The 72,089-nt window shown below is 42.5% G+C and overlaps 1 protein-coding gene and 1 pseudogene across 1 annotated transcript; one reads left to right on the forward strand and one right to left on the reverse strand.

Annotated features, from left to right (window-relative positions):
- Window positions 1–7,092: 7,092 nt before the first annotated feature.
- On the forward strand, window positions 7,093–7,876 carry LOC103632200 (pathogenesis-related protein 1). The gene has a single exon (XM_008654020.2). The coding sequence runs from the start codon at window positions 7,177–7,179 to the stop codon at window positions 7,690–7,692; it is 516 nt and encodes a 171-aa protein (XP_008652242.1). The 5' UTR covers window positions 7,093–7,176; the 3' UTR covers window positions 7,693–7,876.
- Window positions 7,877–32,057: 24,181 nt separating this feature from the next.
- Window positions 32,058–32,231, reverse strand: LOC111589891 (uncharacterized; annotated as a pseudogene).
- Between the last annotated feature and the right edge of the window lie 39,858 nt (window positions 32,232–72,089).

Below are 72,089 nucleotides of genomic sequence, written 5' to 3' on the forward strand. Positions count from 1 at the left end.
CACCATATTCAATGTCTTGCACCCAACATTTATTCCAGCACATTGCTAGAGCATTGCAAGCACCAAAAGCCTAGTGAGGAGATTAGAGAATCTTAATCCGCATTTGTTCCTCATTAGCGCTAGCGAGAGCCACCTAGAGCACACACCACTTGCATTAGGCTTCTCTTGGTCAAGCGAAAGTCTACAGCTTGTTACTCTTGGTGATCAGCATCACCTAGACGGCTTGGTGGCGTTGGGAGCTCGGTGATCACCGTGAAGATCTTGTTGGTGACCCGACTCAAGTTTGTAAGTGGTCTCGAGGGATCCACCGCGCCGGAGTGGCAAAGGATCATCTCGTAGTGAGCACTTGGTTCTTGCGAGGACCAAGGGGGAGCGATACCCTTGCGCGGGTGCTCCAACGAGGACTAGTGGAGAGTGCCGACTCTTCGATACCTCGGGAAAAATTGGAGGAGCCTTCTAAACCTTGCTTTACATTCCGCACTTAATTCAAGCACTTTTCATTGTGTATTTGTTTAGCAAGTATTTGAAGTATTGTCTTAGCATTATTGTATTTCTAGTATTATTATCTTAGTGCTAATTGTTGGGGTGAAGTTGGGCTCTTGCTTAGCTCTTGTTTAGCTTTTAATTAGTGTTGATTTTTAGAAAAGCCCAATTCACCCCCCTCTTGGGCATCGTGATCCTTTCAGAACCATTGGCCTTGGTCCGATGAGACACAATGGTCATAGTGACCTCACTATGTCAGATATAGTTGTTAGTGTATTGTACGAGCATATGGTCAAATGACTCCTCTTTGAATTAGTCCAACGCTCACGAAACCTCTCTAGTCACTTATTGGAGGGTGTCGGACCAAGACCCAAAGGTTCGATAGTCACCCTATTCATAGCATCTAACACCCCTATAGGAAGAACACCAATTACTATAGTTGCACCGTTTAGCCCGACGACATTTGTAACACCCTAGTTTTCTCAATGCCATAATTTCCTTTTAAAGCCTTGTCCTTGGAGCAATTAAAACATTAAAATGAACATATGTGCAAGAGTTCTGGTGCATTGCATGCTTATGCATGAGTTTAGGTTGCTAGTTTTTTTGTTTGTCCGCTTTCAAAATCCTTTTAAAATTCAAATCAAATAATGTAACCCTGGTGTATAATCTAATTTTATCTAGATCCATCTTCGAAATGTAGCCTAAAGCAAACTGCCACGTGGGCTATCCATAAGAATTTTCCAGCGTGATGAGCCTCTATCTAACAGTAGTGGCATAGAGTGTGTGTGTCCTGCCTTTGAAAGTGAACTAGAATACTCATGGTTAGGCTAGATCCAAAGGGAGGTGTATAATTCTCTAACCCAGGCCTCAACATAAAATCTAGACCATCCTAAGTGATATGTCAATCCTAGCAAGTAGGTCAGGTAGCGATGTAACTACTCTCCTTGGTAGCAACTATGTCCTCTTAGGGACACACTCTATGAGGTTAGAGGGTGATCCCATTTTGATTCATGATTGAGTGGAGGTCCTTATGAAGCACTATGTAGAAACCGTAAGAATATCTAGGGTCCCACTATGCTAGAAACCACTACTCAAGTGGAACAAAACATAACTCGTAAACTCGGGAAGCACTCACAATACTTAGGTCAAGATGTATAACCATAGGATGATCTAGATTTAATGCTCTAAGATGTGGGGATTGTAATGAAAATGAACCTTATGTGTCATTAAGTTTGGACTTTGGTGTTTGACGAACAACATGACCATTTGGACTAGTGTTGTTAGCTAGTATACAAGGTATAGTTCAGATGGATACAAGGTGGACTTTAACTTAAGAAAAGTGTCAGTCTGAATGATCATCACCTCAAGCAAGACATTGGAATATATGTTTTGGACCTGCAAGACATCCTAAGAAGTCCAAGACGCCAATAAGTAGAAGCTCAAAAGCAAAGACACAATCAAAATTGAAACTAGTGAAGTAGAGACAAAGAGATGGACAAACTCAAACTATCCCATGATTTGGATCTTCTCAAATTGGCATTACTTCTGATCTAAGATATATATCTTTTAATTAGATTTCCAAAAGCCTAATATATCAACATTAGAGTTCATAGGTAAAAGTTATGTTTAAAATACGAAAGAGTGACATGAGAAAATAGGTAGTGAATGGTCCAACTCCCCTCCCTCATTTGACGCTCACATAACCAAACAAAACAGAAGCACTATATGGTTCAATGTAAACTTTTGGTGCTCCCTCTCTTGGTCCAACATCCCAGAACTAATCCAAATAAGGGTACCATATGGCCTGATGCTCCTAAGAAAAGTTATAACGACTATTTTTTAGAGTTGGGACTATTTATATCCCTCCATTTGGTCAAGAAATGTGTGCTACAATTGAGGTATGTGTGTATGGAGAGTTGAGGCTCATCAATTGTCCTCTATCCACCAAAATTGCTTAGGGAAATATTAGGTGATTAGGGTAGGTGCTTTGTGAAGTGCTTAGGCTAGTAAGACCACAACGTATGTGCTTCCTCTAGGTTTTAGGCCAAGTGTTTAGTAAGGTTTGCATACCTCTTACCACCTGGTACTTGCATGTACCATTGTTATACTTATAGGGGATTGTAGTCTTGTGAGACCTCACCAACCATATTTATGGGGTGGTTGCCACCGTGCACCAGAGGGTACAAGGCTCACAGAGGTTTGGCTGGAATCTCAATAATGAAAAAACGGGGAGAAGTCTAGGAGAGGACATCTTAGAGATCCACTTGATAGTGGGGAAGGCTTAGGGGCTATCCATACAATTACCCGACTGAGATCTTGGCCCTTGCAAGGGCATCCTCGCGAGGGTCTCCAACAAGGACTAGGGAAGCGTGAGCTTCTTGATATCTTAGTAAAAATATTGAAATCATTAATGAGAATTTTCATCTCTATCACAATTTAGTTCTTACATTTTATTTATTGATTAACTAGGTTGTGTGCTTACTTTTTTAGTTTAGCGTGCTAGGCTACTGATAGGATTAGAACCTATGTTGCATAACTATTTTATGGTAGAGATAGCAACACACCTAACAAAACTACAACTGCATATCTGGATATATTACTTTCTTTGTAGGTTTTAACTAGATGAAAATTAGCAGCCTTAGTTTAAGAAGTAGTTTTTTAGTTGACTAATTCATCCCCCTATTAGGCGACATGGTCCCTTCAAGTGGTATCAAAGCTAGTTGGCTTAGTTTGTACCTTTGCCTTCAGCCTCGTTAAGCCGACTCTATTTAGAGTAGTTGATGAGTACCTCTAGACCTCTGCACTTTGACGACCTTTTCTATTGGAGTGTTAGAATGGCTTGCTACCTAGTAGCATGTGATCTTGTTATTTGGAGAGTCACTCATGCTAGAATGAAACCCCTAAAGAATCCTAAAAATCCAACCACGACTGATGAAAAAGAAATTTATCTTACTTCGAGAGCTAAAAGTTTCCTTTTGAATCTTTTAGCATGTACATTTTAAACCAGGTGATCACCCTAACAAAACAAATGAAATTTTCCTAAAATTGCATGAGCTTCATGATGACACAAACAATATCCGTGAGAAAAAACACTCCTACCTAAACAAAGTTATGATTCTTTTAAAATGAATTGAAATGAGCCTATTAGAGATATGTACTCACAATTTAATCTAATTATTAATGAGCTCAATTCTATAAAATTGGAAAATCTAGATGATGCGAACATTGTGAGAAAAATCATCTCCATGCTACCACATAACAAATATGAAAACATCATCATTATTATTTACAACATGGAGGACTTGAGCACAATGACCCTAACACTTTTCAATGGCAAGTTGGTGGCATTTGAGATGTCATGCAAGATGGGCCAAGGAGAAGCCACTTCACCAAGAAAAAGACATAACTCTCACATGTTATGAGCATAATATCAAGGGCAAGAAGCAAGTCGAGACAAGCTCAAGCTCCTCAAGTGAAGAAGAGGAAGAAGATGATGATCAAGTCTTCACCTCCTCATCTAATATTGATGATGGAACAATCAAACAAATTGAGAAGGTGATGAAGATGATTCACAAGATGAATCTAATGGGTGTGCTCACTCAAGCTGGAGACATCTAGTTCACAATTGAAATTAGAGAATAAACAAGGACGTTATGATTATGACAAGAAGGGGCACTTTATGGAGGATTGTCCAAACAAGCCCACACCCAAGGACAAGAAAAAGATATGCAAGGCTAATTCTCTCACAACAATAAAAATTTGAGATGACTCATCTAGTGAAGATGAAGCCCAATACAAGAGATGCAACTGTAAGCATTTATCATCACGTTCTTCTCACAAGTGTCTTATGTCATGAGGCAACACTAAATTGAGCAAATTAATAGTTAAACATTAGTAGCAAAAAGATAGGAACTAGAAACTTAATTCACTGCATATTATTCCAACCTAACATGCTTGGGGTTGGTTGTTTATTCCTCATTGTTTGTAGTAGTTGACTATGTAATTACACGAGGAGCAAAAAACTAGTAATTTTGTCTTGAGTTTATGGAAAATGGTCGTCTACTAGAAAATGGTTGTTTATGTTTAACTCATTACATAACTCATGATGTATACTAGTTTTTATATAGCTTGTGTACACTTGTTGATTACATTGTTATATTTTTCACAAAGATCTGAGCACTAGCCTTGGCTCCAATCCCCTTCTAATCAAACAAGCCCTTATGATGCTCCCCAACAAGGCTACTAGAGAAGACAAGTCGTGGTATAGATGGATGAAAAATAGGTGGCTCTGAATCTTACCAAGGATGGTGAAGTGGGTGAACATCGAGTTAAAGAGAAGTTTCTTACACCCCGTTTGAATCCTTGGAATTAAAATCCATTCTAATAATCTTAATTTAGGCATAGATCAATTAAGATAATATGGTTTTATACATAATATATTTGTATACTACCGTTGGCCATATGACAGAGATATTTATGTACTACATTTCTACTATAGGGATGCAAATCGAATAGCGTGTTATAAGTTGCAGATTAGAAACATAGAGTAGTGATACATAAATCAATTCTCACCCCTCATCCTATGAATTTGAGATAGATAAGCTTATATCTATGTTGGGGGCCTTCCTCTTTCGAAGGTCCTCAAAAAGCTTAACTAACATGTTTTTCAGTATAACATAGACTGTTACAGGAGGCTTCGGCTTTGAGATGAAGGTGTGCATGGTATGAAGGTGTGGTCTGAAGGAAGGACAAACTAGCTCCGAAGCTGTGGCTGAAGGAGCTTCGACTTAACACGAGGATGATGGTGAAAGATGAAACCGACCTAAAGGAGAAAAGACTGCTTAGTCCTCGACAGTTTGCCTTATGGTCAACAGTAAATGTTGGGGACATGAATGTAATTTTGTCCAGGCTGCGTCCTGTGCCTATAAATAGATGAACAGTAACACCGTACTGTTCACGCTGAATTGTAAAGCGTCACTCCCGCTTTTCCACCTTCTGTCAAGCCGAAGGTACAAATGTAATATAAATATCATTGATGTTTATTCATGTTTATAAAAAAAGAATATAAATAATCTAATGATTTGGAATGATTGTTTATATTTTTTTTGTGTTTTATATGTCGCTATTCACATCTTTGCTCACTGAAATGATGAAGGTATGCTCTTCATGACCTTCGTCTGAAGATCATTATATCCCAGGGGAGATAATGTTTCGAAGGACGAAGGTCTCTAATCGTTAACAATTGTGTTGCTTTGTTCTTGGTGTATAACATCCGAGAACAAGAACCAACAATCTAAATTTTAGAAAGTGTTGGAATGTCAAATTTATAACACCCCGTCCACTCCTGGAGTGGTGGTACTTACTCATGGAATCCCTCTAGGACCATATACTATCCCACAGACCAACACGAGTCTTTTTATGCGCACTTTGTCCTCACTCATGCACACCGAAGAAGACTTTCCGGTCGGTCACCCATCTTAATATTGCTCTAGGCCAAACACGTTTAATCTATAGGTCTTTCGAGACAGACTTCTAAAAAATAAGATGCACCTCATTGGTATGAGTACTCTTTTAATCCTATTAAGGCTTGGGTCAGGATATCACAATCCACCCCCTTAGAAGTCCGACGTCCTCGTCGGTCAGCCCAAGCCAGGAACCTCCTCTCTTAACCACGTCTATGTGTCTAGTGTCGTCATATGCCATACCATGTGACCACTCTGGGCCCACATGTGATATGCGCCATAAACCCGAACCCCTAGCCCACACACGCCCGTGAAACTATGAGGGTCGACTGTGATACTATTTGTAACACCTCGTCCACTCTCGGGCTAGTGCTACTTACTCCTGACAGCCCTCTAAGATCATAGCCCATCCACACAAACCAACACAAGCCTTTTTGCGTGTACTTTGTCCTCGCTTATGCGCACCCGAGAAAGACTTCTCGGTCGGTTATCAATCTCAAGATTGCTCTGGGCCAAACACGCTTAACCTGAAGGTTTTTTCAAGACAGAAATCCAAAAAGAAGATGCACATTATTGGTATGACTACTCTATTAATTATATTAAGCCTTGAGCTAGGATATCACAAAATTTCAAACCAAATAGGCTACTCTATCAGGTAGATTTCAATTCCTTCAAACGAACGGATCCAATGGGCCCTTATTAGAGTAGATCAGGTGATTATTTGTGCTGTTTTGTTCTCATTTTGTTTTGGACGGCTGGGAGAGGGGCATAAGCTAGTTGTTTAACTTTGCTTCAACACCCCATCCAAAAGCCACTTGCTGTGTTTGGTCAAACAAAATCCTAATGTGAATCAAGTAGCTTATTCAATGTGTCCAAGCTTTCTGATGCATGCAAATGCACTTAGACACAGACTAAGCCTTCTGATCCGCTCAGGTGAAGTACACCGTCCAAAAGGAGCTGCCTCTCTTTTGCAGTGTTACTCCACACTTAACCGAAGCTTATCTATCCCTAGTTCGAAACCCATCTGGACAAGTTCATGGAATTCTCCCTATGGCTTCTCTTGGACAAAACGACCAATGCAATCCATCGCCATTTCCTTTTTCATGCTAAACCTGCCCTATGGTGTAGTATAAATACACCAGGCCTGTCCATTGTTGTTACCAACGCACAGACTAGCTAAACATCACAGTATTACACACTGACAGATCAACGACAATAAGCTTTGTCAGCAATGGAGGTAGTCTCGTCGAAGCTAGCTTGGTTCGCGCTCGCGTTCACCGTGGTGGCCGCCGCCGCTGCCGGCCGTGTCGTCTCGGCCCAGAACACGGCGCAGGACTTCGTGAACCTGCACAACTCCCCGCGCGCGGACGTGGGCGTCGGGAACGTGGCCTGGAACACCACGGTGGCGGCGTACGCGCAGAGCTACGCGAACCAGCGCGCGGGCGACTGCCGGCTGGTGCACTCCGGCGGGCCCTACGGGGAGAACCTGTTCTGGGGCTCGGCGGGCTACGCCTGGACGGCGTCGAACGCCGTGGGATCCTGGGCGGCGGAGAAGCAGTACTACAACCACGCCACCAACACCTGCTCCGCTCCGTCCGGCCAGTCGTGCGGCCACTACACGCAGCTGGTGTGGCGCGCCTCCACTGCCATCGGATGCGCCCGCGTCGTCTGCAGCAACAACGCCGGCGTCTTCATCATCTGCAACTATTACCCGCCGGGCAACGTGATTGGACAGAGCCCTTACTAGCAACCTCTATATATATACGTACTTGCAATAATCCGCGCTATATCCACAAGTGTGTGTAACCTACTAACCTACATACATTTGTGAGCAGCAGCATCAATCATACGCGCGTGTGATGCCATGCATGCCAGCATGAGTTGTTACATATGTTCGCCCCGCATATGCATTTCAAGATTTAATTTCTTCATGTTGATGTGTCACGATACCCGACCTTCACGGCGTAAGATCAATCTTCAGATAACTAGCTTCGAATAAGACAAGATAACTTGCTGCAAGCAGCGATAACTAGTGCAACCTAACAAATAAAACTCGAAGCCAACCACCGTCTTTAACCGGCAACCTGAATCGAGTATTCGTCCAACCACACTCTCAAAGAACCAACCAACACAGCCTATAATCAATTGAGGAGACCTCGAAGGGAGTAGAAGCACCACTTGGAAGCGGATGAAGCCGCCGCTTCTGCAATCCCGTGAAGGAATTCACAAGAGCAAAATGGTAGAGATCACTCTCAATATTTGTTACCACACAACTGAACAAAAAATGTTCTGTTTTTAGATTATCAAAAGCTGCCTTACATCATAGACATAAGGGGTATTTATACTAGTAACAACCAGCCTTAGAGAGGTATAAACACAAAACAAAAGTATTTTCACGTGCTAATATGAAGGAGCCTCTTCGGGAGTTCTGTAGAGCTGATTTCCGTATGCCTGTTTGACTTCTGCGCAGCCTTTAGTATTTTGATAATAACTTCTCCTATGAATCTCCAAATGAGGTGGGGCTGGATGCATTGGAAAGCAAACTTGATAAGCTTTCTCACCATGTATAACATGCTTAATGAAACTTTGTAGAATGATGCAGTTTAATACGAAAACTTGGTCATCAAACAGACTGTTGACCTTCTGACCAGTCAGCACTAAAGTAGGTCGGCTGCCTTTCTAGTAGATTTGATTAAGTCAGCCTTAGAAGCATTGGAAACTAGGCTTCAAGAGCTTTCTAAAAAGTACTTATGGGCCTTCATAGCTTTTGGTAATCAAAAGATATGACTGTTTCTTCTGGACGGTTCTGTTGCGCTGGACTGACTCGGACATAGCTCTTCTTGCTGATTCGCCCTTGATATGTTTTGTCATTCCTTTTTGGTGAACCTAAGTAATATCAACATACACGACTTAGGTAGCATAAAGTTTTCATTAGTGTTTAATTGAAATTCATAAAGTAGCGCGTGCACCTCTTGTTGTAGCCTCTTAGCTCGGCTACATGTAATTGGTCCATCAAAGACTTGGGTTGGTGATGATGTTGGTTGTACTTGAGTTGATGTAGTATGACTTGGGGGTTGTAACGTGTTGCTTAATGGCGTGGTCGTATCATCCTCCTCCCGTTGAAAAGGAGTCGTCCTCGACTCTGAAGTGTCTTCACTCGTATATGGTAAGAGGTCAACAACATTGAACGTGTTGCTCATGTCATATCTTGTATGAAGATCTATCTTGTATGCATTATCATTGATCTTGGCAAGAACACGAAATGGACCATCCCCTCGTGGCATCAATTTGGATTTGCGCTGATCAAGAAAATGCTTCTTGTGTAAGTGAATCCAAACCAAGTCCCCCGGTTCAAATAACACTTTCTTCCTATGCTTGTTCATGCTTACAGCCTTGCGCACTGCTTTGAGCTCAATTGCTTCCTTGGTCTTCTCATGTATCTTTTTTATGTATGCAGCACGCTTGGAAGCTTCTATATTGGTTCTTTCCTGCAATGGAAGGGGCAACAAATCTATCGGAGCAATAGGTTTGAACCAATATACAATTTTGAAGGGGCATAAATTAGTTGTAGAATGTACTGCCCTGTTATAAGCAAACTCCATGTGTGGCAAACATTCCTCCCAATCCTTCAAGTTCTTCTTTACCATTGTTCGCAGCAGCATTGACAATGTACGATTCACCACTTCAGTTTGTCCATCAGTTTGGGGGTGGCATGTGGTGGAGAACAAAGTTTAGTCCCAAGCTTTGCCCACAATGTTTTCCAAAAATAGCTCACAAACTTCACATCACGGTCAGATACGATGGTCTTGGGCACTCCATGTAGCCTCAAGGTTTCTCTGGAAAACAAATTGGCAACATGTGAAGCATCGTCGCTCTTGTTGCATGGAATAAAATGAGACATTTTTGAAAATCTATCAACCACAACAAAAATAGAATCTCTCTTTTTTTGAGTCATCGACAGCCCTAAAACAAAATCCATGCTTATGTCTTCCCAAGGAATTTTAGGAGCGGGTAAAGGAGTATATAAACCATGAGGGTTTAATTTTGACTTAGCTTTGTGACAGGTGACACAATGCTCCATAAATCTGATGACGTCTCTCCTCATCTTGAGCCAATAGAAATGATCACTGAGCATTTCATAAGTCTTCTTTTTGTCCAAAATAACCTGTTAGACCTCCTCCATGTGACTCCTACAATAAAAGCAATCTAACCGAAGAATTTGGTACACAATGTTTGTTAGCTCTAAACAAAAATCCATCATGTATATGATATTTTTCCCAACCTTTTCATCTTTACAATGAATGTATGGTCCTGAAAATTCAGGATCATCATTATACATTTCTTTCAAATTTTCAAGACCCAAAACTTTTACCTCTAGTTGATTCAACAACACATTTCTTCGAGACAGGGCATCAGCGACCACATTGTTCTTACCTTTCTTATATTTCACAATGTATGGAAACGTTTCGATAAACTCAACCCATTTGGCATGGTGACGATTCAGTTTGGCTTGCCCTTTCAAATACTTCAAAGCTTCATGATCGGAATGAATAACAAACTCTTTTGGCCATAAGTAGTGCTGCCATGTTTCAAGTGTTCGGACCAAAGCATACAATTCTTTGTCATACACAGAATAATTTAATTGAGCACCTCCCAATTTTTCACTGAAATATGCTATAGGTTTTCCTTGTTGCATTAAAACTCCTCCTATCCCAATCCCACTAGCATCACATTCTATTTCAAAAGTTTTAGTGAAATCAGGAAGAATAAGTACAGGTGCTTCAGTCAAACATTTCTTCAATTCTTGAAAAGCATCTTCTTGTGAGCTTCCGCATTTAAATTCAACACCTTTCTTTGTCAATTTATTTAAAGGGGAAGCGATGGTAATAAAATCTCGCACAAATCTTCTATAAAAACTAGCAAGACCATGAAAACTTCTTACTTGACTTACATTCGTTGGAGCTGGCCAATCCTTGATGGCTTTCACCTTGGATTCATCCACCTCTATTCCTTTTGCTAAAACAACAAAGCCAAGAAACACAACATGGTCTGTGCAAAAACTACACTTCTCAAGATTAGCAAATAATTTCTCCTTTCTAAGCTCATCTAAAACTTGTCGAATGTGTTTCACATGTTCATCAAAAGACTTGCTGTAAATTAGAATATCATCGAAGTAGACAACAACAAATTTTCTAATGAAAGTTCTTAAGACATGGTTCATTAATCTCATAAAAGTACTAGGAGCATTAGTCAACCCAAAAGGCATCACTAACCATTCATACAATCCAAATTTTGTTTTAAATGCAGTCTTCCATTCATCTCCAGTTTTCATTCTTATTTGATGGTATCCACTTCTCAAATCAATTTTAGTAAAAATTGTGGAACCACTTAATTCATCAAGCATATCATCTAGCCGTGGAATAGGATGACGATAGCGAACGGTAATATTATTTATAGCTCTACAATCAACACACATCCTCCAAGATCCATCTTTCTTAGGTACTAAAATCACAGGAACATCACAAGGGCTTAAGCTTTCACGAACAAAACCTTTATCAAGAAGTTCTTGCACTTGCCTTTGTATTTCCTTAGTTTCTTCAGGATTGGTTCGATATGGTGGACAGTTAGGAAGTGCAGCCCCTGGAATAAGATCGATTTGATGCTCAATCCCTCGAATTGGAGGTAGTCCAGCCGGTGTTTCTTGTGGAAAAACGTCTTCAAAGTCCTGCAAAAGATCAGCCACAACACTAGGAAGAGATGTTATGTCGTTAGGAGAAATCAAAACATCTTTGTTCACAAGTACAAAGAGCACTTGATATGGGTTGTTCCTCACTTCTCTCAGCTCAGATTTTGTGGCTAGCATAACTAGATGTTCTCCCTCTTCCTTCCTTTTATCTCTTGAATTTGGCTTGTAGCACTCGCTCACCGAATTGTGGATGGCACTCAATTTCTTTTGCTCTTTTCCTCCTCTACTTGCTGCACTAATTTCAGTTTTCTTTTGTAAATGTTCAGCCATGATTTGTTGAGGGGTCATAGGCTTGAGTACAAACTTTCTCCCTTTCAGATCTAGCGTGTATTGATTTGTTCTTCCACAATGCTGAGAATATCGGTCATATTGCCAAGGTCATCCTAGCAGCATGTGACACACAAACATGGGTGCAACATCACACTCCACTGTGTCAACATACTCTCCAATCTTGAACGGAACTTTCACCTTATAACCAATCTTGATATCTCCTGATTCATTCAACCATTGGACATGATATGGATGAGGGTGTCGCTGCAACTTCAAACCAAGCTTTTCAACCATCTCACGACTTGCAAGATTATGACAGCTCCCTCCATCAATGATCACCTTTACTACTTTGTCTTGCACTTTTGCTCGCGTTTGAAAAAGATTATGTCGCTGTCCAATTTCAGCTTCTTTCATTTGAACACTCAAGATTTGTGTAACCATAAGAGTAGTACCATGCTCAAATTCACATCTAGTGTGTTCCTCAATTTTATGAGTGTCTTCTAAATTTCCTGCTTCGGCTTCCTCTTCACTAGCTGATGTATATTCTCCATCATCATTCACAAGGATCACACGATTATTTGGACACTCCTTTATGACATGACCACGACCTCCACACTTGAATCACTGAATACCACTACTCTTGGCTATTGAACCCACTGATGTTGAAGTGGATGCTGCTAGTTTATAACTCGTATTTGGAGCAGCACTGTTCTTTCCACTAGAATTGCCTTGAATATTGGATCGCAAGCCTCCAGTTGAACCTTTTGTCGCTGAGGATACAGCAATAAACCTTGAGATTGATTTGCTTCCTACAGTCATGGTTCGTGCACCATATGACAAGGGCTTGGTGCTCTTAGCACCTTGTTGCAGCTGGCATTCAGTTTTGGTGGGTTGATGTACCAAATCAATAAGACTTTGGTACGGCTGAAACTCAACAATACGCTGAATGTTGCGGTGTAACCCAGCCATGAAACGTGCAATGGTTTGCTCTTCGTCTTCATATACATTGGCTCTAATCATGGCCTTCTCCATTTCCTTATAATACTCCTCAACAGAGAAACTTTCTTGCCTCAAATTCTGCAATTTATCAAAAAGATCACGTCGATAATGCTTCGGCACAAAACGAATTCTCATTTGTCGCTTCATCTCTTGCCAAGTAACAATAGGGTCCTCTCCATCTTCTTCACAATCATGAAGAAGTTGCTCCCACCAAATTAGAGCATATCCTTCAAATTCAAGAGATGCCATTACAAGTTTCTTCTCCTCTGAATAATTATGTAGGCGGAAGATTTTCTCCACCTTCAATTCCTATGTGAAATAATCTTCAGGATCAGATCTACCATCAAATTTTGGCATGGTAAACTTAAGTTTCCCAAATCTCTCTTCTTGGTTGACGCCTCTATGATGACGACGACCATAGCGACGTTGGGACTAATCATCATCATCCCCAAATTCAGATTCTTCATTGTCATCATTTCTTCAATTCCGCCCTCTTCCTCTACCAGGTGCAGCACCTTGATTCCTCCTCCCATGTTCACTTGCCCTTCTAGAATAATTTCCTTCACCTTCTTCCCTATCTTCATCATGGTTTCTTACACCATCAGGGAGTCGACGACGACCTCTGATTTCAGCCATGTGTCTGAAGATCTTGTGCCAACAGATCTTGCTTGTCTTCTATGCTTTGTTTGAGCTCATTGAATTGTATCATGGTGACACATTCTTCAATCTCAACGTTGGGATCCATCTTCCTGCGAAATTAGTGGCGACAAGGCAACAAATATAGGTGGAATATGAAGCTATACAGAATCTCACAACCTCACCACTCTTACCAACCAAAGCTCTTATGAGGTCCCTACGGGTTGCTAGAAAATGTGTGGTGGTAACAAGAAAGTGGTGGTTAAGCGAATACAAGACCAGAGTACCGATTACGATGGCTTATATGTGGAGCTTGGTGGGGAATAATAAACAAGGGATGCACTCTGAATCCTAGTTGTTGTAAAGTTAAATAACCATCCCAACTAGAAGTTCCCTGCCTAGTGCTGACTACAAGATACGAGTGATGTAAATAGATCAAACACACACGCAAGAAATTTCAGATTTGATGCAGACAAGGAGTATGATTGGAATGCAAGTGTTGCAATTAGATCCAACCAAAATTTTGCACCAAATGACAATAGCAAACTGGTTGAACAACTTGATAAAACTTTCAGCACTTGTGCACATAAACAAACTGATTGTTCTACTTTTCTTTCACAATCTTGTTCAACACTTTTTTTGGCACTTTTTTTGATACTCTTTTTTTTATAGAACTAAACACAGAGATCTGATATGATATTGCACACTTTATAACAATTAACAAAGAACTCAACCAGCAGCTATAGCTTAAATAGGATCAAAGTTAACGCGAAGGAAATAAAGAGGGTTTTGAGATTTTTTTCTTTTTGTGGATATTTTCAGATATATATAAGAGGCTCAAACGAAACACAAAGGATAAAGTGACCAACAACTAAACAAAGACTCTAAAGACTGAAACTTAACAAAACTCACTGGAACAACAGATTGAAACAAAGGGCTATGGCAAAAATATTTTATGGCTTTTTGGTGGATAGGACGAATACAAAATATATGTACCTAAGGGTAAAGAATCCTACCATGGCAACTGAGGCTTTGATACCAGATGATGCATCACGATGCCCGACCTTCACGGCGTAGGATCAATCTTCAGATAAGTAGCTTTGAAGAAGCCAAGATAACTTGTTGTAAGCAGCGATAACTAGTGCAACCTGACAAATAAAACTCGAAGCCAACCACCGTCTTTAACCGGCAACCTAAATCAAGGATTCGCCCAACCACACTCTCAAAGAACCAACCAACACAACCTACAATCAATCGAGGAGACCTCGAAGAGAGTAGGAGCACCACTTGGGAGCGGATGAAGCCACCGCTTCTGCAATCCCGTGAAGGAATTCACAAGAGCAAAGGGGTAGAGATCACTCTCAATATTTGTTAGCACACAGCTGAACAAAAAGGGTTCTGTTTTTAGATTATCAAAAGCTGCCTTATATCATAGACATAGGGGGGTATTTATACTAGTAACAACTAGCCTTAGAGAGGTATAAACACAAAACAAAAGTATTTTCACGTGCTAATGTGAAGGAGCCTCTTCGGGAGTTCTGCAGAGCTGATTTCCGTATGGCTGTTTGACTTCTGCGCAGCCTTTAGTATTTTGATAATAACTTCTCCTAGGAATCTCCAAATGAGGTGGGGCTGGATGCATTGGAAAGCTGACTTGATAAGCTTTCTCACTATGTATAGCATGCTTAATGAAACTTCGTAGAATGATGCAGTTTAATACGAAAACTTGGTCATCAAACAGACTGTTGACCTTCTGACCAGTCAGCACTAAAGTAGGTCGGCTGACTTTCTGGTAGATTTGATTAATTCGGCCTTAGAAGCATTGTAAACTAGACTTCAAGAGCTTTCCAAAAAGTACTTATGGGCCTTCATAGCTTTTGGGAATCAAAAGATATGACTGTTTCTTCTGGACGGTTCTGTTGCGCTGGACTGACTCGGACATAGCTCTTCTTGCTGATTCGCCCTTGATATGTTTTGTCCTTCCTCTTTGGTGAACCTAACTAATATCAACATACACAACTTAGGTAGCATAAAGTTCTCATTAGTGTTTAATTGAAATTCATAAAGTAGTGCGTGCACCTCTTGCTGTAGCTTCATAGCTCGGTTACGTGTAATTGGTCCATCAAAGACTTGGGTTGGTGATGATGTTGGTTGTACTTGAGTTGATGTAGTATGACTTGGGGGTTGTAATGTGTTGCTTAATGGCATGGTCGTATCACATGTAGCAGTAAAATTTACTCTACTATATATATAGAAGGTATATTGGAAGCCCTGGTCTTCCAAATGGTAGAGGAATCCCTAGCCGACCACTTATGCGACCTGTTTGGAGCGCACCAGCGCGCCCACCCACATTCCACGTCTGTGTGCACAGGTCAAACCTCTCCCCATGTGTTGGTCAAATCCCTAGTCCAACATTCCAACCCCCACGTGAGACGCACGCGATAAATCGCGGTTCTGATTTTTTGCGCAAATAGCATAAATACTTCAAGAAAATAGCGTAAATAGTTCATAGAGATAGTATAAAAATCACGCCCAGCCACTGGACCACGTGCTCACGTGCAGACACATGCATGCAGATCCTATTTTTATGGTAGATCTGATAATTATGACAGATCTTGGGAGTTTGCCTTGAATGTGCGAAAAATTTGGAAGATAATTTCGTTTTCACTGATGCGTGAAAATTGGATGATTCCATAAATATAGTATCAATCCAACAACCATGCAGCTAGGCTCGTTATAACCAGTTTATGATATATACTAATACTAATTATGTTATACGACATAGTTATTTATGTAACTTGGTACACTACGTAAAAATCTGGCATACGGTTCACTGGTGAACGCATCTACATGTTCGAGCGCAAAAACCTTCAATTTTGAACGTAAAAACTCTGAGCTATGACCGTAAATACCGAGCCAAAGTGAGAGGCATTGATAACTCTGATGTCTTGTATTACTGATCATAAAAATCCTCAAGTTGAAGCATAGATAGTGATAGATAACAACGTAAATGTTGATTCACTCTCAACCAACAGCTTCCATGTTCATGTGACAACCATAAATCAAGGGATTTGATTAGAGGGTTGATTAGGATAGTTGATTAGGGGAGTTGATTAAGGGATTTGATTTTAATGGCAGTTATTAATACCATAAATTAATGGATTCTCTTTTTACTATGCATGCTGGACATTGGTGGGCGCATCCTTAATTTTAAGCATAAATATTGACAGTCGTAAGCATAAAAATCTGCAATGTTATTATAATGGTCAGCGTGATATCACATTTAACATCCCTGTAACAAATGTGTGTAAATCTAGGTGGTTACCATAAAAAGCTGAAGCCACATGAGAGACGTCCTATTCATCATCATAAAAGTCCTCAATAGAATGCATAAATAGTATAAGTAATAGGTATAAAACATAATCATGGAAGGTATAAACATGGATCGATGGGAGGATGTCACTGGAGGATGACCCTAAGGCCACCGGATCGGTGAACGCCTCTGAAGCCACCATATCGGAGGTGGTCTTCGTCGAAGGACGCTCGAATCGGAGGAGATCATCGTCTTCGGATGTTGTCGTGGGCGGTCACCGCCACCATCACCACTCAGCATCGGGTGGTTGCCACCATAGCCACTCGTGTCTTGGGGCGTCGCTCGCCAACATCGCTCGGGGCCACCGTTCGCGTCTCGCTCCGCAGGAAGACGTCGTCGATGTCCGACCACCGCTCACCGCCCGTTCACGCCTCAAGCAGATGTAGCTGCCACCAGTCCCTGAAATCCTAATTTCTAGCGGTCTGGGCTGCTTTTATAAACGCTCTAGCCTGGTCCGGCTCAACCAGCTGATGGCACTGTCTAACATTAGCTTCCTCTAGTTATTGAAAGTCCAAGACTTTATAAATAAATAAATATATATAGGGCATGTATAACGGGAGCCCTGGGCTTTCAATAGTTAAAGGAAGCCCAAGCCGACCACCCTGCAACGTGGTTCAACCCAACAAGCCGATTCAACCAGGCTGTTGGGTGCGTCACCCGCCCCATGCGCGCAAAAAAGGAATGCATGCGTGAGTCAAACACGTTACCTTGCATGCGCGTAAATTTAGAAAATATATGTGTGACGGTTTCTATTTTTAAATGTTTTATTTCCTACATAAGTTTAGGATCGCTGCAACAACCATGCAGCTAAACTCGTAAGGACCATTTTATAACATATACTGATACTAAATATGCTACACTGTGCAGATAATTATGCAATTCGGTATACTGCATAAAAATCTGTTACCAGCTGCATGCGCACGAATTTATGATGGAAAGAATATGCAATAAAAGGAAATGAATTGCACGCATAGAAACAAAAAATCGTATTTAATGTTTTATTTCCTTCATAAATATAGGATCCCTCCAACAGCCATGCAGCTAAACACATTAGAACTAGTTTACGATATATACTGATACAAATTATACTACACGGTGTAGGTATTTATGCAATTCGGTACACTGCGTAAAAAATCTGGCATGTTGTTCACTGGTGGACGCACGGGTTGGAGCGTAAAAAGTTTAAGTTTTGAGCATAAAATTCCTCAATTATAAGCGTAAATACCGAGCCAATGTGAGAGGTTGATAACTCTAGTATGTTGTTATTATGATCCTATTTTTATGCAGATCCGAAAAACATGTGTAATACTCAAAAATTGTATACAAGGAATATATAGTGATTTCCTGATTTGATGTGCCTTATTTTCATCACGAAAAGAGCATACACAAAATTAAGAGTGATTAAATTTAACCAATGACACTAAAATACAAGAAAGTGCATCATATTGGAGTTTTGTTTGTTCATCAAATAATGTTCACAATAATATTAATACAAATATAATAATTGTCCTGAGATGAAGTTTAAATCCTAACTTGAGAATTAGGGTTTGAAACAGAGGAGGAAGGAGAAGGTACTATACAATACAAAAATACAGTTATATGCAGATAAATTTATTCCATAAATATTTATTCAAATCATATACTCAGAAGTTAGAGTACAAGATTCACCACAAATTTGAAATTCAAATTTAGGTTCAAAAATAAGAAAAATGGAGAAAAGAATAAAGAAAAAGGACTCCTAACTCGGGTGGGCCGTGAAAGCTAATTTTGGCCCAGTAATCGCGCCCTCGCGGGCCGGCCTTGGCTCTGTGCTATCCTCCGCGCGCGCGTAGCTCATCTGGCTGTCGCGTGGGGCCCGGTCGTCAGGCTCGAAGCGTACCCACGCCGCCCACTCACCTCACTGATTTGTGGGACCCAAGCGTCAGGCGTCTTCAACTAACCACGAAACCACCGGAGCTGCTCCTCGCGATGGCGCGGGCAAAATCCGAACGAACTCTGAAGGATTCCTCGGACCGAGCTGAAACACGCCAACGGAAGACCGATGCTGCCGGGGTCGCGTGTTGATGTTGCTCCTGTGCTCGGGCGATGGCCTGGGTATAAAATCAGTCGAAGCCAGCGCCCCTTACCTTGTCCATCGCGTGCTGGGGGCGTTGTGCCTAACCTGGGAGCCGCCGCCCTGGTAACTCGCCCACGCTGCCGCTTTGTGCAAGTGGACGGGTCGGGGAGCGTCGCTCGTGGGTGGTGGTGTCGACCGTGGGCTCGGTGGAATGGATCGACCATCGGGGCGACAGAAATTGTTCACTGGAATTCCTCCGCCGCTGTCAAGCCGCCGGTCACCATGGGCGAGGGTCTGCGCCGCATGAGCACCGGTATGGGAGCTCTCACCATGTTCACCCTTTTTCCCTCTATGCGATCCAGCTGTCGGTAGGGTAGGGGGCACACTAGGTGGGGAACGAGGGTAGCTCCAGCGGCACTACCGTCGTGCGGGGACCGCGGCTCGCCGTGACTCTCGCCTGGGGAAGAAGAAGCTGGCTGGCCGTTGGATTGGTGACGGATGGCTGTGATTAGGCCGGGGAGACCCCTTCGCGCCTGGGCCGTTGATCTTTGATCTAGTGGTCTCAGTGTCATACCGGTTCGCGGGGGTTGTGGTTTAATCTGGGCACTCGGCTTATAATCCAACGGTCGTTATCGCGCGTTACCCCTTCGCGGGTACACTTTACAAAAGAAACCCCATTCTTTTAGAATTTAGAACCCGCGGTCCATGGACTCTACTCTCTGAGTGTAGGGAGAAATTGCGAGTTAGCCCCTTGGTTTCTCTGCTATTGACGCCCAACAACAGAGAAAACCAGATAATTAATATTAGAAATTGAATTTTAATACAAAATAATTCTAGAAACTTGTATAAATCATATTTAATTCATTCTAACTCCAAATTGAGTCATTCTAGTCTCTATAATTTTGTATTAATAATGTTTATCACCTAATACCTTTGTTTAACCATGAAACATGAATTAAAATTGCTCAATTGAATTAATCTATTCTAGGTGCTAAATAATTTCAGAAATTCATAACTCAATAATCATAACTCCATTTTGATCCATTCTAGTTGCATTAGTTTCACAATAATATTTATTATTATCTTGTAACTTTGTTTTGTCATGAAATATAGGTTAAAATGTTGCACTTAGTCTATTCTATATTTAACCACGTGGATCTTCAGAAAACCATAACTTCATAACCGTTGCCCCGAATTTAGCGGTTCTCGATCCCACGATCTCGTAGCGACGCGTAGATTATTATTACTCAGTTATTCTTATGCTTGGTGTGATGTTAATTTTGCCTATACATGTTTGTCTGTATTGCTACGACTAGCGTGAGGTCACGAGTCACCTGAAGAGCAAGTTGGTACCTGGAATCTCAAGTCCCAGGCAAGTTGTGCCCTTGATCACTTCTTTTTACCCACTCATGTTCTAATTAATCATAATGATCTGCATAGGTTAATTTTGATGGGTCCCAATAGGATACCCTAGTTTGTCTATCTTTATACCTTGTTTACCACTGAACTTTCTGGGTAGTACTTGCTAGTGCTATATGTGGTTTTGGGTATGGAGATACCTTTTATTCATGATTATATCTTTGTTATTAGTTGTTATTTATTGTTCATGATAAGATCATTATGTTAATTGGAACATGGAGAACCACCCGGGAAAACAGTGCTACCACAAGGGTTTATGGACGCCCTTGGCTGATTAATTAGGAAAGCTAGTGGAGGACTACCTTACCCGAAAGGGGCAAGGGCAGTAGGGGAGTGGTCAGTGTAGGGAGGTCCTTGGTTGATTTTGCTGTGATGGCGGTCAGGCAAGAACCCTGCACTGGAGCTTCCTATAAACTGTAGCGGGTTTTCTGAAGCTAGTGGAACTTTGTAAAGGCCTCGTAGTGGTACCCTGCCTCGCTTCCTTGGTAGAGGTGTATGGGGTCTGATCAACTCCGTGGCAAATGGGTAACACGACTTGTGGGTAAAGATGCGCAACCTCTGCAGAGTGTAAAACTGGTATACTAGCCGTGCTCACGGTCATGAGCGGCTCGGACACTCACATGATTAAATTATGGAACTTAAACTCAATTTGTCATATGCATTGCATCGCAGGTGAGATTGTTACTTTTGTTCTACTACTTAATTGGGTTGGTTTTTACTTATACTTAGTAACTGCTAATAAAATTTTGACCAACTTTAAAAGCAATGCTCAGCTCTAACCATCCTTTTTGGTAAGCCTTACACTTCACATGAACTCCCACCTTTGGCGAGTTCATTCACATTATTCCCCACAACTTGTTCAGCGATGAACGTATGTGAGCTCACTCTTGCTGTCTCACACCCCCCACAGGTCAAGAACAGGTACCGCAGGATGTGGCGCTTGGAGGATGATGTGACGAGTTCGTGAGAGGTCTAGGCCATCGTCTCCCAGTCAACTTTGGGTTGCTGGACCGTTGTCTCCTTATAATGTAATTATTTATTTTGTACAGAACTCTTATTATATAGTAAAGATGTGACATTCGATCCTGTGCCATGATTCATCATATGTGTGAGACTTGGTCCCAGCACACCTGGTGATTATGTTCGCGCCCGGGTTTTGGACCCTAAAATCCGGGTGTGACAGAAGTGGTATCAGAGGAATGTTGACTGTAGGACGAAACCTAGATAGAACTGGACAACCATTCTTTACTTACCCTTGCTACTCTGATTCTTTTCTAAACTTTTCTTAATCTTTTCTCATCTATTTCCGCTTTACTCTGATTATTCTTACCTTTTCATTCTAAAGACAAATGTGGATTTCACACTTTGAAATCCTGTGCCTAAAGTGACTTTAGGAATAGGAGACCTACTCTTAGGAACAAAAACAAAACTATTTTTATAGGTATTTGTATGCTTGAATGTTTGTTCTTATGATACTTGTCTGATTTGGATCTTTGATTGAGTGTGATGAGTTGTGGAGTAATGTCCACAATTACATCTGCATATACATATAGGCATAAATATAATTCATAAGATAACTAAATAAATCTAGATTATCCTTCATTAAAGATCTATCTCATCTTAATAGATCCATCTTATCCCGAAAAGATTCTATCATATCCTAATAGATCTTACTAACCTCAAAAGATTCGATCTTATCTTTATGGATCCATCTTATCCTAATAAGCATACTTATCCACCCTAGTTTAACAACCATGATCTAATGCAAATTAATTAGATCCTATCTAGTCAAGCTAGTCATACCAATCTAATCTAGATCCCATCTAACCTAATATGATCTAATCTAAAGTGAGTTACTTAATGGACCAGTTAATACTTGTGAAATAGATTAGACCCTCTCCACATGTTTTAACTTAGTTCACCCTACACTAAATAAAGAATGAGAGACCAACCCAACCAATAGAGTCTTGATGGATTGCATGATCTACCTATCCCCACCTAACATCAAACAAACTTTTGACCTACATCATGTAGTCTATCTCATCCATAACCATCTTAACCATATTTCCCCAACTCCGCTGAGATACACTAATCTTGAACCAATGAGACCAAGACCAGAGAAGAACAAGCTCAACCTCGTCAAGGAAGGAGAGAAGTCAAACTCGATCTTCAGATGCATTACCACCCAACAAGGAGTTCTTTCTCACCATAAACTTTCTTACACCAGGTTATTCTTGCCCTAACCTACCCATCTTTCGTCCTACATAATAAAATGACTATATACTTATATACCCATGCTTTCATAACCACTTTCTAAATAACATGAAACTTCTTATTCATAAACTAATTAGAAGTTAAAGGCTAAACTTTAAATAAACCTTTTAACATCCCTTTTCTAGTAATCTCGAGGACGAGATTATTTTTAAGGGGGGTAGGATTTGTAATACTAAAAAATTGTATACAAGGAATATATAGTGATTTCCTGATTTGATGTGCCTTATTTTCATCACGAAAAGAGCATACACAAAATTAAGAGTGATTAAATTTAACCAATGACACTAAAATACAAGAAAGTGCATCATATTGGAGTTTTGTTTGTTCATCAAATAATGTTCACAATAATATTAATAAAAATATAATAATTGTCCTGAGATGAAGTTTAAATCCTAACTTGAGAATTAGGGTTTGAAATAGAGGAGGAAGGAGAAGGTACTATACAATACAAAAATACAGTTATAAGCAGATAAATTTATTCCATAAATATTTATTCAAATCATATACTCAGAAGTTAGAGTACAAGATTCACCACAAATTTGAAATTCAAATTTAGGTTCAAAAATAAGAAAAATGGAGAAAAGAATAAAGAAAAAGGACTCCTAACTCGGGTGGGCCGTGAAAGCTAATTTTGGCCCAGTAATCGCGCCCTCGCGGGCCGGCCTTGGCTCTGTGCTATCCTCCGCGCGCGCGTAGCTCATCTGGCTGTCGCGTGGGGCCCGGTCGTCAGGCTCGAAGCGTACCCACGCCGCCCACTCACCTCACTGATTTGTGGGACCCAAGCGTCAGGCGTCTTCAACTAACCGCGAAACCACCGGAGCTGCTCCTCGCGATGGCGCAGGCAAAATCCGAACGAACTCTGAAGGATTCCTCGGACCGAGCTGAAACACGCCAACGGAAGACCGATGCCGCCGGGGTCGCGTGTTGATGTTGCTCCTGTGCTCGGGCGATGGCCTGGGTATAAAATCAGTCGAAGCCAGCGCCCCTTACCTTGTCCATCGCGTGCTGGGGGCGTTGTGACTAACCTGGGAGCCGCCGCCCTGGTAACTCGCCCACGCTGCCGCTTTGTGCAAGTGGACGGGTCGGGGAGCGTCGCTCGTGGGTGGTGGTGTCGACCATGGGCTCGGTGGAATGGATCGACCATCGGGGCGACAGAAATTGTTCACTGGAATTCCTCCGCCGCTGTCAAGCCGCCGGTCACCATGGGCGAGGGTCTGCGCCGCATGAGCACCGGTATGGGAGCTCTCACCATGTTCACCCTTTTTCCCTCTATGCGATCCAGCTGTCGGTAGGGTAGGGGGCACACTAGGTGGGGAACGAGGGTAGCTCCAGCGGCACTACCGTCGTGCGGGGACCGCGGCTCGCCGTGACTCTCGCCTGGGGAAGAAGAAGCTGGCTGGCCGTTGGATTGGTGACGGATGGCTGTGATTAGGCCGGGGAGCCCCCTTCGCGCATGGGCCATTGATCTTTGATCTAGTGGTCTCAGTGTCATACCGGTTCGCGGGGGTTGTGGTTTAATCTGGGCACTCGGCTTATAATCCAACGGTCGTTATCGCGCGTTACCCCTTCGCGGGTACACTTTACAAAAGAAACCCCATTCTTTTAGAATTTAGAACCCGCGGTCCATGGACTCTACTCTCTGAGTGTAGGGAGAAATTGCGAGTTAGTCCCTTGGTTTCTCTGCTATTGACGCCCAGTCCAGACAACAGAGAAAACCAGATAATTAATATTAGAAATTCAATTTTAATACAAAATAATTCTAGAAACTTGTATAAATCATATTTAATTCATTCTAACTCCAAATTGAGTCATTCCAGTCTCTATAATTTTGTATTAATAATGTTTATCACCTAATATCTTTGTTTAACCATGAAACATGAATTAAAATTGCTCAATCGAATTAATCTATTCTAGGTGCTAAATAATTTCAGAAATTCATAACTCAATAATCATAACTCCGTTTTGATCCATTCTAGTTGCATTAGTTTCACAATAATATTTATTATTATCTTGTAACTTTGTTTTGTCATGAAATATAGGTTAAAATGTTGCACTTAGTCTATTCTATATTTAACCACGTGGATCTTCAGAAAACCATAACTTCATAACCGTAGCCCCGAATTTAGCGGTTCTCGATCCCACGATCTCGTAGCGACGCGTAGATTATTATTACTCAGTTATTCTTATGCTTGGTGTGATGTTAATTTTGCCTATACATGTTTGTCTGTATTGCTACGACTAGCGTGAGGTCACAAGTCACCTGAAGAGCAAGTTGGTACCTGGAATCTCAAGTCCCAGGCAAGTTGTGCCCTTGATCACTTCTTTTTACCCACTCATGTTCTAATTAATCATAATGATCTGCATAGGTTAATTTTGATGGGTCCCAATAGGATACCCTAGTTTGTCTATCTTTATACCTTGTTTACCACTGAACTTTCTGGGTAGTACTTGCTAGTGCTATATGTGGTTTTGGGTATGGAGATACCTTTTATTCATGATTATATCTTTGTTATCAGTTTTTATTTATTGTTCATGATAAGATCATTATGTTAATTGGAACATGGAGAACCACCCGGGAAAACAGTGCTACCACAAGGGTTTATGGACGCCCTTGGCTGATTAATTAGGAAAGCTAGTGGAGGACTACCTTACCCGAAAGGGGCAAGGGCAGTAGGGGAGTGGTCAGTGTAGGGAGGTCCTTGGTTGATTTTGCTGCGATGGCGGTCAGGCAAGAACCCTGCACTGGAGCTTCCTATAAACTGTAGCGGGTTTTCTGAAGCTAGTGGAACTTTGTAAAGGCCTCGTAGTGGTACCCTGCCCCGCTTCCTTGGTAGAGGTGTATGGGGTCTGATCAACTCCGTGGCAAATGGGTAACACGACTTGTGGGTAAAGATGCGCAACCTCTGCAGAGTGTAAAACTGGTATACTAGCCGTGCTCACGGTCATGAGCGGCTCGGACACTCACATGATTAAATTATGGAACTTAAACTCAATTTGTCATATGCATTGCATCGCAGGTGAGATTGTTACTTTTGTTCTACTACTTAATTGGGTTGGTATTTACTTATACTTAGTAACTGCTAATAAAATTTTGACCAACTTTAAAAGCAATGCTCAGCTCTAACCATCCTTTTTGGTAAGCCTTACACTTCACATGAACTCCCACCTTTGGCGAGTTCATTCACATTATTCCCCACAACTTGTTGAGCGATGAACGTATGTGAGCTCACTCTTGCTGTCTCACACCCCCCACAGGTCAAGAACTGGTACCGCAGGATGTGGCGCTTGGAGGATGCTGTGACGAGTTCGTGAGAGGTCTAGGCCGTCGTCTCCCAGTCAACTTTGGGTTGCTGGACCGTTGTCTCCTTATAATGTAATTATTTATTTTGTACAGAACTCTTATTATATAGTAAAGATGTGACATTCGATCCTGTGCCATGATTCATCATATGTGTGAGACTTGGTCCCAGCACACCTGGTGATTATGTTCGCGCCCGGGTTTTGGACCCTAAAATCCGGGTGTGACAACATGGCAGCCGCATGCATATGGTTTCTATTTTTATATAGATCCAAAAATTATGGCAAAGTGCATGCATGAGTCAAACACGTTCCCTTGCATGCGCGTAAATTTAGGAAAGATATGTGTGGCGGTTTCTATTTTAAATTCTTTATTTCCTCCATAAATTTAGGATCGCTACAACAACTATATAGCTAGACTCGTAATGACCATTTTATGATATATACTGATACTAAATATGCTACACAGTGTAGATAATTATGCAATTCGGTATACTGCGTAAAAATCTGTTACCAGCTGCATGTACACGAATTTATGATGGAAAGAATATGCAATGAAAAAAATGAATTGCATTCATAGAAACAAAAAATCGCATTTAATGTTTTATTTCCTTCATAAATATAGGATCCCTCCAACAGCCATGCAACTAAATGTATTAGAACTAGTTTATGATATATACTGAAACAAATTATACTACACGGTGTAGGTATTTATGCAATTCCTTACATTGCGTAAAAAAATCTGGCATGTTGTTCACTAGTGGACGCATCTCCGGGTGGAGCGTAAAAACCTTAAGTTTTGAGCATAAAATCCCTCAATTATAAGCGTAAATACCGAGTTAATGTGAGAGGTTGATAGCTCTAGTAGGTTGTTATTACGATCCTATTTTTATGACAGATCCGAAAAATATGGCAGCCGCATGCATGCGGTTTCTATTTTTATACAGATCCAAAAATTATGGCAAAAATCGTGGGAGTTTCCATTGCATGCGCGCAAATTACGAACATCATAAATCAAGGAATTGCCTTTCCAATGTGCATGCAGTAAACTGATATACGAACTCCGTGTTCAAGAATAAAATCGTACAATTTTTAGTGTAAATAATACATGTGGTAGGCATAAACCACAATAATCAAAAAGAAAACTACGCCGGATCGGAGGATGTCACGCGCGATCATCGCTGCACGCATCTCGCGCCTTCCGTGACGCCGCTCGCTCGAACATCGCGCCTTCCGTGACGCCGCTCGCTCGAACATCGCGCCTCATGCATCGCCATCGCCGTCGCTACTCGCATGTCGACGGGCGTCACTTGCTCGTCGGCCTTGAAAGTGCCGCCTCCTCGGGGCCTCGGGGACGCCGCCGCTTGCCCGCACAAGGGCACCGCTGTCGCTCGCCCTCTGGATTGGGGAGCCGCCGACACTACTCCGGATCGAGGAACCTCCGCCACCGCGTGTCGAGGTCATGGAGTTGCGGCCACCGGCTGGGGGTCCACCGCCGCACACGCTCTGGGGCAAACGCCGTCGTCGCACGCGGGATCGCTAATGAATCGGTGTGGAGCGTAAAAAACTGAACCCTAGTACTCCAGGTCCTGTTTTATAGACGTCCGGATGTGGTCCGGCTCGACCGGATTGCACCGTCCGACCTGTGCTTCCTCTAGTTATTGGAAGCAAAGAGCTCTTAATATATAAACTATATATATATATATATAAATTAATTAATTAAGCACCTTTTATATTATTTGATATCTCTACTATATAAAGTCGTTTCAATTGTTCTACCGCTCATCATTTCCCTTCACTTAATAAAAAAATTAAGTAAAATTATGTATAAATAAAGATTTAAAATATGGTTATTGGCTCTACATTTACGTAATCAATAGAATACATATATATTTTGTGTTTTATTTAAAAAAGTCTATTCATAAACCGTAGCCATGTACGGATAACTCTAGTTGATCTTAATTTTGGTCTGTACATGGACGCATGATTTGTGGTTTGTAGATTTATTAAACGATTGTCGTCTATTTCAATACATTTAAAATCGAATTATGTATCCGCTTGGCGTATCTTGGAATCAGATTTTGTAGTATCATTGGGCTCATGCAACATATGAGATAGAAATGGACATGTGAGCACTATTAGGATTGAAGTAAAAACAAGATGGATCAAAAAATCCCCTCTCACTATAATATTAAATATGTACCAGCAAACTTGCTCATACTGAAATTGAATCCATGCTGAAATTGAAATATGTAGCTTCCCTTGACAAATGTCTTAGGCTGGCTGCAGCGGTTGCCCCCAGCCAGCCCTCTCCCCTTGCATGACGCCTGTAGGGGGCGCTCCACCCCTGCAGCGTTGCCCCCTGCAGAGCCCTCTACCGGCCGGTCCCCTTCTCTCTCCCTCTAGATTTAGCGTTTCACTATTCACACTCTTCAGACTGTTCATTCCTGTAGCAGTGAGTTCACGAGTAATTGTTAGTAGATGAAAAATTGATAGTAGTTGAAAAGTAGGTATAAGAAATGATATTTTATGGTTGTAATGGGATATAGAGGGAAAATATAGGGGGAACCACTGCCGGAGATGAAAACATAGAGGGTGAAATGTTGATGACGTGACGTAAAAAAGTGATATAGATGCAAAAATTTAGAGGAACCGCTCGTGATAGCCTTAGAATTGAACTCTATCCTCGGACGCATCGGAGATATTAAAACCTGAACCGATTTGGGAGCCACCCTCGCTTATGCTACCTAGATCTGGTACCCCCTTTTGTCACCACGTTTTCGCCGCCACCGTTGCTAGCTCGGAGCTTTCCCTCCGTTGCTTCATCCTCGTCGTGGTCTACCTCTGCGTCACTCCGCTCGAGCTCGCCATCCCCTTGCCAGCACGACTCCACGGAGCGTGCGAGACGGTGCCGGCGGCTGTGGAGACCCGCAACGGGGACATTGAGGGGTAGGTGAAGCCGCAGTTCGCAGATTTCAACGCCTGGTACACACACGTGATCTCCACTACCGAGCTTGCGGACTATAGGTTTGTGTGGGGGAGCATGGTCTTCCTCATCCGCCCCTACAGATACACCATGTGGGAGGCCATCCAGGTAAGTGTCCATTCACTCCTTTTACCCCATGCCCCATGTTGTGCATCATTCTGCGTTCAACGTTGTTGGTGCAAAGATGAAGAGAGTGATTACAGGTGTTTTTGCCTGCATGGTTATAGATTTTGAAGCATTGTGATATTCCATTTGTGCATAGAATGGTCCCAAAATGGTGTTTAGGTAATAGACACGAATAACGTGTTTTTGTTGGTCAAGTGTGAGTCCTGTAACTTTATCTATGAAGCGATCTTTCAACCATGAAGTGCAGCTGTGGATTATGCCATTATGGTCAAATTGAGCTTTGTTATGTATAGCGTGGCAAATTTGACTTACCATGCAGGTATACGTTTGAATGCTCCTCTTGTTATGTGATACTTTATAGTGTTACACTTCATCAACGCCTTAATATTTTTGTTGCTAATTTATTGTAGTATTATTTGAATGCCAAATTCAAGGAGACAGGGCACAACAACATGTTCTTCCCTCGGGTTAGCGAAGAATGATCTATCTGTTTCTGCTATTTTTTCTGGGTTAGCGCAATGTAATAGCAATATTTGATTGAACAATGAATATTTGTTTCCATAGCTCTAGGTTGCAAAGTTAGATTGTGTTTGATAGGGAATTAGGGATACCCTTTGTCAATGCCAAAAAATATCATCTATTATTGTTGATAAAGTCTAAAAAGGCCGGTTCTTAGGTGAAGTTTTTGAAACTGCAGTTTCATCTTTTGGTGGTATGGAATATTAAACCCTTTGTACAATGGCCATATTCTAAAAGTTCAGAGTGCTTGATACTACCAGCTGCTACACATGTTTCTGGATGCAAAAAGGCACATAGTTTGGGAAAATGAACACAATTTCAAATTGGTGTTGATTTTTGGTATTTTGATGATGATGCAAAGGCACATAATTTGGGAAAAAGGAACGAAATTTCAAATTGATGTTCAATTTTGACGTTTTGATGATGATATTCTTTCTATTGACACATGGTGGGGAATTCAGGACAGAAATTTGAATATGTGATATGTATAATGTCACATCCTCCTACACAAATGGTCTCATATTCTCATCTTAAGTGATGTTTACATTGTTCCGTATTCAAAGGAAGTGTGTAGAGATGTCATATTTCATGACATGGATTAGTCCGTGGCCATTTTCTTGTAGTTTTGTGTTATTTTCATACATTTTCCTTGTTTGCGGTTACTGTTTTTTAACACTAGGCAATTGATTCATGTTGTATCTGAGTTAGAGTCCATAGTTTACATTTTATATCTCAATGTTCTTATGCATGTCCTTTCTATTGTGTCAGTTCTATTGTATGGTATATCTCTTTACTTCAAGTTTTGCTACTTGTTGGGGGCTTGTTCTCAAATGCTATGAATTAAGAACAAGGCAACATAAAATGTTAAATATAAATGCCCTTCGTCCACCGAAGCATTATTTCCACAAGGATCTAATGAACCTCGGACGAAGGTCACAGGCATAATGTTACGAAGGTTTTCACCTTCGTAAGTGAACTTATAAAAATAATACAAAGTAAGGTAGAACATGAAATATTAAAGTTAAATACATTGAGAATAAGCGATATTATTCACATATCTTATTAAATGAATTTAGAATATCTAAATACAATGTTTAGGTACATTTATACCTTTGCCTTGACAAACAATAATTCCCGAGTGATGCGTTAGCAATTACAGGAATGCGTGAACAGTAAAGGAATATTGTTCACTATTTATAGACACAGAACACAGTCTGTGAGGAATTACAATCATGCCTCTCATAAAAGTTTACCACAATGACTCAGACCCCTATGGGCTAAAAGGTCATTCTATCTTTAAGTCGGTTCGACCCTTCATCTTCGGATATATTATAGTACCAAAGCTTCATGAATGATGCCTTCGGCGTCACGTACGAGCAGCTTCAGCCGAAGCTGTTTCTTTTTGCAGGACCTTCGGCGACGAAGCATGGTCCCAACACTACTGATTAGACAAATGGAGCATAGCAACACACAATCTGTAAATAGTCCTTCTCTCTGAGAAACATTTAGTAAAAGGAAACCACCTGCATTACATGGCTTACAAGCTCATTTGCTTGAGTTGTTTATGTATTGCTTACATGGAGCTGCTAAGATTTCTATTTTAATGATTGCCCAACAAGCTATCATGGATGCATATATCTGTCTACTTCACCTAACTGTTGGGATTTTGGTTAGTGAATACTGTGACTTATTTGTTTGTGATCTATTCTCTAAGTGTTCCATTGTAACATCTGCCTTCTATGGTAGAAATTAATTGAGTAATGCTTTATTGATTTGTTTACCAGGACTGACATGTGAAGGTGGAAAGTGAAGATCAACCAACCTCAATGAATGCATTAGAACTGATTTCACTAAACTTGGCACTGAATCTGGACAATTTGTTTGAAGCAAAGGAGGTCAATCATAATTCTCCTGTCTTCTTGGCCAATTTTAGGGGTTTCCAAATTTCATTACCTTACTGTTGTTTGAAATGCAATCTAGGAAGTATAAATATATAGTGATATTAATTCTGGTTAAAAATGACAGTATTGTAAAAGAGAGACAAGATTCACCTCATGGTGTCCCCTAAAAGAGATAATCACAAAGATCGAAGAAGTTGAAAAGCTGCTTCGCTTTGATGTTCGGAAGAAAAAATACATGGTATTTGCTACTGAAGCTTGTTATGTACAATTTTCCTCCTGTTGTTTTCCACACATGGTGTAAAATCCGACATGAATATCTAGAAAGTATAACTTTTACTCAGAGATATGCAACAAATGTTCTACAGGTTAATCAATGTCTTGATCTGTTTTGAACATCAGTTCTCTTGTTTTATCCATAAGCTATTTTCTGTTGAGCTGGTATAGCACCCAATAGGGCGCTGCCTTTTCTAGTGTCATTGTAACTCGTATAACTGTTTGTTGTTGTTTTAACTCGTGATCATAGGTCACTAGTACAATGTATGTGTATTACGATGACACAGTCATATTTGATATTTATAAAAAATAAATTTAATATCAAAGTGAATATATAGTCCACATATCAAATAGTAAACTTATAAGAACAAATATTATACTTTATCTTAGCCAAAAGGATGAGAAATGTATGAGTTGAAAAGGAGCTTGATCCCTTTTTTATAGCTCGTTCGGTCGCTCGTCTTCCTTCAGCTAGCGAGGTGATACTATGTGGCTTACTGTCGTGTTGGGCTTAGGTGGTTTCTCACGGCCTATTCATGGTGTAACGATCCATTGGTAGGCTGAAAGAGAAATGTGCATTTGTGCCATTTGTATTATGTTTTGGTGATTAGATGCCCAACACATAGAGTTAAGACTTTATTGAGCTAAGGCTTAAAGAGATGCAAATGCAAAAGCAAGGAATGATTCTTGCCTTAGTAATTTGTTTTTGATACTAACATTATTCTACTAAGTGCTAGAACCTTCTCAAAGTGAGAGAAATCAAAATGGAGAAGTTTGGCTAAGGCAAGCCAGACTTGTACCAGCCTGTGGTGCACCGGACATTGTCTTGTGCCTAGGCTGGCGCCTGTAACACTATAAAAAACATCATCTTAAAGTAATGCATTTAGTTATTAATGGTAATTATGGTAATAAATTTTTCAGGCAAGTGACAGTTATTTATTTGCATTTGGAATAATTTTTTATTGCTCATGATTGATTTTTGATATTTAATAGCATTTCTTCTTGTGGGAGATAACCCATATTTAATTCCACCTTACTTTGATGTTGATACTTGTTAAAGATACAATGGTTCAGATAATGTAATAAAGTACTCTACTCTCATTACGCCTTTATTTCATTGTCTTTTGATATATTACACTTGTGACGTCAACATATGTGTGGAAATGGATCTTGGCACACATAGGCTATGCACTCGGTTTTGCCCCAGAATCGGGTGTGATAGTGCTCCAGCGAACAGGCCGCTCTCGGGAAAATGTTGAGGGCTACGATGTTATAATTCACCGGACTGTTCGATGTGCACCAGACTGTCTGGTGTGTCAGCCGCGCGTTTACCCAACGGTCGACCGCGCGATCAGCGAGTAACACGTGGCTCAGCCAACGGTCAGAAGGTCGCACCGGACTGTTCGGAGTGCCATGGGCCCGGTGGCTTCAATGGTCGGCTTTGCCAGAAAAGGAAGGGAATCATGCACTATTCACTGTCCCGTGGTGCACCGACTGTCCGGTGCGCCCATGGACAGAAGTCAACCAGAGCCTTCCAAATGGAACTCAAATGGCTCCTAGCTGCCTGGGGGCTATAAAAGGGACCCCTAGGCACATGGAGCATAACACCAAGCAGTCATTGAATATCAAACAACATCGAGACATTGAATTCACGCCTTTGCTTTAGTAGATTGAGATTTGGGCACTTGTTTTGAGCTGTAACTCTATTGTGCTGTCTTTGAGCTCCTCTCTCTCGTTTTGTGTGCGTGAGTCGCTGCAAGTTTGTCGTGTGTGTGTGGTTCCATTCCCTCCCTTACTCTTGTGGTTTAATTGTGATCAATTGTGTAAGGGTGAGAGACTCCAAATTGTGGAGATTCCTTACAATGGGAAAACTTGAGATAAGGAAGAAAACCGTGGTACTCAAATTTGATCTTTGGTCACTTGAGAGTGATTGAGTGCAATCCTTGACTGAAGGAGGTCACCACAACGTGGAGTAGGCATTGGCCGAACCACAGGATAAAATCACCGTGTCACTTGTGCATCTTTCTATTGTGATTGTTTTCTTCCATAGAGTTCTCATTTATTCACTTGCGCTATTGTTCCTAAGTTCAATACATATCCTAAAAGGAACAATCAAGTGAAGAGTTCTCTTCTCTCTATTCATATCACCTTGGTTTTAATCTCACTAACATTTATTATAAACCAAGTTTGTGTTGTCTAGATTTGATTTTTATAGGATCACCTATTCACCACCCTCTATGTTCTCTCAATTGGTATCAAAGTCGTACTCTTCATTCAGGGACTAACCGCCCGAAGAGATGGATCCTAAAGGCAAGGGGATGGTGATCAATGACAAGGAGAAGGAGACTCTCTATGTTGATGAGCCAAAAGGTGACAAGCCCACTGACTCAGGCTCAAACAACAAGAAGAAAGATGGGAAGAAGAAGAGGCGCACCAAGAAGATCATCTACTACGACAGCGACACCTCTTCCTCTTCACCAAGGGATGACAACGACGAAGACTCTTCGTCAAAAAAGAAAACGGTTAATCAAAACAATTCTTTTGATTATTCTCGTATGTCTTACAATTCGAATGCACATTCATTATCTATTCCACTTGGAGAACTCCATCACCTTGATGGAGAGGATTATTCTTTCTAGAGTCATAAAATGCGTAGTTATTTATTCTCTCTCCATTCTAGTATCTGGGAAATAGTGGAAAATGGAATGCACTTCGATAGTAGTGATAATCCCATATTTATTAATGAGCAAATCCATAAAAATGCCCAAGCTACTACTGTTTTGTTAGCATCTCTATGCAAGGATGGATACAATAAAGTCAGCCGCTTGGACAATGCCAAACAAATATGTGATACCCTCAAAATCTCTCACGAGGGTAATGACACCACCATGATTACAAAGATGGAATTGGTGGAAGGTGAGCTTGGGAGATTTGCCATGAAAAGGGGAGAGGAGCCAACCAAAACGTACAACAGGCTCAAGACCTGGTGAACAAGATCTAGAGTTATGGGAGTACAAGATGGACGGACCAAGATGTCGTTCGACTCATGCTAAGGTCATTTACGGTTATTGATCCTCATCTTGTAAACCTTATCTGTGAAAATCCCAGGTACACCAAAATGACGTCCGAGGAAATTCTCAGAAAATTTGTAAGCGGGCGCATGATGGTAAAAGAAGCTAGGTACGTTGATGACATCGCCAATGTACCACTCCCACTCTACGAGCCGCAGCCTGTTGCCCTCAAGGCAACAAGTAGCAAAGAGGCGCTACCTAACAAGGTGGCACAAGTGGAGTCTGTCGGGCTCAACAAGGATGAAATGGTGCTTGTAATCAAGCGTTTCAAAACCGCTTTGAAGGGACGCAAGGAATATCCCAACAAGAATAAATCAAAGGGAAAGCGCTCCTGCTTCAAATGTGGTAAGTCTGGTCATTTTATAGCACAATGTACTGATAATGACATTGACCAGGCGCAAGAAAAGAAAGGGAAGAAGGAGAGGAAGAAAACTATAGGAAGGCAAAGGGCGAGGCACACATTGGCAAGGAATGGGACTCCGACTATTCTTCATCCGACTCCGACGATGAAGGACTAGCTGCCTCCGCCTTCGACAAGTCCTCCCTCTTCCCCAACGAACATCACACATGCCTCATGGCTAAGGAGGAGAAGGTACGTACACGAGATACCCCCAAGTACACTTCTTCTAGTGATGATGAATCTGATACTGATGATATAGACTATAGTGATCTATTTAAGGGTTTAGATTGAACTAAAGTAAATAAAATCAATGAATTAATTTATGCCCTTAATGAGAAAGATAGGTTGCTAGAAACACAAGAAGATATTCTTTATGAAGAACATGACAAACTTGTTATTGCTGAAAAATCTCTTGTTTTAGAAGTTAAGAGAAATGAACTTCTTTCTTCTGAATTATCTTCCTGTAATGATTTTATATCTAATATTAAGAGTTTAAATGCTGATTTAAATGCTAAGCTAGAAAAAGTGAATGTTACTAGTTCTTTTGTGGAGCATGTGTCTGTTGGGGGTCTTCTTCTCCGCTGAAGGTCATCAAAACAAAGACATCATCGGCAAAATGGTCCTAAAGATTTCCCTCTTTCTGCCGAAGGTCCTCAAGACAAAGGCCTCGCTTAAAAGCAATGATGGCACGTGTCGAAGCTGATCAAGCAGAGGACGAAAAGACTAGATAGACCCTAGTGTTTAAGATATGCTTATAAACGAACGTTGAAGGTCATGAACGTAATTTTCCCAAGCTGCGTCCCATGCCTATAAATAGATGAACAGTAGCACCTTACGGTTCACGCTGAATTATAATCTTCCTCTCGTGTCAACACCTTCGAGCAAGCCAAAGGTATCAATGTAATATGAATTTTATTCATACTCTTATAAATAACGTCGACATGAATGGATAAATGACTTGTATCCATAACATTTATATTTATGCATTTTAATTTATTCATAAGATGATGAAGGTACGCCCTTCATGACCTTTGTCCGATGTTCATTGATTCCGAGGGGAAGCAATGCTTCAGAGGACGAAGGTCCTTCATCTTTAACGATTATGTTACCTTGTTCTTGATTCACAACGTTTGAGAACAAGTGACCAACATTGGTGCCCACCTCCAGTGAACTCACTTCCACGATCGCGACGATGAATTCGCAAGGAACCAAAGCCATTGCACCTTCGGCTACGAAGCTGGTGCTCCCTATCACGAGTGGTTCAAGTTCTGAACCAGCTAACAAGAAGCGGAAGGAGGCCCAAAGAAGGGTACAACATGTTGGAGTACAAGGACCCTTCATCAAGTCCAAGTGGTCACACATATCGATCACCTTCTCCCAGGAGGATCTTCAGCTCAAGAATTGTCCTCATAATGATGCAATGGTCATAACTTGTGTCATCAAGGGGTTCCTGGTACACAACGTCCTTGTAGACATAGGTAGCGCAACAGATATCATCTTTGCAAAAGCATTCAGGCAGATGCAAGATCAGGATGATAAGATACATGATGCAACACATCCCCTCTATGGCTTCGGAGGAAGGCAGATAGTGGCACTCGGAAAGATAACAATGCCGATTACCTTCAGCTATGTTCACAACACAAGGACAGAGCATGTTGTCTTTGACATTGTTGATATGGAATATCCTTACAATGCAACCATTGGTCGAGAAACATTAAACGCCTTCGAAGCAATATTTCATCCAGCATATCTATGCATGAAGATACCATCTGACCAGGGTCCCATAGCTGTACATGGAAGGTTGAAGGGAACTGGACAAATTCAAAAGCTATCCATAACATAGATGAAGCCGAAGCTCATCAACAGTACAAACATAAAAGAGATAAGGCTGGCTCAGCAGACCAGCCGAAGCCCATGCTTCTATGCCAAGACATAGCAGAGTAGAAGGTGTTGCTAGGATCTCTATTGTCTAATGAACAAGAAAAAACTTTGTTGAGGTTTTTGTTCAACAACAAGGATGTCTTTGCTTAGTCAGCCAATGATCTTTGTGGTGACAATAGAGATGTCATTGAGCACTCACTTAATGTAGACCCAGCTATCAGGCCAAGGAAGCAGAAGCTTCGGAAGATGTTGGATGACAAAGCCGAAGGTGCAAGAAATGAAGTCAAAAGGCTCCTGAGTGCCGGAGTAATCAGAGAGGTAACATATCGAGAGTGGCTGGCCAATACTGTGTTGGTGAAGAAGGCTAATGGAAAGTGGAGGATGTGCATTGATTTTACAGATCTCAATAAGGCATGTCCGAAGGATGAGTTCCCTTTGCCGAGAATAGACTCCCTTGTAGATGCATCAACTACCTCGGAGCTCATGAGTCTATTGGACTGCTATTAAGGCTGCCATCAAATTTGGATGAAGAAAGAAGACGAGCCCAAAATAAGCTTCATAACCCCTAGTGGGACCTACTGCTACCTTCGGATGCCTGAGGGGCTCAAGAATGCTGGAGGAAGCTTCAGCAGGATGACTACTAAAGTCCTTTGCTGACAGATTGGCAGGAATGTTCTAACATATGTCGATGATATCATAGTCAAAAGACTAAACAAGAAAATCACATCGTTGATCTATAAGAAACATTTGCCAATTTTAGAAAGGAAGGCCTCAAGCTCAACCCAGAAAAATGTGTTTTCATAGTAAAGAAGGGAAAATTTCTTGGGTGTCTTGTGTCAACAAAAGGAATTGAGGCCAACCCAAACAAGATAGAAGCTATACTTCGGATGGAGCCACCAAAGTCAAGCAATGGTGCCCAAAGGCTGATAGGAAGGTTGACTTCATTGAACAGATTTATTTCAAGATCAGCAGAAAGAAACTTGCCATTCTTTGAAGTATTGAAGTCAACCAAAGTCTTGCAGTGGGAACCTACTCCGAAAAAGGCTTTTGAAGAGCTGAAGCAATACTTAATAGAACTGACAACTTTAACCCCACCTTCGTCAGGAGCCCATTGCTGATGTATGTAGCTGCTTCTCATGTTGCAGTTAGTGCAGCGTTGGTGCAAGAAAAGCAAGATGGCCAAGCAAAGAAGCAAGTGCTAGTGTACTTCGTCTCTGAAGTACTTAGTTCATCAAAGAAAAATTACACAGAGTTGGAGAAGGTACTATACGTTGTATTGATGGCTTCCAGAAAGCTTCAACATTATTTCTAGTCATACCATATTATAGTACCTTCTTCTCAGCCTCTCAAGGATATCATAAGGAAAAGAGAAGCCACACGAAGAGTTGGGAAATGGGCTGCAGAGCTGAATGAATTCACCATAGATTATGTTCATAGGTCTTCAATCCAATATCAGACATTAGCAGACTTTATTGCTGATTGGACGCTAGGGGCTAAGGACGAAGAAAGAACAAATGACGAGGAAGCTTGGATAGTGTTTTGTGATGGGTCATGGGGAACCTTCGACGTAGGAGCAGTTGCCATTCTAATTTCACCATCTAAGATCAGAACCTGCTACGCAGCCAGGCTGGAGTTTAACTGCATAAATAACATTGCAGAGTACGAAGCCCTTCTCTTGGGGCTTCGAAAACTTAAGGCAATGGGAATAAGAAGGGCAATCCTCAAATCTAATTCACAAGTCATCACAGGCCACATTGACAAAAGAAGCAAAGCAAGAGATCCAAAGCTTGAGAAATATCTTGATACAGTTCGAAGAATGGAAGCCTCTTTCGAAGGCTTCTCTGTAAAGAATATCCGAAGAGGAGAAAATGAACATGCAAACCTATTAGCCAAGTCAGCGGCACATGGGCTCCCATTACCTTCGGAAGTATTTTTTGAAACAAGAAAAGCACCTTCACTCGAGCTCATGGAGCGAGAAGTGCTTACAATCTCACCAGTACACAGTGAAAATTGGAGGACTGAGATTGTATCCTTCATACAAGGCAATTATCTTTCGGACGACGAAGCTTATATCAAAAGAATAGAAGCTAGGACAAGGCCTTATGTAATCATAGAAGGATAATTGTATAAACAAGGAGTTTGCTCTCTATTGCTGAAATGTTTATCTAGAACCGATGGTCAGGAGCTAATGAAGGAAATACATACAGGGCTATGCGGAGCTCATATTGGTTCTAGGCCTTTACTTGGAAAAGTTTTAGACAAGGATTTTATTGGCCGAAGGCAGCTTGAGATGCAGCGGATTTAGTTCAAAAATATGAAAACTGCCATAAGTGTGCTAGAGACAAAAAACAACCTTTGTCTCTAACTCAGCTAATCCAGCCCACCTGGCCATTGCAAAGGTGGGGTCTAGATTTATTAGGCCCACTTCCACTAGCGCAAGGAAACTTAAAATACGTTGTAGTAGCGGTGGAATAATTTTCAAAGTAGATTGAAGCTAAACCTCTAGCTACAATCACTTCAGCCCAGTTCAAAAGTTTTTCTTGCAGAATATTGTTTGTCGCTTCGATGTGCCGAAGGCCATTACGATTGATAACAGAACTCAATTTGATATTGTTACATTCAAAGCTTTTTGTGACCAAATCGGTACAAAATACATTTTGCATTAGTGAGACATCCAGAATCAAATGGACTGGTAGAACGAGCTAATGGAATCATAATAATGGGAATAATGAAGTCAATCTTCAATCAGCTAAAAGGAAAATGGCTAGACGAGTTAATAAAAGTGGTATGGAACCACAACACTGTTGTCTCGAGGTCAACAGGATTTACCCCATTCAAGCTTTTATTCGGCGGTGAAGCAATAACACCAGAAGAAGCAAGAACGAGTTCAATAATGACTCTAGCTTCGGTAGAAGACGACAAGGATTGTAAAATAACAAAAGACACCATAGAAGGGACCAGACTTTAGGAAATAGATCACATCAATAAATATCAAGCTGGAACAGTCAAATGGCATGATCACAAGGTAAGGCTAAAAAACATCAAGTTAGGACACTTGGTACTTCGGAGAGTGGCCAACCCGGGTACAGTGGGAAAACTTCAGTTTAAATGGGAATGTCCTTTCTTGGTGGTATCTTCGTCAAGTTCTGGGTCATACAGGTTGAAGGACATGAACGGCAATGACATTCCAAGATCTTGGAATGCAGATGAGCTTCGGAGATATTATGTGTAAATTTTGTAATTTTATTACTTTTTTCCTTATGGCACCCTTTTCCTTTCAAGAGGGGAGAAAGGTTTTGAATGGGGCCATAGGTTGTAATTTTTATTTTTTTGTGCAGCCCTGTGTAATACAAGGGCCAGATTCCCCCACATGTAAAGTGTAAAGATATGGGATTGCACCATCGAGTCTAAAAAAGTATGAAGAAGCTCCAAAGTCGTTCCCAAGGGAATGCAGAGCTAGAATGCCACCTAAGTGAAAGGTAAAGAAGCTCCAAAGTCGTCCCTAAGAGGATGCAGAGCTTAGCTCCAAAGTCGTTCCCAAGGGAATGCAGAGCTGAATAACCACCTAAGTAAAAGGTGAAGAGACTCCAAAGTCGTTTCTAAGGGGATGTATAGTCTGGATGTGTATTTGCACGAGTTTTTTACCTTTGGCATACATTTGCATACTTCATCACATCATCTTTTGCATTCATACAAACATACATTAGGCATCTATAGATTCATCATCATGACATAAAGCATAAAACATTAACAGGAAAAGCGAGGGTTTTTGCCTTCAATGAGAAAACACTTCGTATATACGAAGATGCTTCGTCTCAAATGAAATTTCGTTGTACATAAGAGTTGATTTTGCCCAAAAGGTGCTTTGATGTGAATGAAAAGAAGGGAAGGTGTTTTTCGTCTTCGGCTCAAAAAGCTACGAGCATTAGTTTCGTTCACAGCAAAACAAACGACACACGAATGAAAGGTAAAATAGCATTACAAAGCATTTAAAAATATTTACAACTATCTGTTCACGTTCAATTACAACCACTTGTCAAATAATACACTTTTCTTGCACAAAGAATTTCCAAAAAGTGTTTCTACAGATATCAACAAACGGAGCCTCCAAAGTCTTCTTCAAGGGTATATACTTAGCTTTGGTTCACTAACTTTCGGCACCATCACCCTGAAGAATGACGAAGGTAATGGTAATGAGGAATATGGTAAGAAAAAATGTAAAATAAAAGAATAGAGGTAAAGAGTTATACTTTGTTAAGCAGATTCCAAGCTTCATTTCCAGCCAACTCTCGACTGCCCTTTGCCCAAATTTGGGTGATAAACCTGTTGCCTATGCTTCAAGCTTCGGCTAGAATATCAACTAGGCCCGATGGCGAAAGGTTGAAATTTGGTCTGTTAACGGCCCTTGCGTGGTTGCACCCGGTTTTATGAAAGCAACGGTCGTACCACGAGAATCCACTAGCGCACAGAAGTCACCGTGGCAAGTTATGACTTCGTCAAGGACGTCAACCTCTTTTTCAATGCATTCAAGTGCTCCGGGGACATCTTCGGCAGAGAGGCTAGCTTCCTCGGATGCAGCTCCAACTGAATTGAATATACTCTTTAATTGAGCAGTACATTGGGTTGCAAAATGAAAACATTTATCTTTAAGAGTTCTAAGTGCTTCACTCAGCCTTAGATTCTTTTCAGCCTCAACCTTGATTGTTGTGTTCAAAGCTTCGGTTTCACAGTTGAATCGGCTTGAGTTCTCTTCCAAAAGCATCTGAGTCTTTTTCAGTTCCTTGCTCAATTTCTCATTCTAAGCCTGCGCTTCGGCAAGCGATCCTTCGGCTAAATGTAGCAAATCATCTTTTTCTTTTAAAGAATCTTCAAGTTTCTTGATTTTATCTTTGAAACCCTTGACAACAATTTCATTCTTTCTGTCTTTGTCATCTTGTTGCATTTTCAAAGCTTTGCTTAGCAATACACTCTATAAAAATGAATTAAAGTTAGAATACCTAAAACAATATGAAGATATCAATGGTAACTTGCAAAGGAGCTTTACTTTGAAGTTCGAGCAAAACAAGCTGCCGATGATGTGCTGGCATCTGTAGCAGCTGATATCTTTTTCAAGCTTTGGGAGTCCAATACTCTAGGATAGGGTGCTTATAATTTTAGCACCAACGTGGTCGTGAATGCATCCCACAATTTCTTCATCAACCCCGCCGAAGAGAATTGACCTAGGCTAGTAACCGTAGGAGATAACAAATTCTTTTAGCTCTGATATGTCCTCTTCAGAGAGCTGTTGGCCGCCCAAGTGCCATAGGTCGAAATTCACACCTTCCAAAGAGGTTTCTTCAATTTTCTTCCCCTTATCAGAAACTACTGTGGCTACCTCTTTCTCCGCAACCACGTTCGATATAAGTCTGTCGATTTCTAACATAGTAGTTGTGAGATTTTCATCTTCGGCTGCAGCGGTAGCTTCGGCATCAGTAGACTTAGTAGCTTTGTCTACCGAAGCTGAGGGCGGGGTCTATTCAATGGCTTCCAGTATATTCATCATACGTCGTTTCTTCTAGCCCCCGTTTTCCCCCTTGGTAGCCGAAGAGATTTCCCATGTCTGTAAGAGGCTAGTCAGTTCCAACCTCAGAGGACTTAGCAGTGCAAATGTGAAAGACTCAGTCATTACCTTCAAAATCTACGAGACCTCAGTAGCAGAAGACGAAGAAGGGATCGTAGTCTGCTTCGGCACATCTTGCATCTCCGTCTTCTCAGAGGACATCTCGGCAAGCTTCCGTTTTTTAGGAGCCGATACTTTCGGTCCCAGAACAGTTTTTCGCTTCTTCAAAGCCTCTTGGTCTTCTTTAACCAACCAGATAGCCTGCCTACTTAGAATACTGACAATCCTTTTCCTCTTGACTCCTCCGACCCCTTCATCAAGCCTTTCGTAGTCAGGATACTCAAATTTAGAGCATCCATCACACGGTTCAGCCTTTGCTTTGGGCGAGTGCCGAAGGTAGCAGTCATTAACTGATCTTCTTTCTTAGTATAGTTTCCAAGAATTTCATTACACATGGTTTCTATCAATTCTAACCATTCAGTGCATGGTTCTTTGAATCTTTTCTGAAACTTGAAGTGATACGACATACGGACAAGCTCATACTTCTTCCCCTCTTTTATCTTCTTCGGCATTCCCCAGCCGCCAGAAGTTGGGAATGTCCGGTTCTACAGATATTCCTGTACCAAATCTCTCATGTTGATATGCTCAGCCACGACTCTGAATTCCACTTCAGCTAGCTAGGAAGGAGACCCCAACTTCATGTTGCACCGGGGCCGAGTCATGCTGAAGTTTAATCGCAATGGACTCATCACCATGCTCATAAGCTTTTTCCTTTTCTTCTCGTCTGCCTTGACGTAAAACCATTTACTCGTCCAACCATTGGGCCACTTGGTGCAGTAGCCTATCACCGGGGCCTTCATATCCTTTCGGTATGCAAAGTTGTAGCATCCAAAGTTTTTGTGTAGGCCGTCAGCTCTTGCCTTTGTCTGGTATTGAAGCTCATGTACCCGGCAGAACCCTTCGGCGTTAGCACTCTTTCCTTGGCTTCGAAGAGCCCAGATGTAAACGTTGAGCATGACAATAGCTTTTGGGGTCAGCTGATGGAGATAGATTTCAAACTTCTTTAAAACTTCACCTATCATCTCGTAAAGGGGGAACCGAAGCCCCACCCTGAAGAAGCTCTTGAATACGACAACTTCATATTCGGCTCTGGAATTATTTCTTCCCCAGCAAAGCGAACCAATTCATCATCATCCTCCCCAAAATAACCTAGTTTTTTCATCACAACTAGATCTTCTGCCTTCACTATGGATTTTCCAAATTCAACCTGGCTAGGCTTAGTTGGGCACAAAATGCTACCGTCCTCTTCACTTTCGTTATCACTCTCATCTTCGGTCGTGGCTTGTTCAGCTTTGGCATTAGAGGTACCTTCGGCAAGAGCTCCCTCTTGCACAACCAGCCCTGACCGCCTCATCATTTCTGAGATGGGCGCCGGCTTAGTTACTTTAGTGTCATCTTCCTCGTGGGACACCCTTGTTGTGGATCTCACTCTGGCCATTTCGTTATTCAGCTTCTTTTAGACGAAGTTGATCTTGAGTGATGAAGTGCTTGTTCGAAAGTACAGTGCAGAGAGCTTCGACTTCGATTAAAATTTTTAACAGCACAACGGTGCAATAGCAATGAATGTTGCGGTAACTTCTCACCAACCTGTTTGTTTATATAGCCCCACAGGAGAAGAAGGCGAACCGCCAAAGCCCGTACATTGGCTGAACGGTGGACCAGCAAGCGCCTGGAATATTTTAATCGTTTTTTGATAACAAGCTCAAGGAAGGTGTTTTTCGGACCTTCGACATTCCGAAGCCTTTGTGTTATTCGCAGATCGAGCTCGTTAATAAAAAATGATCTAGCACCGCGAAGGGGCTACTGTTGGGGGTCTTCTTCTCAACCGAAGGTCCTCAAAACAAAGACATCATCAACAAAGTGGTCCTGAAGATTTCCCTCTTTCTGCCGAAAGTCCTCAAGACGAAGACCTCGCTTAAAAGCAACGATGGCAGGTGTCGAAGCTGATCAAGCACATGACAAAAAGACTAGATAGACCCTAGTGTTTAAGTTATGCTTATAAACGAATGTTGAAGGTTATGAATGTAATTTTACCCGTGCTGTGTCTCGTGCCTATAAATAGATGAACAATAGCACGTACTGTTCACACTGAATTGTAATTTTCCTCTCGTGTCAACACCTTCGAGCAAGCCGAAGGTATCAATGTAATATGAATTTTGTTCATACTCTAAATAATGTTGACATGAATGGATAAATGATTTGTATCCATAAAATTTATATTTATGCATTTTAATTTATTCAAAAGATGATGAAGGTACGCCCTTCATGACCTTCGTCCGATGTTCATTGTAATCTTCCTCTCGTGTCAACACCTTCGTCTTTAACGATTGTGTTGCCTTGTTCTTGATTCACAACATTTGAAAACAAGTGACCAACAATGTCTATTTGTAATAGGTGTAAATATTTTGATATTGATGCTTGCAATGCTCATGCTTCCATGATTCTTAAGTTGAACAATGATATTGCAAGCCTTAATGCTCAACTTAAGATTTCAATAATGAAAAATGATAAAATAAAATTTGCTAGGGATGCCTACACCATTGGTAGACATCCCTCCATTAAGAATGGACTTGGTTTTCAAAAGGGAATTAAGAACTTAACAAGCCAAAGGATTTCCAATCTCATCAAGGAGAAAGGGAAGGCTCCTATGGCTAGTAGCTCTCATTCTTCTCATGATAGAAAGAATCATGCCAATTTGTATGCTCATGTTAAGAATGCTTCTAGTATTATTCATCATAATCATGTTGTTTTTCCTACTCGTCATGATGTTGTTTTTGACTCACATGACATGCTTGCATCATCTAGCTCCATGTATGCTAGTGGTAGGAATATACCTAGGCGCCATGTTCATCATGTTGCTTCTCATGCGCCTAGGAATGCATCAAATGGACCAACCATGCTTTATCAAACTTATGATGCTTCATTCATTCTTATAGGACCCAACAAGAGTTGGGTACCTAAAACCCAAGCTTAAATCATCTTGCAAGTTTATGCATCCGGGGGCACAAGCTAGATTATTGATAGCGAATGCACAAACCACATGACGGGGCAGAAGAAAATGTTCACCTCCTACGTCAAGAACAAAGATTCCCATGACACGATCATCTTTGGAGATGGGAATCATGTCAAGGTCAAAGGTTTGGGAAAAATAGCCATCACTTCCGAGCATTCAATTTCTAATGTTTTCTTGGTAGAATCGCTTGGTTACAATTTACTTTCTGTAAGTCAATTATGTCATATGGGATATAATTGTTTATTTACAAATATTGATGTATCTGTCTTTAGAAGAAGTGATGGTTCATTAGCTTTTAAAGGTGTATTAGACGACAAGCTTTATTTAGTTGATTTCACTAAAGAAAATGCCGATCTAGATGCATGTTTAATCGCTAAGACTAATATGGGCTGGCTCTGGCACCGCCGTCTAGCACGTTGGGATGAAGAATCTTCATAAGCTTCTAAAGGGAGAACATGTGTTAGGACTAACTGATGTCTGTTTTGAGAAAGATAGACATTGTGCAGCGTGCCAAGCAGGGAAGTAGGTGGGAACTAATCATCTAGGCAAAAATGTGATCTCTTCGGTCCCGTTGCTTATCTTAGCATCGGGGGAAGTAAGTATGGTCTTGTTATTGTTGATGATTTTCCCTGCTCCACTTGGGTATTATTTTTGCAGGATAAATCAGAAACTCAAGGTACTCTAAATCGCTTCTTAAGGAGAGCTCAAAATGAGTTTGAGATCAAGGTGAAGAAGATCAGGAGTGGCAATGGATCTGAATTTAAAAATCTTCAAGTAGAAGAGTTTCTTGAGGAAGAAGGCATCAAGCATGAGTTCTCCTCGCCCTACACACCCTAGCAAAATGGTGTAGTAGAGAGAAAGAATAGGACACTCATTGACATGGCGAGGACAATGCTTGGGGCATACAAGACGCTTGAGCGTTTTTGGTCGGAAGCTGTAAATACAGCTTGCCACGCCATAAACCGGCTCTATCTTCATCGCCTTCTCAAGAAGACATCTTACGAGCTCCTAACTAGTAACAAACCTAATGTTTCGTACTTTCATGTATTTGGGAGCAAATGCTACATCTTGGTGAAGAAAGGTAGACATTCGAAATTTGCTCCCAAAGCTGTAGAAGGGTTTTTACTAGGTTATGATTCAAATACAAAGACATATAGGGTCTTCAACAAATCATCGGGTTTAGTTGAAGTCTCTAGTGATGTTGTATTTGATGGGACTAATGGCTCTCCGAGAGAGCAAGTTGATCTTGATGATGTAGATGAGGATGAAGTTCCAACAGCCGCAATGCGAACTATGGCAATAGGTGATGTGCGACCGCAGGAACAACAAAATCAAGATCAACCATTTTCCTCAACACTGGTGCATCCCCCAACTCAAAATGAGGATCAAGTACCTCACGATGCAGGCATGAATCAAGGGGGAGCACATGAAGAAAAGGATAAAGTAGAAGAAGCACAACAAGCACCTCCAACTCAAGTCTGGGCAACCATCCAAACAAATCATCCAGTGGATCATATTCTGGGTGACATCAGCAAGGGAGTAACCACTCACTCACGTTTAGCTAATTTTTGTGAACATTACTCTTTTGTTTCTTCTATTGAGCCTTTCAGGGTAGAAGAAGCCTTGTAGGATCTAGACTAGGTGTTGGCCACGTAGGAAGAGCTCAATAACTTCAAGAGAAATGAAGTATGGAGCCTGGTGCCATGTCCAAATCAAAATGTTGTGGGAACCAAGTGGGTTTTCCGCAACAAGCAAGATGAGCACGGGGTGGTGACAAGGAACAAGGCTCTAATTGTGGCAAAAGGTTATTCCCACGTCATAGGTTTGGATTTTGAGGAGACTTTTGCTCCTGTAGCTTGGCTCGAGTCAATACGCATATTATTGGCCAATGCGGCTCACCACTCGTTTATGTTGTTTCAAATGGACGTGAAGAGTGCCTTCCTCAATGGACCAATCAAGAAGGAAGTATACATGGAACAACCCCCTGGCTTCGAGGATGACAAGTATCTCGACCATGTCTATAAGCTCTCTAAGGCGCTTTATGGACTTAAGCAAGCTCCAAGACCATGGTATGATTGCCTTGGAGATTTTCTTCTTTCTAATGCTTTCAAGGTTGGGAAAGCTGATCCTACTATGTTTACTAAGACTTGTAACAGTGTTTTGTTTGTATGCCAAATATATGTTGATGGCATAATATTTGGTTCTACTAATCAAAAGTCTTGTGAGGAGTTTAGCAGGGTAATGATGCAGAAATTTGAGATGTCTATGATGGGTGAGTTGAACTACTTCCTTGGATTCCAAGTAAAGCAACTCAAGGAAGGAACCTTCATCTCCCAAATGAAGTACACTCAAGACTTACTCAAGAGGTTTGGGATGAAGGATGCAAAACCCGTTAAGACGCCGATGGGAACGGACGGACACTTGGACCTCGACAAAGGAGGTAAGTCCGTTGATCAAAAGGCATATCGGTCTATGATAGGTTCTTTACTTTATCTTTGTGCTAGTAAACCGGATATAATGCTTAGCGTATGCATGTGTGCTAGATTTCAATCCGACCCCAAGGAATGTCATCTTGTGGCTGTGAAGCAAATTCTTAGATATTTAGTTTCTACGCCTAGCTTCGGGATCTGGTATCCAAATGGGTCTACCTTTGACTTAATCGGATATTCAGATTCTGACTATGTCGGGTTGCAAGGTTGATAGGAAGAGCACATCAGGGACTTGTCAGTTTCTGGGAAGGTCCCAAGTGCCCTGGAGCTCTAAGAAACAAACATCTGTTGCCCTATCCACCGCTGAGACCGAGTATGTTGCAGCAGGACAGTGTTGCGCACAACTACTTTGGATGAGGCAAACTCTCCAGGACTTTGGCTACAATCTGAGCAAAGTCCCACTCCTATGTGACAATAAGAGTGCAATTCGCTTGGCGGATAATCCTGTTGAACACAGCCGCACTAAGCACATAGACATCCAGCATCACTTTCTGAGAGACCACCAGCAAAGGGGAGCTATCGATATTTATCATATTTGCATCGAGAACCACCTAGCTGATATCTTCACCAAGCCTTTAGATGAGAAAAAGTTTTGCAGGTTGCGTAGTGAGCTAAATGTCTTAGATTCGCAGAACTTGGATTGATCTATAACATATATGTGTTTTATGCCTTTGATCATGTTCTTTTAAGTAATTATGTCTTTAATTATTTTGGTGCTCAAGTTGTACATGTCCTCCATGGACCTCACAAGTCCTTATGCAATGATGCACATGTTTAGGGGGAGGATGTACTACAACTTGACCCATTTGAAACTAATATGTTTGCTTGAGTCATTTTGATATAGTCTCAAAGATGGATTGAAAGGGAATAGATGAACTTGGACAAAGAAGAGGCTTCCACTGCATTCCGGTATCAATGTATCTTGTTCCAAGTCCCTCTCTGTGTTTTCTCATTGCCTTTGGTTTTACTCGAGATTTTTGTGAGGCAATGAGAAATTAAGGCCAAAGCAATTGGATCAGCTACCATTTCTGTATTTTTTCTAAAATTTGTAGTCTCTTATTGCAAAACACAACTCTCTTGTGGGGGAGAAATTCGATTATGGGAAAGGGGGGAGTTTTTGGTACTTGATCAAATCTAGTCTTCTAAATGTTTTGATTTGCCAAAACAAGTGTTTTTGACAAAGAGATTGGAAAATGAATTTAGTTTACGAAATCAAACCAAGTGGTGGCAAAAGTGATCCAAATATGTCAAATCCTATGTTCGATTAATTGGTCTTCAATTTGACATAAAGTTGCACTCTTTAGCTTGCATTTGAAAATGTGGTCACATTTTTAGTTGCTTTTGATGTGTTGGCATAAATCACCAAAAAGGGGGAGATTGAAAGGGAAATATGGCTTTGGGCCATTTCTATTTTTTTTTGGTGATTAGATGCCCAACACATAGAGTTATGACTTTATTGAGCTAAGGCTTAAAGAGATGCAAATGCAAAAGAAAGGTATGATTCTAGCCTTAGTAAATTGTTTTTGGTACTAACATTATTCTACTAAGTGCTAGGAACCTTCTCAAAGTGAGAGAAATCGAATTGGAGAAGTTTGGCTAAGGCAAGCCAGACTTGCACCAGCCTGTGATGCACCGGACTGTCCGATGTGCACCGGACAGTGTCCGGTGCCCAGGTTGGCGCCCCGGTGAATAAGCCGCTCTCAGGAAAATGCCGAGGGCTCCACAACTATAATTCACCGGACTATCCGGTGTGGACCGGACTGTCCGGTTTGCCAGCCGCGCGCCCAGCCAACGGTCGACCATGCGATCAGCGGGTAACACGTGGCTCATCCAACGGTCAGAAGGTCGTACCAGACTGTCTGGTGTGCCACGTGGGCGGGTGGCTACAATGGTCGGCTTCGTCAGAAAAGGAAGGGAATCGCACACTGTTCACTGTCCGGTGGTACACCGGACTGTCCATTGCGCACACTGACAGAAGGCAACCATAGCCTTCCAAATGGAACTCAAATGGCTTCTAGCTACCTTGGGGCTATAAAAGGGACCCCTTGGCACATGGAGCATAACACCAAGAAATCATTGAACATCAAACAACGCAGAGACATCGAATTCACGCCTTTGCATTAGTAGATTGAGATTTGGGCACTTGTTTTGAGCTGTAACTCCACTGTGTTGTCTTTGCGCCCCTCTCTCTCATTTTATGTGCGTGAGTCGCTGCAAGTTTGTCTCGTGTGTGTGGTTCCATTCCCTCCCTTACTCTTGTGGTTTAATTGTGATCAATTGTGTAAGGGTGAGAGACTCCAAATTGTGGAGATTCCTCAGAAAGGGAAAACTTGAGATAAGCAATAAAACAGTGGTACTCAAGTTTGATCTTTGGATCACTTGAGAGGGATTAAGTGCAATCCTTGACCAAAGGAAGTCACCACAACGTGGAGTAGGCATTGGCCGAACCATGGGATAAAATCACCATGTCACTTGTGCATCTTTCTGTTGTGATTGTTTTCTTACATAGAGTTCTCATATATTCACTTGCACTATTGTTCCTAAGTTCAATACATATCCTAAAAGGAACAATCAAGTGAAGAGTTCTCTTCTCTCTATTCATATCACCTTGGTTTTAATCCCACTAACATTTATTATAAACCAAGTTTGTGTTGTTTAGATTTGATTTTTACAGGATCACCTATTCACCACCCCTTTAGGTGCTCTTATAGGCAAGAAGCGGGGGAGAGGAACAGACCTACCTGTTTCGCACGTGACACACAAAACTGGTGCTTTAAAGGAGTAGAGATAATGGGTTTAGGTTAGATACATGACAAGAAGGGACATGAGGGCATTTTAGGAACTAAAAAATACCAATATATTTTGGTCTTAATCTTTAGTGTACTACTATACTATTTGTTAATTTAACTTGTGGTCCATGCAATTGTGTGCATCATTGCTATGGGTGTTGTAAGTTCTATGTGGAATAGATGCAAGCCATTAAAATGACAAATAAAAGGAAAAATTCTACATCCCCCCTCACTTTTAGAGGATAGTCTACTTTCCCCCCTCACCAACATCTTCCTCCATCACAACTCAGAAAGTCGAAGCACCATTCCTGTCGTTGTTGAGGTGCTGTACAACAGTTCCTCACGACCTACACAACATAATCAAGATAATCGCAAGATCAATTCAACACTTCATCGGTTCATTAGTTCATCACAACAACAAGCAAGGGAATAAATAGAGAAAATAGAGACAACTCACAACTCAGACAACTGAGACAAGTAAACATCCATGGATCCAAGAATCATTAGTTCATTGGTTCATCACAACAGCAAGCAATGGAATAAACAGAGAAAATTTAGACAACTCACAACTCAAACAACTAAACATCTAGGAGCATATCAAGATAAATCTGGTTCATCAGTTCATCACAAGATCAGTTCAACACAAGATCAGTTCATTAGTTTAACACTTCACTAGTTCATCACATTAGCATGTAGACCAGGAGAAGATCAGGGTAGATCTGGTTACCTCTTTGTTGGACACGACTCATTAATGGCGCTAGTAGCAGATCCAAAGCATAGGTTTCATCGCTGACTCACTATGGAGATGGCACCAGCGCACACTAGTTCCTCACAGATCAAGATAGCTCACGACTAAGTCTTGCAAGGGAATAAACAGAGAAAATTGAGACAACTCAGACAAGTAAATATCTAGAATTTCAAGAATCATCACCTCATCAGTTCATCACAACAGCAAGCAGATCAGGTGCATCTCTGAGGAGATCCCATCATTCGGAGTTAGTTAGGGTTACAACAGGTTACTTGCGCTAGTGAGGAGCAGATCTGGAGCAGCAGTTGAGCAGCGTCATTGCCTTTGAGGTCGAGGTAGAGAGGGAAGACTGGAGGAGCCAAAGCACTATAGCACCAATGCGTCTATGACTTGGCACCGTCGCCTTCGAGGTGGGTGTATCGAGAGGGAGGACAAGAGGAGTAGAGTAGAGAACCATAGGTCGGTGGAGGAGCCGGAGCGACAATCATCGGACAAAAGAGCACTAGTGCGTGCGAAAGGACCAAGGACAGAGGCACGGAGCACCAAAAGCTTCGCAAGACGCTAAGAGTAGAGAGATCGAGAGGAGAGGCATGAGAAAAAGGAGCGAGCGGCTCGGCATGTTACGGTTTATGTTTAGTGGCTAGGAAGTTGGGAACCGGGGGAGGTGGGTTGGGCGGCTAGGCCTTTGTGCCCTCGGCCTCTACATGTATGCCTATATTGGTCCGAGTCAGTTATAAGGCATAGTTAATAGGGTTAATTGTATACATGCCACTCAAATTGGGTAGTGCCCAACTAGCTCAATAGGCTGAGATCACTATCAAGCATGACACGTCGTCCGTGTCGAGCTAGGCCTAGGCCCACAGTGACCTGTGCTAGGCCGGGCTAGTGTCGGGCCAAAAAAACGGGCTTTGTGACACGCTAATGGGCCATGTGCTTTCTGGACATCTATAACCTGAAATGTGGCATAGTCGAACTTGCGGATGTTAAGCTCTTTGAGGCTACCTCCAGTAGATTCCCTATTCCATCCCCTATTTCATCCTCTATTGCAAACAATGTCATCCATGTCCCATATTTTACACTACCTGCTAGATGTTGGAGACAGTCTGACGCCAAAAAGCGCAGTGAGCCGCCTCTCGTAGTCTCTCGACTCTTGGGCGTTGAGCATGATGCTAGCATACTCAAGCTTGGAAAGGTGCCCCATCTCCCAGGAGCTAGTGTTGACCATCATTGGGTGCAGCTATAGCCATGGGAGGTTGGCGCCTGGATGGTCCACATGCCACAACAGTCCGTTCTAGGTCTGGGGCTGACATGGTGGAAGGCGATGTTCGCCAACCGTAGCTTGTCCAGCATTGTCCCAGTTCCGAGATCATGACCTACAACTGCTCCCACCCCTTCTCTCCGAGAATGTGATGTGGTAGAGGTCCAGTGCGATCAGGCCATAGAACCCGGTGAAGGCCACAGGCAGCGGCTGGAGCACATAAGCAGATAGCTTAAGGTGGGCAAGCATGACGGCGTCAAAGGTGAAGATGGATGGGAGCAAGGTGGGCATGGGCAGAGCTAGGTACAACGATCGCTAGTTCTTGCCTATGGCGGTACACACCCAGCACAATAGGAAAAGAAAACAAATTCGATGACCTCATAATTTCGGACATCCTTATGGATAGCCGTCAGAAGTAATATCATTGGTCAGTCAAACATAACATAATATCTGACGGTGTCTCTCACGACCATCAAACATAAAGCTTATGACCGATGGCTGTCAGGGACACTATCGTACATATGCCATTTTAAGGAAACGACACCCGTCCGCGTTGTTTCACTTTCTCTCCCACGTGTGCACGTCCATTCTCTCTCTCGCTGTGCACCGCTGTCGCTCACCCCGTCATCGGCGTCCCACCATTATCGGTGACCAGCTCCATCCTCGGCTACGACGACCAGCTTGCGTCGGATTGGCCCTGTCTCTGGCTCAGCCCCTTACCGAAGGCCCTCGTCGTTGGCTTAGTCGCGACCGCCTGCCATTGCCACACCCGCCCGCCCGCGTCGCGCCTGTCAGCCAATGTCGTGCCCACCTGCCGGAGCCGAAGCCACCATCGCAGCGCCATCCATCAGGGTGCCGCCAGCGGCCGCATGCCTCCCAAAGCACCGCCCCGCCTCCTGAAGTGTCGCCCCATCCATCGCACGACTTCTAGAGCGCCTCCCTGCCTCCTGCATCATCACTGTGCCTCTTGAACTAAGACAATTTGTTTTATAATTACAAGCATTGTTTGGATTTTTTTTGTATTAAATGTGTGTGGTATATATATCCGATGATTGTAATGGTGATTACGTAGTTCATTTAAGGGTGCATAAATAGCTTAAATATGTAATTTTCTGTGGTAATTATTAAACCCTCAGAAATAAGGTCATTTAATATGATTTTCATCGGTAACAGTGTTATTTAATACAAAATATGGTATGTGTTTTATTAGTTGAAATTCGTACTACCGATCGATGATTGTATCGTAAACGCGTGTGTCGAAGCGTTGACAAATGGAATGGAACTTACGCATCACCCGTTCGACCCAACACACCTCACATGTGATGCATGCAACGTATGTTTGGCCAAAATTGTCCCTTTATTGGACAACCTCGAACTGGTTGATAGAGTTGAGAGCACCTAGAGGGGGCGGGTGAATAGGTGATCCTAAAAAATCAAGACTAAACAACATAAACTTGGTTGATAAAATGTTAGTGAAGTCAAAATCAAGGTGCTATAAATAGAGAGGGAGAGAACTCTTCATTTGATTGTTCCTTTAGAATGTGTATTAAACTTAGGAACAACAGAGCAAGTGATTAAATGCGAACTCTAAGGAAGAAAGCAATCACAGTATAAAAATACACAAGTGACACGGTGATTTTATCCCGTGGTTCGACCAATGCCTACTCCACGTTGTGGTGGCCTCCTTTGGTCAAGGATTGCACTCAATCCCTATCAAGTGATCCAAAGATCAAACTTGAGTACCACAGTTTTCTTCCTTTTCTCAAGTATTCCCTTTGTGAGGAATCTCCACAAGTTGGAGCCTCTCACCCTTACAAGATTGATCACAATTAAACCACAAGAGTAAGGGAGGGAATAGAAACACACGCAAGAGCTAGAGTCGCAGCAACGACATGCACACAAGTCAAGAAACGAGCACACAACACAGTGCAACAAGTTCACAGCTCAAACAAGTGCTCAAATCTCAAACACAATGAATCAAATGCGTTCTTGCAGAGTCTATGCGTCTTAGGATGTTCAATGGAGGCTTGGTGTGCTGCTCCATGGGCCTAGGGGTCCCTTTTATAGCCCTAAGGCAGCTAGGAGCCATTGGAGCTCCCTTTGAAAGCCCATTGTTGCCTTCTGTCCATGGGCGCTGTTGGGGACTTGTTCTCAAATGCTATGAGTTAAGAACAAGGCAACACAAATGTTAATGGTTAAAGACCTTCGCTCTCCGAAGCATTATCTCCTTTAGGATATAATGATCTTTAGACGAAGGTCATGAAGGGCATACCTTCATCATCTCAATATATAATGGAAAGCAGGAGCATGCGTTACATATAAAGAATACAAATAATCATATTAAATCATTAGGTTATTTATATTATCCTTAAATGACCATGAATAAACATTAACAATATTTAATTACATTGGTACCTTCGGCTTGACAGAAGGTAAGGATCCAAGAGTGACACGCGAGTGAATACCAGTCAGTGTGAATAGTATGGTGCCACTGTTCATCTATTTATAGGCGTAGGACACAACCTATGTGAAATTACATCCATATCCTTGACATTTACTATTGCCTAAAGAGTAATCTGTTGAGGACTAGACAGCCTTTCCCCTTTAGGTCGGTTTCATTTTCCACCGTTAAGCCGAAGCTTCTCCATTCATAGCTTCAGAATTGATTCATCCTTCTTCCAGGCCATGCCTTTCATACCGTGTGCACCTTCATCTCAAATCCGAAGGTACCTGTGATAGTATATTATACTTGGAAAACATGTTAGTCATGTTTTTGAGGACCTTCGAAAGACGAAGGCCCCCAACAGTAGCCCCTCGCAGTATTAGTTTGATCTTATATATAACAAATTTAGACTGCGACGTGAACGAAGGCCTTAAGCCGAAGGTCCGAAAAAATACCTTCTCTTCACTAGAATAGCGAAAGTCAATGACAAATGGGGCCCGCCAAGTTGCAATGCACTAGGCGTATAAATAGAAACCCACAGCAGTGGCATTTGGTACACTATTTCTGTTGTTTGCGCTGTTTTCTCAAATTTTAATTCTCTTGCTACCAGCTCTTGCTTGACTTTTGAGCTTTGTGAAACACTAAAGTTTTGAAGAAATGTCTGAGGAGAAGATGTCTGAGGTGACGAAGGTGGCCGAGGAGAAAAAGGTTGTGGACCCTTTTATTGATGGGTTTTATGAATCTATGAAAAAACGAATACAGAGAAGATTACCAAGGAGATAATGGAGGATTTATCTGAAGATTCTGATGACAGTGATGATTTTGATGTGGAAAGTGGAGATGAAGATTCCGAAGATCGACCCTGGTGGCCAAGCCATACTATCTTCGGAAAGTCGGCCATTAAACAAAGTCAGGTTGACGCCATGAGGGGAAGGTATTTTCGTGATATGTCTATTGTGAGAGTTGGAGGGGACAGCACCGCCCCTGCTCTTGAAGAAAAAGCTTTTTGAAGGCAGGCCTTCGGTTCCCATTGAGCAAATTTATGGTTGAAGTGTTGAAGATATTCCAAATCTTTCTTCATCAAATTACTCCCGAAGCTATAATTAGGATAGGGATGTTTGTTTGGGCTGTAAGACGCCAAGGGCTAGAACCGAGCGCAAAGTGCTTCTGCAATATGCACGAGCTATTGTACGAGACGAAGGCTACTGGCAAAGAACAGTATCACAACAACTTCGGTTGTTATGGATTTATTGCTCATCCCAATGCAAGCTACCTGGTTCCAACATTTCGGAAAAGATGGCCAGGGCCTGGATGGAGGAATGGTTTTATGTCAAGGACGATCTGATTGAGAGGGAGGACATTAAGGAGATTATCCAATGTCCCATTTGGTCTCGCTTCAGCCTTCGGAGGCCGAGGGTGGCGATTGAAAATGATGCTGAAGCGTGTCAAAAGGCTTTCAGCAATGTCTGTGCTTTCATTGTCACAAGAGACAATCCAAGAGCACATAGCCTATAGAGTGTGGCCACTTGTGGATAGCTGGGAGATGTCGAAGGTGATTGTTTCTGAATCCAACGAAGGTGGATTGGTTCGATTGAAATATACCTTCAGATACAGAGAGAAGTTCGACGAACCAAATGATAACTGGTTGAGATGCATTGAGGCTACTAGCGACGAGTTGCTTGGGACATATACCAGGTCCGAAGATGATGCCTTGTCCTCAGCCTTCGGGGGTCGAGGCAAGAAAAGATTGAACAGGGTTTTTGATGCAACTAGCTTCATATACCCTGATTGCTGCTACCCCTTGCAAAGGCAAGAAAAAAAGAGAAAAATTGCCTCTTCGGCCACCACTGCTGGGTTGAAGGGCAAGAAAATAAAGGTTTTGACCCACTGGCCATGATATATTGAAACAGCTGTAGTGCCTGAATTTGGTGAAGGGACCTCCTCCGCTGCCGAAGCAAAACAAGCTGCTCCCGCCGCTCGGAGCGCTGAAGGACCGATTGTAGTGACGAAGGTGCCTATAGTCGGGTCAGCCGAAGCCAAAGATGATGCGGCTAGAGAGCCAGAATTGGAAAAAACAGTGATGATGCCAAAAATTCTGAGTCCTCCGGCAGAGGCAGAACTGCCGAAGGTGCATGGGCTCCCGCCACAACTCCCAAGAGGAGAAGAATGGCAAGCGTGCTAGTCGCCGTTGTGGAAACAACAAGAGCACTGACTCCTGCTCTAGTGAAGATGGTTGCCAAAGCTGCTACAGTACATATGGAAACCGAAGCTGGGCCCTCAGTGCCCGCTGAAACGAAGCTCACCGTAACCGAGCAAAGGGCCGAAGAAGAATCTCCAGATACTGGCGTAGCTCTGGAGAAAAGTATGGCCAAATAAGCTAGATCCCCTGCTCCCGAAGCACCGTCCGAAGGTCTTGATTATATCGTTCGACATGCTTCGGGAAAAAGATTATTTGAAGAAGAAGTTTTTGAAGCCAAACACTATGCCCAGGACTGAAGTACCCAAAGGGGGCCTTAGTGTTTAACGGTACAGACAAAGATGATTTCCTGTACTACCTCCCGGACAACAAAGAGTTATCCGTCTACCGGGAGATGGCCAAAAGTATGGGATTTCTGAAGCTCGAAGCTGGCCTCTATGCCATGACGAAGGCTGATCTCGCAGACAGCCTCGCATACAATAGTCTGAAGGTACAGAAGTGAACTTTGAAGCTTATGGACATGGAAATGAAGTCTTTTATTCTCACGCTAATCCTTTATTCGTTTTTGCAGGGCTTAATCCTTAGCAACGCCCTGAGGGCGCAAAAGAACGCCGAAGACGATAGCTGCACTATAGCTCTCAGCAACCTTCGATCAGAGGTCATCAGGCTGAGAAACGAAGCGATGGAAAAAGACAAAATTCTACTTTCATTGGTGGATAAAGTGAAAGAATATGAAGCAAAATTTAATACTCAATCCGAAGCTTATAAAGCCGAAATTGAAGATCTTCGTAAAAAACTAGTCGAAGCCAATGAAAATTGTGCGGTCGCAAAGGCTAGCCAAGAAATAAGTGAATGGTGGAAGACCAAGCTAGTGAAAATATTGAGGAGCTTCACGAATCCAAGGAAAGATGTTTAGAAAAATCCTTGGATTACGTGAATAAATTTAAAACTGGCTTTTCCAAAGTGAGTGCTTATTCATGTGAGGAAAATTTTATCTGAGGCGACCCCGAGGGCGTTATTGATTGGATAAGCGGGGAAGCCGAAGCCTTTGAAGAAATCTTGAATGATTGCGGGGATATTTGCGCCTTTTCTGGTGCTCGAGGTATTGCAGCAATTCTGGAGAAGGCTGGTTGCGACCACGTTAAAACTGCAGCCCAGGCTAAGGCCGCCTTCTCCACAGATGACACAAAAGACCCTTCGGCTGAAGCTACTTTAGTGGGCGGAAAATTTTATTCTGATGTTTGGGTGAACGGTGGCCGGGAATTGGCCAACAAAATTATAAAGAAAAATGAAAAGGAAACCCATGAAGCCCGAGAAGAAGCTAAACGAGCCGAATAAGCTGCTGAACGTGAAAGGCGCATAGGTAATGCTTTTTGAATTTTAGCTTCGGCTCTCTTTTTCTGGCTTCGAACTAACGGTTTGCCTACTACAGCTGAATTGTCACCGCTGCCCGAGCCATATAACCCCCTAGCTGATCCGGTCATGAAAGAAGCACTGGACATAATGAGCATTGCTAACTCCATTATCGACGAAGTCGTCGACAAGCTGCTGAACGAAGCCACAGAGAAAATACTTAATGAAGATTAAACTTTGTTGTAATGATACTATGTGACATTTGGTGTTTTGAACAGTTGGTGAGGCATGTAAATTGTTGTAATATATTTCTTTGCGATGCATGAAACTTATGTACATACCGTTTTTGAGCCTTCGGCAAAAAAACACCTTCCCTTCTTTTCATGCTTCGTAAAGAAAGATGTCCCTTCTATGGCCAGTCTGATACAATTGCGTTTCTCGAAGTTTGCTTCGTGCCTCAGCACACTTTCATTTAACAAAGTATTGCCGAAAATTTACTTCGTGTCTAATCCTTTTGTTGTTAATGCGATATGATGTATGATGTAATGTTGTGCGAAATGATGCTATGATATGATGCACTATGATGATGATGCCAAAGACACACACACACATGCGCCCACACTGGAATACACAAGACTCTGCATCCCCTTAGGAACGTCTTTTGAGTATTTAAGCTCTACATCCCCTTAGGAACGACTTTTGAGCTTCTTCACCTTCTATTTTGGTGGCATTTAAGCTCTGCATCCCCTTAGGAACGACTTTTGAGCTTCTTCACCTTATATTTCGGTGGTATTTGGCTCTGCATTCCTTTAGGAACGACTTTTGAGCAGAAAACTTACGCTGCGCTCCCTTAGGAACGACTTTTTAGCTTCTTCACCTTATATTTCGGTGGTATTTGGCTCTGTGTTCGTTAGGAACGACTTTTGAGCAGATAACTTACGCTGCGCTCCCTTAGGAACGACTTTGGAGCTTCGGAAGTCTATGATGAAGATATACTTTACTCATTGATGCAAGCAGAATTATTACAAGATATCGAAATTAAGTCCTTCGTTACTTGTTTCTCGTACAAAAATACGATGGCATAAAAGATGAAGGTACATCAAAAGTAGGATAGTCCTCAAAAGTAGGATATTCCTCAATATATATGCTTCGATTCTGGCAAAGTGTTGTTTACTGCACGAGCTTCAGACTCCTCCCGAAAGTCGCGCTGTTGTTGGGCGTGCTGGTGCCCTTCTGGCTGCTGGCTTCGGGTGTGAGTAGGTGGCAATGGTGGTGGTAATGGGAGCTGGGCCCAGGAAGCTTGTGAATGACTTGCCGAAGCGACAAAAGCTGCAGGTTGATTACCGACGTATTCTGGTACATAGAGAGAGTAGCATGAAGAAGTATGTAAGACCTGCTTCGGCTGATTCTGCCGCGCCTCTGCTTCGGCAATCTTCTTTTGCTTTTGAATGGTGACCTGGCATGTTTGAAAGCACCTAGAGGGGGTGAATAGGTGATCCTGTAAAAACTTAAAACTTAAAGCCACAAAACTTGATTAAGTGTTAGCACAATGAAATCAAGTGGCTAAGGACCGAGCTCTTGTGAAACACAATAGTCACAATGAGAACAAGCACAAGAGACACGATGGTTTATCCCGTGGTTCGGCCAAGTACAACACTTGCCTACTCCACGTTGTGGCGTCCCAATGGACGAGGGTTGCACTCAACCCCTTTCAAGTGATCCAAAGATCCACTTGAATACCACGGTGTTTTTCTTTCTTTCACTATATCCCGTTTGCGAGGAATCTCCACAACTTGGAGCCTCTCGCCCTTACAAATGATGATCACAAAGAAGCACGGATGTAAGGGAGGGAAAAGCAGCACACACAAGTCTCAAAAACAATAGCACAAACACGCACACTAGTCACAACTTGAGCTCTAAGTTCACACACGGAGTTCTCAACTCAAGAGGAGCTCAAATTGCTATCACAAAGAATCAAATGCGCTAAAATAAAGTCTTGGTGCTTAGAGATGATCAAAGAATGCTTGTGTGTCTCCTCCATGCGCCTAGGGGTCCCTTTTATAGCCCCAAGGCAGCTAGGAGCCGTTGGAGGCAATCAGGGAAGGCAATACTTGCCTTTTGTCGGGTGGCGCACCGGACAGTCCGGTGCACCACCGGACATGCACTGTAGCATGTCCGATGCAGATCGCCTTCCTAAAATGGCGCAGCTGATCGTTGAAGATTTGGAGCCGTTGGCGCACCGGACAGTCCGGTGCCCCCATCTGACCGTTGGCTCAGCCACGCGTCACGCGCGGATTGCGCGGCCAACCATTGGCGCGGCCGACCGTTGGCTCACCGGACAGTCCGGTGCACCACCGGACAGTCTGGTGAATTTTAGCCGTACGCCGCCGACGAATTCCCGAGAGCGGCCAGTTGACCAGACTCCAGCCTGGCGCACCGGACACTGTCCGGTGCACCTCCGGACAGTCCGGTGAATTTTAGCCGTACGCCGCCGACGAATTCCCGAGAGCGGGCAGTTGACCAGACTCCAGCCTGGCGCACCGGACACAGTCTGATGCACCACCGGACAGTTCGATGCACCCAGACTGCGCTGAGTCTTTGCTGCTTCATCCAAATCCTTTTCTTTTTCTATTTTCCCTGATTCTAGCACTTAGACAAATATGTTAGTACATAAAAAACAACGTACTAACTCTAGAATCATACCTTGTTGATGATTTGCACTTCATCCATCATTTTGCACAATTTACACTTAAACCATTTGTGTTGGGCACTTAATCACCAAAATACTTAGAAATGGCCCAAGGACACATTTCCCTTTCAATCTCCCCCTTTTTGGTGATTTATGCCAACACAACAAAAAAGCAACTAAAAGAAGTGCAACATCAATGCAAATGAGAACAAGATTTGTTTTTTATTCAAATTTGGCATATTTGGATCATTCTTTGCCACCACTTGGTTTGTTTTTTCAAATCAAACTTAATTTCCTATCTCTAAGTCAAAGACACTTGTTGAGGCATAAAGAGAGGTATTCCAAGAGGAATTGATCAAAGATTCAAAAACTCCCCCTTTTTCCCATAATCAAACATTCTCCCCACAAGAGACCAACTTTTGACAATAAGAGATAATAAGAGTATTTTGACAAATCAAAAGTTCTAACTCTACTATTTTCAAAATTCTCAAGTGGTAGCTGATCCATTTGCTTTAGCCTTAATTTCTCCCCCTTTGGCATCAAGCACCAAAACGAGATCATTGTTGGCCCATTAACCTCATTGCCTCACCAAAATCGTCAATTAAGAGCAAAAGGACAATAAGAGCAAAGAGATGAACTTGGAGTTAATTACCCTCTCATCGGAGTGCAGTGGAAATCTTGCATGGTCCAAGTTCACCTTTCCCTTTCAATCCACCCTTGAGACTAATTTAAGTAAACTCAAGCACACGGTTAGTCTCAAAGGGTCAAGTTGTAGCACATCTCCCCCTAAATATGTGCATCACTCACACATGGACTTTTGAGATCCAGGGATTGCTTGCACAACTTGAGCACCATACATAACCAACAACATGCATAAGAGAACATGATCAAAGGCATAAAACACATGTATGCTATAGATCAATCCAAGTTACGCGAATCTAAGACATTTAGCTCACTACGCAGCCTGCAAAAGGTTGACTCATCTAGAGGCTTGGTAAACATATCGGCTAGCTGGTTCTCGGTGCTAACATAAAACACCTCGATATCTCCCTTTTGCTGGTGGTCTCTCAAAAAGTGATGCCGAATGTCTATTTGCTTAGTGCGACTGTGTTCAATAGGATTATCCGCCATGCGGATAACACTCTCATTATCACATAGGAGTGGGACTTTGCTCAGATTGTAGCCAAAGTACCTGAGGGTTTGCCTCATTCAAAGTAGTTGCACGCAACACTGTCCTGCGGCAACATACTCGGCCTCAGCGGTGGATAGGGCAACGGAAGTTTGTTTCTTAGAACTCCAAGACACCAGGGACCTTCCTAAGAATTGGCACGTCCCTGATGTACTCTTCCTATCGACCTTGCACCCGGCATAATCGGAGTCTGAATATCCAATCAAGTCAAAGGTAGACCCCTTTGGATACCAGATCCCGAAGCAAGGCGTAGCGACTAAATATCTAAGAATTCGCTTAACGGCCACAAGGTGACACTCTCTTGGGTCGGATTGAAATCTAGCACACATGCATACGCTTAGCATAATATCTGGTCTACTAGCACAAAAGTAAAGAAAAGAACCTATCATAGACCGATATGCCTTTTGATCAACAGACTTACCTCCTTTGTTGAGGTCGACATGTCTGTCGGTTCCCATTGGAGTCTTTGCGGGCTTGGCGTCCTTCATCCCGAACCGCTTGAGCAAGTCTTGCGTGTACTTCGTTTGGGAAATGAAGGTGTCGTCCTTGAGTTGCTTCACTTGGAACCCAAGGAAGTAGTTCAACTCGCCCATCATCGACATCTCAGATTTTTGAGTCATCACCCTGCTAAACTCTTCACAAGACTTTTGGTTAGTAGAACCAAATATTATGTCATCGACATAAATTTGGCACACAAATAAGTCACCATCACATGTCTTAGTGAAAAGAGTTGGATCGGCTTTCCCAACCTTGAAAGCATTAGCAATTAGAAAGTCTCTAAGGCAGTCATACCATGCTCTTGGGGCTTGCTTAAGTCCATAGAGCACCTTAGAGAGCTTACACACGTGGTCGGGGTACCGTTCATCCTCAAAGCCAGGGGGTTGCTCTACGTACACCTCCTCCTTGATTGGCCCATTGAGGAAAGCGCTCTTCACATCCATTTGGAACAACCTGAAAGAATGGTGAGCAACATAGGCTAACAAAATGCGAATAGACTCTAGCCTAGCCATAGGAGCAAAAGTCTCCTCAAAGTCCAAACCTGCGACTTGGGCATAACCTTTTGCCACAAGTCTAGCCTTGTTCCTTGTCACTACCCCGTGCTCGTCCTGTTTGTTGCGGAACACCCACTTGGTTCCCACAACGTTTTGCTTGGGACGTGGCACCAGTGTCCAAACTTCATTTCGCTTGAAGTTATTAAGCTCTTCCTGCATGGCCAACACCCAGTCCGGATCTAGCAAGGCCTCTTCTACCCTGAAAGGCTCAATAGAAGAGACAAAAGAGTAATGCTCATAAAAATTAGTTAATCTAGAGCGAGTAGTTACTCCCTTGCTTATATCACCCAATATCTGGTCGACGAGATGATTCCTTTGAATCGTCGCTCGGACTTGAGTTGGAGGGGCCTGTGGTGCTTCTTCCTCCATAACATGATCATCTTGTGCTCCCCCTTGATCACACGCCTCCTAGAGATGAACCTGTTCATCAGTTTGAGTTGGGGGATGCACCATTGTTGAGGAAGAAGGTTGATCCTGCTCTTTGTGTTCATGTGGTCGCACATCCCCAATCGCCATGGTGCATATTGCGGTCGTTGGAACATCTTCTTCATCTACATCATCAAGATCAACTTGCTCTCTAGGAGAGCCATTAGTCTCATCAAATACAACGTCGCTAGAGACTTCAACCAAACCCGATGATTTTTGTTGAAGACTCTACACGCCTTTGTATTTGAGTCATAACCTAACAAAAACCCTTCTACAGCTTTGGGAGCAAATTTGGAATTCCTACCTTTCTTCACTAGAATGTAACATTTACTCCCAAATACACGAAAGTATGATATGTTGGGTTTGTTACCGGTTAGGAGTTCGTACGACGTCATCTTGAGGAGGCGATGAAGGTAGACCCGGTTTATGGCGTGGCAAGCCGTGTTCACGGCTTCCGACCAAAACCGCTCGGGCATCTTGAACTCTCCAAGCATCGTCCTCGCCATGTCTATGAGCGTCCTGTTCTTCCTCTCTACCACACCGTTTTGCTGTGGTGTGTAGGGAGCGGAGAACTCATGCTTGATTCCTTCCTCCTCAAGGTACTCCTCCACTTGAAGGTTCTTGAAATCGGACCCGTTGTCGCTTCTTATCTTTTTCACCTTGAGCTCGAATTCGTTTTGAGCTCTCCTTAGGAAGCGCTTAAGGGTCCCTTGGGTTTCTGTTTTATCCTGCAAGAAGAATAAGCAAGTGAAGCGGGAAAAATCATCAACAATAACAAGACCATACTTACTTCCCCCGATGCTTAGGTAGGCGATGGGTCCGAAGAGGTCCATATGAAGTAGCTCCAAAGGTGTTGATGTGGTCATCACATTTTTGCTATGATGAGTACTTCCCACCTGTTTACCTACTTGACAAGCTACACAAGGTCTATCTTTTTCGAAAGTTGCATTTGTTAGTCCTAACACATGTTCTCCCTTTAGAAGTTTGTGAAGGTTCTTCATCCCCACATGTGCTAGACGGCGATGCCACAGCCAGCCCATGCTAGTCTTAGCGATTAGTCATGCATCTAGATCGGCCTCCTCCTTCGAAAAATCAACTAAATAGAGTTTGTCGTCTAGTACACCCTTAAAAGCTAATGAACTGTCACTCCTTCTAAAGACAGACACATCTACATTTGTAAATAAGCAATTGTAACCCATATTACATAATTGACTAACGGACAACAAGTTATACCCGAGCGATTCAACTAAAAACACATTAGATATGGAATGCTCGGATGAAATAGCTATCTTTCCTAGTCCTTCAACCTTGCCTTGATTCCCGTCACCGAATATGATTGAATCTTGGGAATCTTTGTTCTTGACGTAGGAGGTGAACATCTTCTTCTCCCCCGTCATGTGGTTTGTGCATCCGCTGTCGATAATCCAGCTTGAGCCCCCGGATGCATAAACCTGCAAGGCAAATTAGGCTTGGGTTTTAGGTACCCAACTCTTGTTGGGTCCTACAAGGTTAGTAACAATAGCCTTAGGGACCCAAATGCAAGTTTTGTCTCCCTTGCATTTTGCCCCTAATTTCCTAGCAACCAGTTTCTTATTTTTGCATGTGAGTACAAAAGCAGTGTTGCAGGCATGAATAACAGTAGCATTTTCATTATGCATTTTCCTAGGCACATTAACAACATTTCTCCTAGGCATATGATGAACAACATTTTTCTTAGGCATATCTCTACCATGCACAAAGGAAGAACTTGAAGCAATCATGGCATGTGAATCATAAGCATTACAACTCCTATTATGATAAGCATTTCTAGAAAATTTTCTATCATAAATAAATGCATGATTCTTTTGACTACTATTAGCCATAGGAGCCTTTCCCTTTTCCTTGTTGAAAATGGGAGTTCTTTGGCTTGTTAAGTTCTTGGCTTCCCTTTTAAAGCCAAGCCCATCCTTAATTGAGGGGTGTCTACCAATAGTGTAGGCATCCCATGCAAATTTTAGTTTATCAAAGTCATTCTTGCTAGTCTTAAGTTGGGCATTAAGACTAGCCACTTCACCATTTAATTTTGCAATAGAAGTAAGGTGCTCAACACATGCATCAACATTAAAATCCTTACACCTATTACAAATTACTACATGTTCAATACATGAGCTAGATTTATTTGCTAATTCTAACTTAGCATTTAAGTCATCATTGACACTCTTTAGACTAGAAATAGACTCATGACAAGTAGATAATTCACATGAAAGCATTTCATTTCTTTTAACTTCTAAAGCAAGAGACTTTTGCACACTTACAAATTTATCATGCTCTTCATATAAAAGATCCTCTTGCTTTTCTAGCAATCTATTCTTCTCATTCAACGCATCAATTAATTCATTGATCTTATCAATTTTAGTTCTATCTAAGCCTTTGAATAAACTTGCGTAGTCTACTTCATCATCACTAGATTCATCATCACTTGAAGAAGCATATGCAATAGTATTTCGAGTGCTTACCTTCTTCTCCTTTGCCATGAGGCAGGTGTGATGCTCGTTGGGGAAGAGAGACGATTTGTTGAAGGCCGTGGCGGCGAGTCCTTCGTCGTCGGAGTCGGACGAAGAACAATCCGAGTCCCATTCTTTTCCAAGGTGTGCTTCGCCCTTAGCCTTCTTGTAAACCTTCTTGTTCTCTCTCTTCCCATTCTTTCCTTGTTCCTGGTCACTATCATTATCGGGACAGTTAGCAATAAAGTGACCAATCTTACCACACTTGAAGCAGGAGCGCTTTCCCTTCGTCTTGCTCTTGTTGGGATGCTCCTTGCGACCTTTGAGCGTCGTCTTGAAGCGCTTGATGATGAGGGCCATTTCATCCTCATTTAGCCCGGCCGCCTCAACTTGCGCCACCTTGCTAGGTAGCCCCTCCCTGCTGCTTGTTGCTTTGAGAGCAACGATTTGAGGCTCGTGGATCGGCATTGGGCCATTCAATGCCTCATCAACATATCTTGCCTCCTTGATCATCATTCGCCCGCTTACAAACTTTCCGAGTATTTCCTCCGGCGTCATCTTGGTGTACCTAGGATTTTCACGAATAGAGTTTACAAGATGAGGATCAAGGACAGTGAAGGACCTTAGCATAAGCCGGATGACGTCGTGGTCCGTCCATCTCGTGCTTCCATAGCTTCTGATTTTGTTGACCAGGGTCTTGAGCCTGTTGTACGTTTGAGTTGGCTCCTCCCCCTGATCATTGCGAACCTTCCTAGTTCGCCTTCCACCAACTCCATCTTGGTGATCATGGTGGCGTCGTTCCCCTCATGTGAGATCTTGAGGGTGTCCCAAATTTGCTTGGCATTATCCAAGCCGCCCACCTTATGATACTCTTCCCTGCACAAGGATGCTAAAAGAACAGTGGTAGCTTGTGCATTTTTGTGAATTTGTTCATTGATAAACATGGGATTATCCGTACTATCAAATTGCATTCCATTTTCTACTATCTCCCATATACTTGGATGAAGAGAGAACAAGTGGCTACGCATTTTGTGACTCCAAAATTCGTAGTCCTCTCCATCAAAGTGTGGAGGTTTATCAAGAGAAATGGAAATAAAATGAGCATTGGAATGTTGCGGAATACGAGAATAATCAAAAGAAAAGTTTGAGTTGACCGTTTTCTTTTTCTCGTCGTCCTCGTCTCTTTGGGAAGAAGAGGACTCGTCGCTGTCGTAGTAGACTATCTTCTTGATGCGCCTCTTCTTCTTCCCATCCTTCTTCTTGGGACTTGAGCCCGAGATAGTGGGCTTGTCGTCTTTTGGCTCATTGATGAAGGACTCCTTCTCCTTGTCGTTGATCACCATCCCCTTTCCCTTAGGATCCATCCCTTCGGCCGATTAGTCCCTTTCGTGAAGAGAACGGCTCTGATAACAATTGAAAACACCTAGAGGGGGGTGAATAGGTGATCCTGTAAAAACTTAAAACTTAAAGCCACAAAACTTGATGAAGTGTTAGCACAATGAAATCAAGTGGCTAAGGACCGAACTCTTGTGAAACACAATAGTCACAATGAGAACAAGCACAAGAGACACGATGGTTTATCCCGTGGTTCGGCCAAGTACAACACTTGCCTACTCCATGTTGTGGCGTCCCAATGGACGAGGGTTGCACTCAACCCCTTTCAAGTGATCCAAAGATCCACTTGAATACCACGGTGTTTTTCTTTCTTTCACTATATCCCGTTTGCGAGGAATCTCCACAACTTGGAGCCTCTCGCCCTTACAAATGATGATCACAAAGAAGCACGGATGTAAGGGAGGGAAAAGTAGCACACACAAGTCTCAAAAACAATAGCACAAACACGCACACTAGTCACAACTTGAGCTCTAAGTTCACACACGGAGTTCTCAACTCAAGAGGAGCTCAAATTGCTATCACGAAGAATCAAATGCGCTAGAATGAAGTCTTGGTGCTTAGAGATGATCAAAGAATACTTGTGTGTCTCCACTATGCGCCTAGGGGTCCCTTTTATAGCCCCAAGGCAGCTAGAAGCCGTTGGAGGCAATCAGGGAAGGCAATACTTGCCTTCTGTCGGGTGGCACACTGGACAGTCCGGTGCACCACCGGACAGGCACTGTAGCATGTCCGGTGCAGATCGCCTTCCTAAAATGGCGCAGCCGACCGTTGAAGATTTGGAGCCATTGGCGCACCGGACACTGTCCGGTGTGCATAGGACAGTCCGGTGCCCCCATCTGACCGTTGGCTCAGCCACGCGTCATGCGCGGATTGCACGGCCGACCGTTGGCGCGGCCGACCGTTGGCTCACTGGACAGTCCAGTGAATTTTAGCCGTACGCCGCCGACGAATTCCCGAGAGCGGCCAGTTGACCAGACTCCAGCCTGGCGCACCGAACACTGTCCGGTGCACCACCGGACAGTTCGGTGCACCCAGACTGCGCTGAGTCTTTGCTGCTTCAGCCAAGTCCTTTTCTTTTTCTATTTTCCCTGATTCTAGCACTTAGACAAATATGTTAGTACATAAAAAACAACGTACTAAGTCTAGAATCATACCTTGTTGATGATTTGCACTGCATCCATCATTTTGCACAATTTACACTTAAACCATTTGTGTTGGGCACTTAATCACCAAAATACTTAGAAATGGCCCAAGGGCACATTTCCCTTTCAATGTTCTTGTAGTGTGGCCCTTGTCTTCACCACAGAATAAGCAGTAAAGTTTTCTGGGCTGATCCCCGTACCTTCCTCCGAAGCCCCTGCCGCCTCTGCCCCTTGGGGCAGGTGGCCTGAAAGAACTTTGTTGTTGCCCTGAGGATTGAGAGTTGTGTTGTGGCCTTTGAAGTTGGCTTCCTCTATCATCACTTTGGCTAGAGTTATGGATTGATCTGACATGCCTAGGGTGGATTCTTCCTCCAAAGACCCTAGTCATTTCAGAAAACCTGTAGGCTTCTTCCCTCCTCTGGCGGAAATCATTATCAGCCCGGATGTATTCATCCATCTTCTGAAGGAGCTTCTCCAGGGTCTGAGGGGGCTTCCTGGCAAAATATTGAGTCGTAGGTCCTAGCCGAAGCCCTTTGATCATGGCCTCAATGACAATTTCATTGGGCACTGTGGGCGCTTGTGCCCTCAAACGCAAGAACCTTCGGACATACGCCTGGAGGTATTCTTCATGGTCTTGCGTGCACAGGAACAAAGCCTGAGCAGTGACCGGCTTCGTCTGAAACCCTTGGAAACTGGTGATCAGCATGTCCTTTAGCTTCTGCCATGATGTGATTGTTCCTGGCCGGAGAAAAAAGTACTAGGTTTGTACAACATTTTTGACTGCCATGACGAAGGATTTCGCCATGACTGCTGTGTTGCCCCCATATGAAGATATGGTTCCTTCGTAGCTCATTAGAAACTGCTTCGGGTCTGAGTGCCCATCATACATAGGGAGCTGGGGTGGCTTGTATGATGGGGGCCATGGGTAGCCTACAGTTCTGCTGACAGAGGAGAAGCATCATCAAAAGCAAAATTTCCATGATGGAAATCATCATACCATTCATCATCATCGTAGGAATTGTCCTGACGAAGCTCTCTGCGTTGAGGTCTTCGGTCTTGGTCACCTTGAGTGAGATGACGCATTTCCTCAGCGGCCTCATCGATCTTCTTCTGAAGATCGGATAGACGAAGCGTCTTCTCCTTCCTTTGGACCTGTTGATGGATGGCTTCGAGGTCCCTGATTTCTTGGTCCAACTCCTCCTCCTGAGGCGTTGGAAGCCTTCCTTTTTTGGCTTCTAGCTTCACGTAGTGTTTCTTGGTTGACGTCCAGTGGCTGCAATGTAGCACCCAGCGCTGAAGATTTCTTCGGTGGCATGACGAAGGTGGTCGAATGAGTTCACCGGAGGTGAGCGCCAATGTTGGGGACTTGTTCTCAAATTCTATGAGTTAAGAACAAGACAACACAAATGTTAATGGTTAAAGACCTTCATCCTCCGAAGCATTATCTCCTTTAGGATATAATGATCTTCAGACGAAGGTCATGAAGGGCATACCTTCATCATCTAAATATTTAATGGAAAGCAGGAGCATGAGTTACATATAAAGAATACAAAAATATTCTCCTTAAATGACCATGAATAAACATTAACAATATTGAATTACATTGGTACCTTCGGCTTGACAGAAGGTAAGGATCCAAGAGTGATACGCGAGTGAATACCAGTCAGCGTGAACAGTACGGTGCTACTGTTCATCTATTTATAGGCGCAGGACACAACATGTGTGAAATTACATCCATATCCTTGACATTTACTATTGCCTAAAGAGTAATCTGTCGAGGACTAGACAACCTTTTTCCCTTTAGGTCGGTTTCATTTTCCATCGTTAAGCCGAAGCTTCTCCATTCATAGCTTCGGAATTGATTCATCCTTCTTCCAGGCCATGCCTTTCATACCGTGTGCACCTTCATCTAAAATCCGAAGGTACCTATGACAGTATATTATACACGGAAAACATGTTAGTCGTGTTTTTGAGGACCTTTGAAAGACGAAGGCCCCCAACAGGCGCATCGGACAGTCCGGTGCACCACCGGACAGTGAACATTGTGCGATTTCCTTCCTTTTTGGCGAATCCGATTGTTGCAGTCACCGGTCCCCGTGGCACACCGGACAGTCCGGTGCGACCTGGTGACTGTTGGTGAAGTCCACGTGTCGCCCACCGATCGTGCGGCCGACCATTGGAGTGGGCGCGGCTGCCACACCAGACAGTCCGGTGCACACCGGACAGTCCGGTGAATTATAGCCGCGGCTCCCCCAACTTTTTTCGAGCGCGCCAACCTGAGTACCGGACAGTCCAGTGCGCCATAGGCTGGTGCAGGTTTTGCTGGACTTAGCTAAACTTCTTCAATCTGATTTCTCTCGATTCAACAAGGTTTCTAACACTTAGTAGAATATGTTAGTACCAAAAACAATTTACTAAGGCTAGAATCATACCTTGCTTTTCCATTTGCATCTTTTTGACACTTAGAACATAACAATATGTGTTGAGCATCTAATCACCAAAACATTTATAGAAATAGTCCAAGGGCACATTTCCCTTTCAAGACTCTGTATTTATGACAAAGACATGTGCTCATGCGTAATTTCGGTAGCA

This window comes from Zea mays, chromosome 7, assembly GCF_902167145.1.
Source record: "Zea mays cultivar B73 chromosome 7, Zm-B73-REFERENCE-NAM-5.0, whole genome shotgun sequence".
NCBI classification, from domain to species: domain Eukaryota; kingdom Viridiplantae; phylum Streptophyta; class Magnoliopsida; order Poales; family Poaceae; genus Zea; species Zea mays.

Coding starts and splice junctions, on each gene's coding strand:
- LOC103632200 (XM_008654020.2), top strand. CDS start 7,177: ATGGAGGTAGTCTCGTCGAAGCTAGCTTGGTTCGCGCTCGCGTTCACC.